This window comes from Triticum aestivum, chromosome 5A (assembly GCF_018294505.1).
Source record: "Triticum aestivum cultivar Chinese Spring chromosome 5A, IWGSC CS RefSeq v2.1, whole genome shotgun sequence".
Taxonomy (NCBI): domain Eukaryota; kingdom Viridiplantae; phylum Streptophyta; class Magnoliopsida; order Poales; family Poaceae; genus Triticum; species Triticum aestivum.
The window spans coordinates 458,797,886-458,854,524 of record NC_057806.1 but is presented as its reverse complement, the minus strand read 5'-3'; the positions used below and the strand labels follow the sequence as shown (position 1 = coordinate 458,854,524).

Here is a 56,639-nt window from a genome sequence, read left to right as displayed (position 1 = left end):
TTTGTTGTCTAGAACCTTTCAGAACGAATGACCCCGTTCACTTGTTTGAGTCACCCGGACATAATAATCGTTCGCGTCAAGGGCTTAGGGAAAGCATGTTATTTCCCTGCCAGTCTTTGATAATAATACAATAGTAGAAAAAATACAATACATATAGATGTATGTACCAACCATACGTAGACACCTCTACAAGTAACACAAATCACAAATATCAATTATATGATCGTACTCCTTTTGCAATTTGCATGTGGTATGGCGTGCGTCGGAAGAAATATTGATGCCTTAATTAAAAACATATGTTTACATCCCGAAAAGAGAGAGCTTGTGAATCTTTATTTCTAACTGAACACATGTTCAATTCCTGAGCTCGACGACTATGTCAGCTACAACATGTCATGTGTTTGGTGCATGTGTTGTTTCTGGCCAATTGGTTTGGCACGAAAGCGATCAGATGGCCATGCATGGATGGCTTGAGCTACGGTGGCAGCGGCCAGATGCATGGCACGAGTAGCAGTGGCGGATCTAATGAGGGTGCTGTGGTGCCATGGCAACCCTAAAAATTTGTGTTTTTTATCTAGTTTTTTTAACCTGTTTTTAGGGGTATCTAGTTTTTTTACCTATATAGTAATAATTATTCGAATTCCATGTGTATTAGAGGTAATAAAACTGAGCAGCCCATCTATCCCTAAAGCCCACTGGCCCATCCACGTTTCCTTGGGCTGGACATAGCCAGCTACGCCTCCAGACTTGTCCTAATCTCCCTTTGGATTTTCTCAAAAAAAAAAAATCGATCCCCTTTGGATCGACAGAACTGAAAGTCTGAAACCTAGCCTCGGCGGCGTGGTGTTGGGGCTGCGGCGGCCGGCGGGGACAGCGATCGCCGGCCAGAGGGCGGAGGCGACCGGCGTGGGCGGCTGCCAGCTGGGCGCGTTTCGGCGTGCTGCCCTCTAACTCTCCGACTCCAGTCTCCATCTCTCTCAACCTACAAGGCTACAACCTGGTGTAAGTGTACATCTGTACATTAGAATCTTCCCCTTTGTGATTTTTGATTGAATTGTTTCCTGTGCCCTGGCCCCTGTGTTGATCCGAAAATTGATGTTCGGTTTTCATCATTTGTTTTGTAGAATTTACTGAGACTTGGGCTAACACTGTAGATTGAGAGTTGAGATATGAAGAGAGATAATCCCATAGTGTCTCCATTTCGGAAGCATGAAGATGCAAAGGTGCAAAAATAGGACCGTCGTCATCACCGTCTGTTACTGCTCTAGTAGAAGGGCACACCGCACACTCGAGAAGAGGCAAGGACTGCTCAAGAACAAAGTTGTTGGAGTTGGACATCAAACTCCTACTCCACCTCCCTGTGGAGCGGAAAGAAATGGAAATCAAACTACTGTGCCGCGGCTGTTTTTTGTTCCTCCTGTGCAAAGAAGGACGAATGGAGGTCAGAGGGACCTGATGTGTTGCGTGCCTGCTGTTGGCTGCTATTCCAGTAGGTATATACACTTGTTTTTATTCTCTTGTTATTCAAATATGCAAGCTCTTATGCTCAGTGTATTGTTTGTTGATCAAATACTAATTACTTATTATCTCATATCTTGTATGGATGAGCAAATTCAGCTGCAATAAACACCATGAAGGATGTACAAAGTCTCTAGCAGTCAAACAAGGTAACTATCTTGTATGTTTTTGACATTTTCATAATTGTTACAATATACGAATTTGCGATGTTTGCATTACATTTAAGTTCTGAGCTCTGCGCTTTTTTTTAGTGGCACCCCCCGTAGTGTACTTCTAGATCCGCCGCTGACAAGTAGGATGGCTCCTCGACGGCAGTGGTGGTGTTATAGGAGAGGCGGTAAGATGTCCACCAATCCGTTAGTGCCACTGCCCCCTCTCGTCACTGCTGGCGGGACACTCCTCTCCTTGATGTGGTTGGCTAGATGACACCTTTGCGCATGTGCTTCATTGGTACATGGTTGGGAGGAGGTGTCAGGAGAGACGTCTGGACTCCTCTGGTGGACACTATGGTGGTTCTTTGCGGAGTACTAGCTTAAGCAACTATTGGATTATCCGTTTGGAAGATGTTGCTTGGAGCACCGCTTCATGTCCAGAGTGAAAACTAATCGTCTAACCTTCATTGGTTGTCACAACAGCGGTGAAACTTGCGTCATTACCTTGTTGAAGGCACAATCTCCACGCCGATGTTCTGGCCTTCATTGGTTGGTCTTTGCATCCAGATGAAAATCCTTTGTCCTGTCCGTCTCTGGCTGGACATGGGCAATGGTGAGCAGGGCGCTATCCCTTCTTGAAAGCGTGGATGCGGCAGAAGTAAATTTAGTCCTAGGTGCTGCATATCTTGTACTAATAGATTTACCATAGTTGTGTTTGTCTTGTACAATGTCTGTTAGCTTTTTATGCCTTCATTGCCTTGCACAAAACTTTAATAAATTATGGCCGTGTGCACCTGAGGTTGCAGAGGCCGGGACATTGACACTTCCTTCTCAGAAAAAAAGAAAAAAAAAATGTACCATTCATGTACAATCCATCTGTACTAAAGAAGACTTTCCAGAGGCTTGGTCTTAATCGAAGTAAATTGGCTGTAAGACATTGAGTTAACCCACCGCTAAGAGTTAGCTATTATTCTCTCACTTGACCATTCGCTCCATGTAAACTCAGAACTCTCTTCGGAGAATCCAAACCAAACAAGCAGCTACCTACAAGAAAATATAGCATTGTTCACCAGATACTTTGGCACCAAGCAGTTTGGTCACAGTTGACGTAGTGGTGTACTAATTGCAACGAACTTGTTAGTTTCTTAGTAACCACAAGCCTCTGAGCTGTACGCTCATGGATTTGTACTGAGTGGAGAAGAGCGAAATAGCAACCAAACTCCTGATCGAGGTGCCCCATATATATATCCACCACAGCAGGATGATCTTTCATAAGATCACGAAGTCAGAGGCAAATATGATCAGGCACACCATTACTTTCTTCCTGTTGCTCCTTCTGCTGGGCACATCACTCACAGATGCCTCACAGGAGGATCAGCTCATGAGGTTCCTCGAGTCCACGGCCAAGAAGAGGCAAGCTGACAGGGCCAGTAATCCAAACGTAGCTGAGGGACCCGACCCATGGGCCGACGCCAGCAGCTTCAGCCACCTGCCCACGCGTTGCCCGATTCCATTGGCGGGCGCCAAGGCGACCGACAAGATCACCGCGCTGCCCGGCCAGCCTCCGCGAGTCAACTTCGACCAGTACGCCGGCTATGTCACGGTGAACGAGGAGTATGGCCACGAGCTCTTCTACTACTTTGTCGAGGCCCCCTACGAGGCGGCCTCCAAGCCACTCATCCTTTGGCTTAACGGTGGGCCTGGGTGCTCATCGCTGGGGTATGGCGCCATGATGGAGCTCGGCCCGTTCCGAGTGAACCCCGACGGCAAGACTCTGAGGAGGAACAAGCACGCCTGGAACAACCGTAAGTTGTTAAGTGGAGCTGGCTTCTATCTAAGCAGAGTAGATACACTGAACTGATTAGATGTGTGCAGTGGCAAACGTGATCTTTCTGGAGTCGCCAACCGGAGTGGGATTCTCCTACGCGAGCAACAACTCGGATAATATCAACAAGCGGGGCGACCAGAGAACCGCCGAGGACACATTCGTCTTCCTGCTCAACTGGTTGGAGAGGTTCCCCGAGTACAAGGGCCGCGACTTCTACATCGCCGGTGAGAGCTACGGTGGCCACTACGTGCCGCAGCTCGCCACCGTAATCACCTTCATGAGCGAGCTCCACCACACCACTTTCATAAACCTCCGCGGCATCTTCGTAAGCCTTTCGCATGCGACTTTGCATAATTATTGGGTTTTTGTGGTAGCCATGCATATGCATGTTTCGTTTGTATTACATCTAGGTCGGCAATCCGATCCTTGACAATTACAAGAACAACGAGGGGAATCTGGAGTTTCTATGGAGCCACGGGCTGATCTCCGACGAGATCTGGGCCGGGATCCGTGCTAACTGCACTTTCACCCCGAAAGACGACTTGCGGTGGTGCTCTGTGTTGGGGCAGGCGTTCCACATAGGCAACATCTATCCCCGAAACATATACGACCCGAGGATCTGCCTTCCGTCGGCACGCGAAGGCTATGTAAGATAGATATAATGTGATCCCTTGGCTACTCTCCTACTCTCTTTCCCAATAAGAATTGCTCATTCCTATGGCCAGTCAGACAGTCTCACAGTGTCCACAATTTTTGATTTGCCAGCTGGCTGGCTATGATCCGTGCATGGAGTACTACGTCGAGGCTTACCTGAACACTGGCGAGGTGCAAGAAGCTCTGCACGCCCGCACCAACACAAGTTGGATAGCTTGCCCAAGAGAAAGGTATATACTCTATCTGCACACTGTTCTGCTGCTACACTACCCCCACCTTTTTTTTCTTCTCTCTTGTGGGCAGCAGTTAATATGCACTGCACTCACAGTCCTTTAAGCGTCCCCTTCCATTATAACCCCGGCCCAGTTACCGTGGTGCCAACGATCAGGAGGCTAGTCGAACGTGGGTTAAGCGTATGGGTCTATAGGTACTACTCTATACATGCACAATGAGCATTGAGCAGAATAAAGTATCTAGTCTTGAGGTTTTTAACTAGAACGGCCATCTTTCTTCAGTGGCGATTTGGATTCCACATGCTCGATTACCTCGACGAGGTACTCGGTCAAGGATCTCAACTTGCCCGTCACCAAGCCATGGCGTGCTTGGTACACCCCGGACCTCGAGGTAATTAACCGCTGTGCAGAAATAGACACCAGCAAGAGCTAATTAAGTAAAATTCAGATGTGATGTGTGCTTGACCCTGTGATGAAATTCATGGGCTTATAGGTTGGAGGCTATGTTCAGCAGTACGAGGAAGGCTTCACGTTTGCATCGGTGAGGGGTGCAGGCCATCTGGTTCCTAGCTATCAGCCAGAGAGAGCCCTTGTTCTTCTCTACTCTTTCCTCAAGGGCAGGCTCCCACCTGGGTGACGTCCCAAACTGAATTGGGATATTTGGGCACCCACATGTTAATTTACGGTGTGTTCTGATTCCAATATTGGATCTATAAATAAGTCGCTGCTTATACACAACTACGAAGTGACATATTCAGGCCATAGTCATATGGTTTAACACTTCTGTGCTGAAAAGGTTGTATGCTGTTCACATGAAAATAATAGATTGAATATCACATCTGAATTGTGCCGGATGGACATCTTTGAATTTTAATCACAGCGTCATTTCCATAAAATCTTGTGACCACGAGCAGAATGAAAATAAGGCAATCCTCTCAGTACAAGGACATAGTTTTTATTTTTATTTTCTATGAAGAAGATAAAAGGACATGTGTAAGACACGAAACATGATGATGTTAGGATTTAGTGACCTAATTGTTCTATTCTTAAAGATTTATGATTTGTGTTGCTAATTATTTGATAGTACTAACCATTTGTAACTATGGGATCATTGTTCTCATCCTTCCATCAAAAGTTAGGACTAATCCCTAGTATCAACGGCAGCACACAGGCCGAAGTGTAAAATACTGTTCTGGCACTGGCAACCAGTGGCGTAGCTAGGGGGTGGCCAGGGTGGTCCATGGACCATCCTGATATTTCCCCATAGCTTGTATATAATGTACTAAAATAAACATTTCTTTGAAAAATAAATAATTTATGTTAATATTTTTATTAATGGACCACCCTGGTGTATTGGGCTGGCTACGCCACTGCTGGCAACGTATAAGGACAACCGAGTGTACCCATGAGGAAATTCAAACAATCATACATCACCGGGGCAGCATGCCAAATGGTGATCTCTCCTAACTGTAAGCTTTTCTAAGTTTGCGGACAAACTATAACTGGACGACGTACAGCCGGCATAGGCAGTATTAATAGAACAAAAGACACAGACATGTTATTTTTCTTTCATTTTCCTCTCTGTCTCGTTATATGGTCTTCTGTCTCGTTATATGGTCTGAAGAACTTTTCAAGGCTCCAACACTGATCGCGTCAAAGCATTCTCCTTCCATTGTCCTTACCTATATAAGCACCTGGAACGCCACTCAGATGTTCGTGGAAGCGACGACGGCAGCTAATTTTCTTCAGAAAGCATCATGAGGAACACTTCCTTGTGTCCCCTCATTCTCCTCATCTGCGTGGCGGCGTGGTGCGCAGATGGGTCGCAGGAGGCTCGATCGGCTCAGAGAGTTGATCCTGTCCAAGAGGACTAGCACCCATAGCAGTAGCAACAGCGTAGATGAACCAAGGATAGGAGCTACTGCCACCAGTGGCCTCCGAGCAGAGCACTCCGTCTCTGACCAGAGCGATCAGAAGGACGCCGACAGGATCGCCGCCCTGCCGGGGCAGCCGCCCAACGGCGTCGGCTTCAGCCAGTACGCAGGCTACGTGACCGTCGATGAGATGAACGGCCGGGCGCTCTTCTACTACCTTGTCGAGGCGGCCACCAACGCGGCGACCAGGCCACTCGTCCTGTGGCTTAACGGAGGTTCGGCCATGCATACATAGAGATGCACTTGTCTGAATGTCTCGTCTCTCATACGTTATGTAAAATGATCTTACATTTTGGGACGGAGTACTTGATATATTTCCATGCGGTGCAGGTCCAGGATGCTCATCCTTCGGCTACGGAGCAATGGGGGAGCTGCGCCCATTCCGCGTCAACAGCGACAACAGAACCCTCAGCACAAACGAGCACGCCTGGACCAACGGTTAGGGAGCCACAACATTACAACAACTGGTAACGGTTTTCTACCCGTGACCCACACGTGACATGTGAATGTGTTGATGCTTGTGCAGTGGCTAACGTGCTCTTCCTCGAATCGCCTGCCGGCGTCGGATTTTCCTACTCCAACACGACCTCCGACTACAACAAGAGCGGAGACCAGAGGACATCGGAGGACGCGTTCCTCTTCCTCGTCAGCTGGTTCGAGAGGTTCCCGGGGTACAAGGGCCGCTCCTTCTACATCTCCGGGGAGAGCTACGCCGGCCACTACGTGCCGCAGCTCGCAGCCACCATCTTGAGCCACAACACTTCCATAAACCTACAGGGTATTTTGGTACGCGTGATTATGTTTAGTTAAACATACACTTCATAACAGTTAACACATATATTTCCTAGTGAAGATCGTATAATATAGCTTGCGGATCTCTAATTGGTTAGGTGGGCAACCCATATCTTGATGATAACATGAACACAAAAGGGGTGACCGACTTCCTGTGGGGCCATGCGGTGATATCAGATGAGGTGTACGCCAACATCACCAAGAGCTGCAACTTCAATCTGTCGGATGGAAGCGCATGCTCTGACGCCATGGCCGCATATGATACTGCCAACACTCTCCTCTTCGACATTTACGGACCTGTTTGTATCGACGCACCCGACGGAAAATACTACCCCAGCCGCTATGTAAGATATACGTATTTTGGAGTACATCTTTTCTGATAGTGGCAAATTATATGCACGTAACACACTTTCTTTGAATACCTAATTTCTGAAGAAAAAATATCCGCTCTAAATTGTGCAGGTGCCGGGGTATGATCCATGCACCGGCTACTACATAGATGCTTACCTCAACGATCCTGAGGTGCAAAAGGCTCTGCATGTTAGAACGACCAAGTGGGCGGGCTGCACGTAAGAGTTAGCTTAGTTGGGGCCAAGATAAATACTCTTGTGAGCATCCACTCAGTCCACTTACCGCTGCTGTGCTTGTGCAGGGACTTGCACTGGAAAGATTCATCGGCGTCCATTGTGCCAACGCTCAAATGGCTCATGGGCCACGGGCTGCATGTGTGGTTGTTCAGGTAGGTAACATGCCAACCCCAGGCTGAACTGCAACTGCAAGCACGCATCTAACATTGCCAAAGTGTGTGGGTAACAAATAGTAATATGTTTTCAGCCGCGATTTCGACTCCGTGTGCCCGTTTACCGCCACGAGGTACTCCATCCATCCATGACCTTGGTGTCGCCGTCACGGAGCCGTGGCGCCCATGGACCGCGAACAAAGAGGTAAAGCATGACTACATGTTCTAGTCAGTTTGCACTTGTTTGTTTGTACTGACTGACACTGATAAATCTTTGCAGGTTGGAGGGTACGTTGAAGCATACACGGGCGGTTTGGTTTTTGCATCTGTGAGGGGCGCTGGTCATCAGGTCCCTTACTTCCAGCTTGAGAAAGCTCTGATATTGTTCAGCTCGTTCCTGAAAGGAACGCTTCCACTCTATGAAAAGGGGCAGTAGTATTATGGACCTAAGTAAGAATTGTGGTGTGTCATCCATCCAGATATGGTATTGCCTTAGCAAGGAGCTTCTTTTTTGTCTGTCTTTTACCTCTTCAAATGGACACGGGCTCTTGAATATACAACAAATTTATGGCACCTCTATTTTGTTACAACTGCCTTCCGGAGTGCCACGCACCTAACGTGTGGCACTTATCAACAATTAGGGATACCCGGAAATGGCAGATAAAACATTCTTCAACCTCTGCAGCCAAAAATGCTCAAAATGCAATTTATTACAAAGGTTATGCTAGAGTTGCGTCGTAGGAGGAAACAAAACAAGTTGAATAAAGTGAGGAGAATTGAGCATTACATAACTTGTTATCAAACCTCCATTTAAACCAGAACTACAACATCCTGGTTCCAACCTCTGGGTTGTGGAACTTCATGGTTGGTAAACTATACTAATGATGCAACAAAGATGATTATGATTAGGAATGGCATGTTTTTGACAGAAAATATTAGGTGCAACAATTTAGAGCATGGCTAATAATATAGCCAGTCAGCAACTGGCTATATAAGAGTGCCTTGTCATCAAGAGCTAGCAATACCATTGACTCGTATAATAGGGTTGACTATAAGGTTGGCTCTTAGCCTAGTAATTTTCTTCACTCTCTCTTTCTCTTTCCTCTTATTTACTCAGTTTACCTAGGAACACGTGTAGAGGTTGGCTCTTGCATTCCCTCCCTTTTTGCATGTCTCTCTCTTCCACATAGGCAAAAGTGTCATGTAAGTAGGCTTATAGCCCATTATTGTACGTGCTCTTACATGTTGAATCAGACTGCATCTTTGCAGTGGAATCAGTTCAACGAATAGATGCATACCTTGGTTTGGATGTGGCAATCATCATGGAGTGCAAGAAATTGGCCATTGACTTTACAAAAGTATGTTATGTGCATGGTCTCCATGAAGCTAATGAGGTGGTGGGTGGACTTGCAAACAATTCTTTTAGCACTAGATCCTCTAGCTTTTGGGACACTTCGATCCCTGACTTTGTTTCTCATTCCCTTGTAGACGATATGTCAATCATTCAAGGAATAAAGTCTATATACCGTAAAAGAAATTATACTGATCTTTATTGTAAGCTGCTTTCATGAGCGTGCTTACAAATGCTACTTTGGTGGTTAGGAATTCATTTATCCGAAGTCGGGATGAACCGGAAAGTTCTGATTGTACTACCATACGAGTGTAACCTCTATCCTCACCATCCATTTTTGCATCAAAAATCATGCAAGCAAACATCTCTTTTTTTGTTTCTTCAAAATAAAAGAACATTTGAACTCGAAACTTTGCAGATCAACATCACACAATTACTACCATGTGCATAAATGTTTTCGGATTTTCTGGGTGCAACATACATAATTAAAAAAGATATAACTCATTCAAAATTTAAAATTTGACAAATTTATGTTTTATGAAAAAAGGGGGAAATATTTTATACAGTGAGTGGCACTTGTGCTTATAAAACTGGAGATTTGAGGGAACGAATGCATCTAGCGCAATTTTGTGGCATATGGGGAGCAAAAGAGATATGGACTGGAAGCACGAGAATGTGAATGAGAAAAGATGGTTGTTAGATGTTTCGAAATTAGAAATCACCTGCCAGGATAGATGAATGTTTCTTCTACTTTGGTTCATCTACCCTTGGTTCATCTATGCTGTTTTTATAATGTGAATGAGAAAAGACGATCATAGTGGCAACTGAACTACCAACGTTTTTATATTGTACGATCAAATCGATTATATATCTAACTTGTGAGATCTCGCAGTGGCCAACGTGCTCTTCCTGGAATCGCCAGCTGGTGTAAGGTTTTCCTACTCCAACGACCTCCGACTGCGGCGAGAGAGGGAACAAGAGGACGGGAGATGACACATTGTCTTCCTTGTCAACTGGTTGACTGCCTCGTAAGGTTCCCGTAGTACAAAGGCCCGCCCCCTTCTACATCCGGGTAGAACTTCAATGGCCACTATGTGCCGCAGATCGCAGCCACCATCCCGAGCCACAATCTCAACAATGGTTTGCAATCCATACCTTGATGACAATATGAATGATAAGGAGGAGATTGACTACCTGTGGATCCATAGGGTGATATAATACGAGGTGTGGGCCAATATCACCAAGAACTGCAATTTAGACCCGCCAGATGACAAATCATGCCTGCTGTAAGATGATATGACCCATGATCCTGCTAACATCGATCCCTATGGCACATATGCACCGGCTTGCATGGAAGCACCCGAAGGAACACTCTACCGCACCCGCTATGTAAGAGAGCATCATTGAATTATAAGGAGTCACACATACCTTGAGTATTTGTTTTGCGAAAATAAATTTTGCTCTTAGTGAGGGCCAAAGCGCCCCCCCCTCCCCAATCAAATTTATTATTTTACATAAAGACATAATAATTAACAAATTTAACATAGTACGCTAGATTAGCCCCCTAATTTCTATTTAAGACTCATTTAGCCCTCCCTCAAATCGCATTAAGCTCCGCCACTACATGACCCCCACGGATAGTAAATGGTGAGGTAAATTGAACATTACTGCATGCCCTGATTTGCTAGCAATTGTTTGCTCATTACCACTATGATAATCATGCCCTCGTTTGTTGCAGGTTTGAGGGTACGCTCAGGGATATACCGGTGGGTTGGTGTTTACAACTGTGTGGGGAGCCGGGCACATGGTACCTTCCTACGAGCCCGAGAAAGCGCTGATGTTGGTCAGCTCCTTCCTGAATGGAAGTCTTCCACCGCACTAAAGGGGGCTGTGATATGTGAACTGAGTAGAAATCGTGCATGAATATGCTTAAGCGCCGCAGCCGCAGACTTCACTAGTAGGAAAACCCTTATTAGTCCTATAAAGGATGCTATAGTATCTATCACCCTTGGCTCATTGCGGGGGAGAGTGACCTCTGGCTGTCCGTTTACGATTAGCTTGCCCGGGAGCCTCTCGGGGCGGCACAAGTTGTCCGATTTGCTCGGATGACTTGTGCCTGAGTGACCCGGATAGAGGGTGCATGACGGGTGGACCGCTGGGCTTGTCCAAGGCCATCGTCACTGAGCAATGTTGGGCGTGTCCGCGCTCGTGCGCGAGCGCCTGATCGGGCTTGCCTGTCAGGCTCCTCGCCCCGTAGGGCTGGTCTAGTCTCGACAGGCGCACGAGCCGGGTTGCGGTCGTAGCGCCGGCTCGTGTGTGAGGCCTGGTTCAGGCTTGTGTGCACCGGTGGGCGCATAGGGCCAGCCTATGTGAGCCGACTACTGCATGGGGCCACCCAAGCAGCGTGTCGGGTTTGTCCGGTCGTGTCGGATGGTGTGTGCTGTCCGATTTGCCCGGATGGCTTGCACCCGGGCAACCAGACTAGAGGGTCCATGACGGGTAGACCGCTCCACGTGCCCAGGGCTATAATCATTGGATGCCGTCGGGCACGACCGATCCCCCCCACCCCCCGTTTGGCATCCTCTCCCCGCTTTGTGCTGGCTCGTGCTTCGCGATCGAGCCCTACGCAACGTTCATTCTCGGGGGCGTGCCAGGAGGGCCTCTTTGAGTCGTAGATTCGTTTATTCAAAATGTTTTATCTCTTAAATCGTGCGTTCAAATCTCGAACCGTTTTCATCATTAGATTTCCCGCGTCGAGATCTTCAAAATTAGATCTCATGTCGATAGGTTTTGATGAACTTTTTTCACGAAAAAACCGGACAAAAAAAACAGACGAAAAAACCGAACTGGGAGCACGGGTTTTTTCCCTTTCCGAAAGAGGCACGCCCATGCCTCTCGCCAAATCACTACCTTGACTCTCGCAGAATCAAAATCATGCCTCTCGTGGAAGCAAAACCGTGCCTTTTTTGGAAGGAAAAAACAAAAAACACGTTTTTTTGGTTTCCGAGAGGCACGGCTTGCGAAAGCACAACCGTGCCTCTCTCAAAAGCAGAATCGTGTCTCTCATGAAAGAAAGAAAACAAAAATATTTTTTTCCCGTTTACGAGAGGCACGGCCGTGACTCTCGCGAAAACAAAAACCGTGCCTCTCACGAAAGCAAAACCGTGAATATCGCAAAAGAAAAAAGCACGTTTTTTCACGCAAAAAAATTCAAAATAAAATTATTGGTCCAAAAATTAAGGAAGACCGGTGAAAAACCGAAACGTCAAAAAAAAACCCAGAAAAAAACCATTTAAAAAGCCGATGTGAAAAAATAAATAAATAAAATCCGAAAGAAGCGTCCAGAACGCGACACGTGTCCATCGACTAAAAGCACGTCAAGTGACGCTGATCGTTATAAGGCTTTTGGAAAAGCGCTCGTTAACTAGTTGCTCTTATATTTCACCTATACGTTGCTGGCTGTCTGCCACGTTCGCGTGAGCCCAATTCAGGCTAGCGTCGCTACCTCGTGAGGTGATCGGCCTATCCGAGTCAAGGTAAGCCGGGTCAGGGCGTTTTAGTCTTTTTACTAAGTCGGTGAGTTTTTCTATAAATTTATTGTTTACACTGTTTGTCAGACGTGGTGCACACTGGCATTTCGTTTCATTTTACAGAGGCTTCTTCGAGCCTACTCATCGCCGTCGGCTTCGAGCCTGCTCGGCGTCGCCGGCGGCTTCGAGTTTACTCGGCGTTGCTAGTGTACGTCACTCCATTGGCTTTGTGCAGCACCTCAGGTTTGTGTTCGTGTTCTGTTTATCTTTGGCTGTGGTGTCACCCTTCTACCCACAAAAATAGTACTTGTCGAATCATTGACAACTCAAAACAGGCGCGCATTGGCACACAGTCCATCTTTTCAGTACGCTCGCGTTTCACTTCCTCCATCACGCGACTGACGAACTGGACGCGGCTCAAAGAACCCCGTGCAAAGCCCGACCTAAACACTGTTGGAAATATGCCCTAGAGGCAATAATAAAAGTATTATTATTATATTTCCTTGTTCGTGATAATTGTCTTTTATTCATGCTATAACAGTATTATCCGGAAATCGTAATACACGTGTGAATACATAGACCACAATATGTCCCTAGTGAGCCTCTAGTTGACTAGTTCGTTGTGATCAACAGATAGTCATGGTTTCCTGGCTATGGACATTGGATGTCGTTGATAACGGGATCACATCATTAGGAGAATGATGTGATGGACAAGATTCAATCCTAAGACTAGCACAAAAGATCGTGTAGTTCATTTGCTAGAGCTTTGCCAATGTCAAGTATCTCTTCCTTCGACCATGAGAGCGTGTAACTCCTGGATACCGTAGGAGTGCTTTGGGTGTATCAAACGTCACAACGTAACTGGGTGACTATAAAGGTGCACTACAGGTATCTCCGAAAGTATCTATTATTTTATGCGGATCGAGACTGGGATTTGTCACTCCGTGTAAACGGAGAGGTATCTCTGGGCCCACTCGGTAGGACATCATCATATGCGCAATGTGACCAAGGAGTTGATCACGGGATAATGTGTTACGGAACGAGTAAAGTGACTTGCCGGTAACGAGATTGAACAAGGTATTGGATACCGACGATCGAATCTCGGGCAAGTAACATACCGATAGACAAAGGGAATTGAATACGGGATTGATTAAGTCCTTGACATCGTGGTTCATCCGATGAGATCATCATGGAACATGTGGGAGCCATCATGGGTATCCAGATCCCGCTGTTGGTTATTGACCGGAGAACGTCCCGGTCATGTCTACATGTCTCCCGAACCCATAGGGTCTACACACTTAAGGTTCGATGACGCTAGGGTTATAAAGGAAGTTTGTGTGTGGTTACCGAATGTTGTTCGGAGTCCCGGATGAGATCCCGGACGTCACGAGGAGTTCCGGAATGGTCCGGAGGTAAAGATTTATATATGGGAAGTCCTATTTTGGCCACCGGAAAATGTTCGGGATTTTTCGGTATTGTACCGGGAAGGTTCTAGAAGGTTTCGGAGTGGGGCCCACCTGCATGGGGGACCCACATGGACGTGGGTAGTGGGGGCAAGGCCCCACACCCCTGGTCAAGGCGCACCAAGATCCCCCCTTAGAAGGAATACGATCATATCCCGAAGGGATAAGATCAAGATCCCTAAAAAAGGGGGATAACAATCGGTGGGGAAGGAAATAATGAGATTTCTTTCCTCCCACCTTGGCCAACGCCCAAATGGACTTGAAGGGCAAGAAACCAGCCCCTCCACCCCTATATATAGTGGGGAGGCGCATGGGAGCTATACACGAAGTTCTGGCGCAGCCCTCCCCCTCTCACAAGTACTCCTCCTCTCTCGCGGTGCTTGGCGAAGCCCTGCAGGATTGCCACGCTCCTCCACCACCACCACGCCATTGTGCTGCTGCTGGATGGAGTCTTCCTCAACCTCTCCCTCTCTCCTTGCTGGATCAAGGCTTGGGAGACGTCACCGGGCTGTATGTGTGTTGAACGCGGAGGTGCCGTGCGTTCCACACTTGATCATCGGTGATTTGAATCACGACGAGTACGACTTCATCAACCCCGTTCACTTGAACGCTTCCGCTTAGCGATCTACAAGGGTATGTAGATGCACTCTCTTTCTACTCGTTGCTGGTCTCTCCATAGATAGATCTTGGTGACACGTAGGAAAATTTTGAATTTCTGCTACGTTCCCTAACAGTGGCATCATGAGCTAGGTCTATTGCGTAGATTCTTTGCACGAGTAGAACACAAAGTAGTTGTGGGCATTGATGTTGTTCAATATGCTTACCGTTACTAGTCCAATCTTGTTTCGACGGTATTGTGGGATGAAGCGGCCCGGACCGACCTTACACGTACTCTTACGTGAGACAGGTTCCACTGATTGACATGCACTTGGTGCATAAGGTGGCTAGCGGGTGCCAGTCTCTCCCACTTTAGTCGGAACGGATTCGATGACAAGGGTCCTTATGAAGGGTAAATAGCAATTGGCATATCACGTTGTGGTCTTGCGTAGGTAAGAAACGTTCTTGCTAGAAACCCATAGCAGCCACATAAAACATGCAACAACAATTAGAGGACGTCTAACTTGTTTTTGCAGGGTATGCTATGTGATGTGATATGGCCAAGAAGAATGTGATGAATGATATGTGATGTATGAGATTGATCATGTTCTTGTAATAGGATTCACGACTTGCATGTCGATGAGTATGACAACCGGCAGGAGCCATAGGAGTTGTATTTATTTATTGTATGACCTGCGTGTCATTGAAGAACGCCATGTAAACTACTTTACTTTATTGCTAAACGCGTTAGTCATAAAAGTAAAAGTAGTCGTTGGCGTGACAACTTCATGAAGACACGATGATGGAGATCATGATGATGGAGATCATGGTGTCGTGCCGGTGACGATGATGATCATGGAGCCCCGAAGATGAAGATCAAAAGGAGCAAAATGATATTGGCCATATCGTGTCACTATTTGATTGCATGTGATGTTTATCATGTTTATGCATCTTGTTTGCTTAGGACGACGGTAGTAAATAAGATGATCCCTTACAAAATTTCAAGAAGTGTTCTCCCCTAACTGTGCACCGTTGCTACAGTTCGTCGGTTCTAAACACCACGTGATGATCGTGTGTGATGGATTCTTACGTTCACATACAACGGGTGTAAGACAGTTTTACACAGCGAAAACACTTAGGGTTAACTTGACGAGCCTAGCATGTGCAGACATGGCCTCGAAACACGGAGACCGAAAGGTCGAGCATGAGTCATATGGTAGATACGATCAACATGAAGATGTTCACCGATGATGACTAGTCCGTCTCACGTGATGATCGGACACGGCCTAGTTGACTCGGATCATGTGATCACTTAGATGACCAGAGGGATGTCTATCTAAGTGGGAGTTCATAAGATGAACTTAATTATCCTGAACATAGTCAAAAGACCTTTTGCAAATTATGTCGTAAGCTCGCGCTTTAGTTCCACTGTTTAGATATGTTCCTAGAGAAAATATAGTTGAAAGTTGATAGTAGCGATTATGCGATCAGTAGAAAGCTTATGTCCTTAATGCACCGCTCAGTGTGCTGAACCCCAACGTCGTTTGTCGATGTTGCGAACATCGGACATACACGTTTTGATAACTACGTGATAGTTCAATTAAATGGTTTAAGTAGAGGCACCAAAGACGTTTTCGAAACGTCGCGGAACATATGAGATGTTTCGAGGGCTGAAATTGGGATTTCAGGCTTGTGCCCACGTCAAGAGGTATAAGACCTCCGACGATTTTCTTAGCCTGCAAACTAAGGGGGAAAAGCTCAATCGTTGAGCTTGTGCTCAGATTGTCTGAGCACAACAATCACTTGAATCGAGTGGGAGTTGATCCTCTAGATGAGATAGTGATGTTTCCCCAAAGTCATTGCCACCAAGCTGCTAGAGCTTCGTGATTAACTATAACATATCAGGGATAGATATGATGATCTTTGAAATATTCATGATGTTTGACACCGCGAAAGTAGAAATCAAGAAGGAGCATCAATTACTGATGGTTGGTGAAACCACTAGTTTCAAGAAGGGCAAGGGAACAAAGGGATACTTCATGAAACGGCAATTCAGCTGCTGCTCTAGTGAAGAAACCCAAGGTTGAACCCAAACCCGAGACTAAGTGCTTCTGTAATAAGGGGAACAACCACTGGAGCAGCATTACCCTAGATACTTGGTAGATGAGAAGGCTGGCAAGGTCGATAGAAGTATATTGGATATACATTATGTTAATGTGTACTTTACTAGTACTCCTAGTAGCACCAGGGTATTGGATACCGGTTCGGTTGCTAAGTGTTAGTAACTCGAAATAAAAGCTACGGAATAAACGGAGACTAGCTAAAGGTGAGCTGACGATATATGTTGGAAGTGTTTCCAAGGTTGATATGATCAAGCATCGCACGCTCCCTCTACCACTGAGATTGGTGTTTGCGTTGAGCATAGACATGATTGGATTATGTCTATCGCAATATGGTTATTCATTTAAGGAGAATAATGGTTACTCTATTTTTGAATAATACCTTCAATGGTCTTGCACCTAAAGGAATGGTTTATTGAATCTCGGTCGTAGTGATACACATTTTCATGCCAAAAGATATAAGATAGTAATGATAGTACCACTTACTTGTGGCATTGCCATGTAAGTCATAATGGTATAAAACGCATGAAGAAGCTCCATGTTGATGGATCTTTGGACTCACTCGTTTTTGAAAAGTTTGAGACATGCGAACCATGTCTATTGGTGCATATGCATGAAGAAACTCCATGCAAATGGATCGTTCGGACTCACTTGATTTTGAATCACTTGAGATATGCAAATCATACCACATGGGCAAGATGACTGAAAAGCCTCATTTTCAGTAAGATGGAACAAGATAGCAACTTGTTGGAAGTAACACATTTTGATGTGTGCAGTCGAATGAGTGCTGAGGCATGCAGTGAATATCATTATGTTCTTACTTCACAGATGATTCGAGTAAATGTTGAGTATATTTACATGATGAAACACAAGTCTGAATTATTGAATGGTTCAAATAATTTCAGAGCGAAGTAGCAGATCATTGTGACAAGAGGATAAAATGTCTATGATATGATCATAGAGATGAATATCTGAGTTACGAGTTTTGGCACACAATTAAGACATTGTGGAAATTGTTTCGCAATTAATACCGCCTGGAACACCATAATGTGATGGTGTGTCCGAACATCATAGTTGCACCCTATTGGATATGGTGCGTACCATGATGTCTCTTATCGAATTACCACTATCGTTCATGGGTTAGGCATTAGAGACAACCACATTCACTTTAAATAGGGCACCACGTAATTCCGATGAGATGACACCGTATGAATTATGGTTTAGAGAAACCTAAGTTGTCGTTTCTTAAAAGTTTGGGGCTGCGACGCTTATATGAAAAAGTTTCAGGTTGATAAGCTCGAACCCAAAGCGGATAAAATGCATCTTCATAGGAAACCCAAAACAGTTGGGTATACCTCCTAATTCAGATCCGAAAGCAATATGGATTGTTTTTAGAATCGGGTCCTTTCTCGAGGAAAAGTTTCTCTCGAAAGAATTGAGTGGGAGGATGGTGGAGACTTGATGAGGTTATTGAACCGTCTCTTCAACTAGTGTGTGACAGGGCACAGGGAGTTGTTCCTATGGCACCTACACCAATTGAAGTGGAAGCTTATGATATTGATCATGAAACTTCGGATCAAGTCACTCCCAAACCTCGTAGGATGACAAGGATGCGTACTACTTCAGAGTGGTATGTAATCCTGTCTTGAAGGTCATGTTGCTAGACAACAATGAACCTACGAGCTATGGAGAAGCGATGGTGGGCCCGGATTCCGATAAATGGCTTGAGGCCATAAAATCCGAGAGAGGATCCATGTATGAAAACAAAGTGTAGACTTTGGCAGAACGGCTCGATGGTCGTAAGGCTAATGAGTACAGATGGATTTCAAAGGAAGACGGACAATGATGGTAAATGTCACCATTAAGAAAGCTCGATTTGTCGTTAAGATATTTTCCGACAAGTTCAAGGAGTTGACTACGATGAGATTTTCTCACTCGTAGCGATGCTAAGAGTCTGTTGGAATTATATTAGCGATTACTGCATTATTTATGAAATCTTGCAGATAGGATGTCAAAACATTGTTTCCTCGACGATTTTAATGAGGAAAGGTTGTATGTGATACAACCGGAAGGTTTTGTCAATCCCGAAAGATGCTAATAAGTATGCAAAGCTCCAGCAATCCTTCTAAGGACTGGAGTGAGCATCTCGGAGTTGGAATGTATGCTTTGATGATGATCAAAAATTTTGGGTTTGTACAAAGTTTATGAGAAACTTGTATTTCCAAAGAAGTGAGTGGGAGCACTATAGAATTTCTGATGAGTATATGTTGTTGACATATTGTTGATCAGAAATGACGTAGAATTTCTGGAAAGCATATAGGGTTATTTTGAAAGTGTTTTTCAATGGAAAGCCTGGATTAAGCTACTTGAACATTGAGCATCAAGATCTATAAGGATAGATCAAAATGCTTAATAATACTTTCAAATGAGCACATACCTTGACATGATCTTGAAGGTGTTCAAGATGGACCAGTCAAAGAAGGAGTTCTTGCCTGAGTTGTAAGGTACGAAGTTAAGACTTAAAGCTCGACCACGGCAGAATAGAGAGAAAGGACGAAGGTCGTCCCCTATGCTTAAGACGTAGGCTCTTCAGTATGCTATGCTGTGTACCGCACCTGAAGTGTGCCTTGCCATGAGTCAGTCAAGGGGTACAAGAGTGATCCAAGAATGGCTCACAGGACAGCGGTCAAAGTTATCCTTAGTAACTAGTGGACTAAGGAATTTTCTCGATTATGGAGGTGGTAAAAGAGTTCGTCGTAAAGGTTACCACGATGCAAGCTTGACACCTATCCGGATAGCTCTGAGTAGAGAGACCGGATACATATAATGGAGCAATAATTTAGAATAGCTCCAAGTAGAACAGTTGTTTGGGATAGCTCCAAATAGAGCGTGGTAGCTGCATCTAGGAGATGACATAGAGATTTGTAAAGCACACACGGATCTGAAAGGTTCAGACCCGTTGACTAAAACCTCTCTCACAAGCAACATGATCAAACATAAAACTCATTGAGTGTTAATCACATAGTGATGTGAACTAGACTACTGACTCTAGTAAACTCTTGGGTATTAGTCACATGGCGATGTGACCTGTGAGTGTTAATCACATGGCGATGTGAACTAGATTATTGACTCTAGTGCAAGTGGGAGACTGTTGGAAATATGCCCTAGAGGCAATAATAAAAGTATTATTATTATATTTCCTTGTTCATGATAATTGTCTTTTATTCATGCTATAACTGTATTATCCGGAAATCGTAATACACGTGTGAATACATAGACCACAATATGTCCCTAGTGAGCCTCTAGTTGACTAGCTCGTTGTGATCAACAGATAGTCATGGTTTCCTGGCTATGGACATTGGATGTCGTTGATAACGGGATCACATCATTAGGAGAATGATGTGATGGACAAAACCCAATCCTAAGACTAGCACAAAAGATCGTGTAGTTCATTTGCTAGAGCTTTGCCAATGTCAAGTATCTCTTCCTTCGACCATGAGAGCGTGTAACTCCTGGATACCGTAGGAGTGCTTTGGGTGTATCGAACGTCACAACGTAACTGGGTGACTATAAAGGTGCACTACAGGTATCTCCGAAAGTATCTATTGTTTTATGCGGATCGAGACTGGGATTTGTCACTCCGTGTAAACGGAGAGGTATCTCTGGGCCCACTCGGTAGGACATCATCATATGCGCAATGTGACCAAGGAGTTGATCACGGGATGATGTGTTACGGAACGAGTAAAGTGACTTGCCGGTAACGAGATTGAACAAGGTATTGGATACCGACGATCGAATCTCGGGCAAGTAACATATCGATAGACAAAGGGAATTGAATACGGGATTGATTAAGTCCTTGACATCGTGGTTCATCCGATGAGATCATCGTGGAACATGTGGGAGCCATCATGGGTATCCAGATCCCGCTGTTGGTTATTGACCGGAGAACGTCTCGGTCATGTCTACATGTCTCCCGAACCCGTAGGGTCTACACACTTAAGGTTCGATGACGCTAGGGTTATAAAGGAAGTTTGTATGTGGTTACCGAATGTTGTTCGGAGTCCCGGATGAGATCCCGGACGTCACGAGGAGTTCCGGAATGGTCCGGAGGTAAAGATTTATATACGGGAAGTCCTATTTTGGCCACCGGAAAATGTTCGGGATTTTTCGGTATTGTACCGGGAAGGTTCTAGAAGGTTCCGGAGTGGGGCCCACCTGCATGGGGGACCCACATGGACGTGGGTAGTGGGGGCAAGGCCCCACACCCCTGGTCAAGGCGCACCAAGATCCCCCCTTAGAAGGAATAAGATCATATCCCGAAGGGATAAGATCAAGATCCCTAAAAAAGGGGGATAACAATCGGTGGGGAAGGAAATAATGAGATTTCTTTCCTCCCACCTTGGCCAACACCCCAATGGACTTGGAGGGCAAGAAACTAGCCCCTCCACCCCTATATATAATGGGGAGGCGCATGGGAGCTATACACGAAGTTCTGGCGCAGCCCTTCCCCTCTCACAAGTACTCCTCCTCTCCCGCGGTGCTTGGCGAAGCCCTGCAGGATTGCCACGCTCCTCCACCACCACCACGCCGTTGTGCTGCTGCTGGGTGGAGTCTTCCTCAACCTCTCCCTCTCTCCTTGCTGGATCAAGGCTTGGGAGACGTCACCGGGTTGTATGTGTGTTAAACGCGGAGGTGCCGTGCGTTCGGCACTTGATCATCGGTGATTTGAATCACGACGAGTACGACTCCATCAACCCCGTTCACTTGAACGCTTCCGCTTAGCGATCTACAAGGGTATGTAGATGCACTCTCTTTCTACTCGTTGCTGGTCTCTCCATAGATAGATCTTGGTGACACGTAGGAAAATTTTGAATTTCTGCTACGTTCCCTAACAAACACGGCGTCAAAACTCTACAAGACAAACAAATCCAAGAAATCTAGATGCTTTACTTGGCATTTCCTTTTTTGTAGATTCTTAATAGTCATGCTGATGATTAGGAAAACATAGCCATCATGTATCACTTGAGCTAATCTTAGAGGAACGACTAGGAATATATTTTACCGTTTATTATTTCACACGTGCACATGGATTTTTCTCTAATTCTTTATGTATATACGGACTCAAGGACCATTGCAGTTATAGCATGAAATATAAATATTAATTATAAATTTGTAGATAAATAACAACTGTCATTATTGCCTCTAGGGCGTATCTCTTACAATACCAACTATAGTCAGGAAGTTAAGCAGGCTATACGCGTATTATTGCAAAAAACATGTCTATCCACATTGTGGATAATCAAATGATGAGCGCAAGGACTAATTGAAACCACGGGGTTTGAATGAGGGCACAACAAAGAAGCCTAGTAGGTAAGACCACCTCTCCATTGGGTCAAGCCCGGTAGTCAAAAGCGTCCGCCGGACGCTCTCCCAGCAGGGCTCATGACGGCCAGGGTCCGGGAAGGCCAAAGTACTTAGCATCCGAACAAAGGCAGCGGGTGGCAATGACGTGCAACGTCCTCATCAGACCTCACTACGTGGAAAAAGAAGCACACAATTCCTTTGAGATGGCAAGACGCCAGAAAGGTGCGTGTTAATCTGGGTTCGTTCCGTGTTTCTTTGGTCGGTCGATGGTTTGCATGTTCTGTGCCTGCCCGGTGTCCACTGTTGGCTCCAACATGTTGCCTCTTATATCCTTGGCTTGGGTTAGCGATGAGGTCGTGTCGGTGCATTGGTTGGTGGACTTGCAACGGTCGCTCTAAGGTGCATCAGGACCATCAGTGCAGAAAGCAGAGTCCAGATTGGAGGAAGCGTGCCAGTACCCCTGTGTGGTCCGGGCTCCTGCCCGTGGCAGCGTGGACATCGGCGGCGACCGCATTCGTCGGGCTGAGGAGCGCCGGCAAGAGCCACTAGGCCACGTCTTGGTTCGTATTAATCGTCTTATTTGTGGAATTGTTTTAACAAGGAAACGGAGCCAGGAACGGAAGAAAATAGTATGATGCTTGGGATGTATGCCACGTGTCCCGGGAGCATCGATGGGAGCAAGGTGTGGGAGCAGGCAAGCCACGTCCGTGTTTTATTGCACAAAAAGATCTTATCGGATCCTCTAGTTAATACATTATGGCATAAAAGGGGAAATAGTAATATACATTATTGTCTTACATACACAAATCATATACTCTATTCATGAAATCAAGGATCACAATATTGCCATCAATGAATTCTAGGGGGGAGGAAGATATGGCATACTTAAAAAGATTCTAGCACATTAAAACACATTAAATGTGCATGGATTACTCAAACAAATTGTTTGGGACCATGTTAAAATTTCTCTATATATGAACCCCAACAACGAATCCATCTTTGTCATCTTAGCTACATAGTTGCTCATTTTACCATAGCAGACGATGAGGAACACCACCTTCGGTCTACTCCTCATCTGCGTGGCCGCGTTGCATGCAGATGCATCGCAAGAGGCTCAGCTCAGAAGGTTCATCCGGTCTAGACGGAACAGTAGCAATGCTAACAACATAGATGAACCAAGGGTAGGAATCACTAACACTACTAGTAGCCTCATAGAGTACTCTACCCATGACATGGCCAATCTGAAGGCCGCCGACAAGATCCATGTGCTGCCAGGGCAGCCTAGCGGCACCATCGGCTTAAATCAGTACGGTGGGTACGTGACTGTCCACAAGAAGGATGGCCAGGTGCTCTTCTACTACTTCGTCGAGGCAGCCACCGATGCGGCGGCGAAGCCACTCCTCTTGTGGCTCAATGGAGGTTACCTTGTGACGATCGAAACGCTTTCAATTCAATTGCTGAACCTTTGAGTGCTCTGGTGATAAATACTATGAACGCGTACATGGTGCATTCGCAGGTCCTGGATGCTCATCGCTTGGCTATGGAGCAATGATGGAGGTGGGCCCGTTCCGCGTGAACAAGGACAAAAGAACTCTCAGCGAAAACATGCATGCTTGGACCAAAGGTAAGGCCCCGCGCGCAACTGAACTAGTACGAATCGTTTATAAGATTCAACTTTTGAGATCCTTGCAGTGGCCAACGTGATCTTCCTGGAATCGCCTGTCGGCGTCGGGTTTTCATACTCCAACAAGACCCTTGACTTCCACTTGAGCGGAGATAAGAGTACGGCGGACGACACATTTGTCTTCCTCCTCAACTGGCTCGAGAGGTTCCCGGAGTACAAAGGCCGTCCCTTCTACATCTCCGGGGAGAGCTACGGCGGCCACTATGTGCCACAGCTTGCAGCCACCATCCTCAGCCACAATCTCGAAAATAGTAGCACAAGAACTTCGATAAACCTACAGGGTATCCTGGTACGAGTCCTTAACCGATTATTAATAATAGTTACTCCATTAGTTTACTGTTATCAGGCGTTTTAATTTTTTTATGTGTTTTTCATTCATTTCAGACATATATTAAAATGTCCAAAACATTTTATATTTACGAACAGTGGGAGAATTTCATTCGATTTGTTTTACAGTATGGTGTGTGCATCTCTGTTTTGGTTAATTAGGTTGGCAATCCATACCTTGATGCCAATATGAATGCTAAGGGGGAAGTTGACTATCTGTGGAGCCACGGGATGATATCAGATGAGGCGTGGGCCAGTATCACCAAGAAGTGCAGTTTAGACCAGCGAGGTTACAAAGCATGCGTCACTGATATGCACGGTGCTGATCAATCTAACATCGATCCCTACGACATATATGCATCGGTTTGCCTGGAAGGGCCAATTGAAACACAGTACCCCAGCCGCTATGTAAGAGAGCGCCACTGAATTACAAAGAGTCACACACCTACTACGTACCTTGATAAATACAGTACGTTTTGCTCTAAATTTTGCAGACACCGAGGTCGTATGATATTTGCAGCGATCGTTACGTATACGTGTACCTCAATGATCCTCGGGTGCAAAAGGCTTTGCATGCTAGACCAACAGAGTGGACGCACTGCACTTCGTAAGATTTCTTAACCGGGATCGGACAGACCACGCTGTTTATGATAAAACAAAATAAAATAAGCTACGCTTAACTAACGCTCTAAGTATTTTTGCAGCGAAATTGCTTGGATGGATGCACCGGCCTCGATGGTGCCAACGCTTAAATGGCTGATAGAGCAGCACCTGCCCGTGTGGCTGTACAGGTAACTAACGTGCCAAATCCCACGCTGAAACCGCAAGTAATATATGCATCTAGCCGTCTGCCCGGTCTGCCGGAGTGTGTGACGGAGACATGTGCGTTTTCAGCGGCGACTTTGACTCCGTATGCCCGTTCATCGCCACGAGGTACACCATCAAGGACCTCGGCCTCAACGTCACGGAGCCATGGCGCCCATGGATAGTGAACGAGCGCGATGAGGTAAATTGAACATGCATGGCTAGATGTCCTGATTTGCTTGAAATTCTTTGCTCGTCGCTAGTGTGATGATAATTCGACCGTGCTTTGTGGCAGGTTGGAGGGCACGTTCAGGGATACACGGGGGGGTTGGTGTTTGCAACTGTGAGGGCAGCCGGGCATGCGGTCCCATCCCACCAGCCCGAGGCAGCGCTCGTGCTGGTCAGCTCCTTCCTGAATGGAACGCTTCCCCCGAGCGATAAGTGGTGGTGACATGTGAACCGAGTAGAAACCGTGCATGAAATGCTTGAGCACCACACACTAGGTGTCGTGCAGGGTGCAGTCATGTACTCCCTCCGTTTCCTTTTCTAGTGCGTATTAGTTTATTTTGCAAAATTCATCAATGTAGTGCGTGCATGTAGCCTAAGCCTCGCTTGGACGAATTTACCCTTTGACAGAAATCACAGGAAGCGCAGCAGCGGGCGCACATGGGATGGGTCAGAACGCATGCAGGGTTAGTCTTGTACAAACCACATATTCAGCGCATGCATTGGTATAAGAGCTCAAAACTATGCGCATTATAAAAAGGTAAGTACACCTAAAGTATTAGAACTTGCACGCGACGGCCAGTTTGGTGTATAAACTTGTAAATTACACGGTTCCAATCATCAAACTTGCAAGGGCGTGCAAATATGGTCATAATTCCGGTATGCGGGTGTATCCGCTGCGTGCGTAGCATGGCAGCTTGGCCGGGGCCCACATGTCAAATTGTCAATGACTAAGAGCAGGGAGACGTTGGGCGAGACATGCATGATCTTTTTTTACACAAAACACCCTCAACTTTTATTTAATTATGCATAAAAGCTGGTGAACTACGATCACAGACTGGTGGGTCCCAGATAATCAACGAACAGTGTAAATGAATTTGGACTATTGTTTTTTTGTGCAGATAAAATCCGAGAAAAATGTGACAATTTTTTTGCGAGGGTATAAAGAGTTTTATTCCATAAGAATAGGGTTACAATTGAAAGGCAAAAGTTCCTCTATGCACGATGGTCCACGATCTAGCCATACATCAGTCGCATTTTCAATACGACTATACAAAGCCAACCGTTCTGCTAAATTCTGATTTTTGTAAACCAACCGGCCAACCATCCGTTTCTGCTAGCTATGGAGGGGTATGCCTAATTATATCAGTCGAACAACAACAGTGAGTGAGTTATATGCACCGACTTGGGCTAACGAGCAAACCGAGTTGGACATCCAAACTGATCAAACAAAGGCAGCGGGTGGTAATGATGTGCAATGTCCTCATCAGACCTCACTACCTGGAAAAAGAAGCACACAATTCCTTTGAGATGGCAAGACGCCCGAAAGGTGCATGTTAATTTGGGTTCGTTCCGTGTTTCTTCGGTCAGTCGAGGGTTTGCATGTTTTCTTTGCCTGCCCGGTGTCCACTGTTGGCTCCACCTGGTTGCCTCTTATATTCGTCGCTTAGGTTAATGATGAGGTCGTGTCGGTCCATTGGTTAGTTGAATCGCAACGGTCGCTCCAAGGTGCATCAGGAGCAAAGTCCACATTCAAGGAAGCGTGCGAGTACCCTTGTATGGTCAGGGCTCCCGCCTGCGGCGGCATGGACATCGGCGGCGATCGAATTCGTCGGGCCGAGGAGCGCCGGCAAGAGCCATTGGGCCACGTATTGGTTTGTATTAATCGTTTTATTTGCGGAATTGTTTTGAACGGAAGAAAATGGTATGATGATTTGGATGTATGCCACGTGTCCCGGGAGCACCGATGGGAGCAAGGCGCGCAAGCAGGCAAGCCACGCCCTTGTTTAATTGCGCAAAAAGATCTTATTGAATCATCTAGTTAATACATCATGGCATAAAAGAGGAAATAGTAATACACATTATTGTCTTCCTTACACAAATCGTATACTACTCAAGGATCACAATATTGTCATCAATGAATTCTAGGGGGTAGGAAGATATGGCATTAAAGCACATTAAATGTGCATGTATTAAAGCACACTAAATGTGCATGGATTACTCAAACAAATTGTTGGGGACCATGTTAAAATTTCTCTATATATGAACTCCAACCATGAATCCATCTTCGTCATTTTAGCTCTACTCATTTTACCATAGCAGACTATGAGGAACACCCCCTTGGGTCTGCTCCTCCTCGTCTGCGTGGCCGCGTTGCATGCAGATGCATCGCAAGAGGCTTAGCTCAAAAGGTTCATCCGGTCTAGACGGAGCAGTAGCAATGCCAACACCATAGATGAACCAAGGGTAGAAATCACTACCACTACCAGTAGCCTCAGAGAGTACTCTGTCCATGACCTGGCCAATTTGAAGGCCGCCGATAAGATCCATGTGCTGCCGGGGCAGCCTAGCGGCACCACCGGCTTAAATCAGTACGGCGGGTACGTGACCGTCCACGAGAAGAACGGCCGAGCGCTCTTCTACTACTTCGTCGAGGTAGCCAGCGACGCGGCGGCGAAACCACTCCTCCTGTGGCTCAATGGAGGTCAGTTTGTTACGATCGAAATGCTTTCAATTCAATTGTTGAACCTTTGAGTGCTCTCTGGTGATAGATACTATCAATCTTACATGGTGCACTCACAGGTCCTGGATGCTCATCACTTGGCTACGGGGCGATGATGGAGGTGGGCCCGTTCCGCGTGAACAAGGACAAAAGAACTCTCAGCGAAAACTTGCATGCCTGGACCAAAGGTAAGGCGCCGCGCGCAACTGAATTAGAACTACAATCTATTGTACGATCCAACTTGTAAGATCCTTGCAGTTGCCAATGTGCTTTTCTTGGAATCTCGTGCCGGTGTTGGGTTTTCGTACTCCAACACGACCTCTGAATACGACTTGAGCGGGGACAAGAGGACGGCCGGCGATGCGTTTGTCTTCCTCCTCAACTGGCTCAAGAGGTTCCCGGAGTACAAAGGCCGCCCCTTCTACATCTCTGGGGAGAGTTACGCCGGCCACTATGTGCCGCAGCTCGCGGCCACCATCTTCGGCCACAATCTCAACAGTAGTACAAGAACTTCCATAAACCTACGGGGTATCCTGGTACGAGTCATTAATCGATTATTAATAATAGTTACTCCAGTCCATCCCTTGTGTTTTAACTTTTTTCTTATTCAAATGTATATATACAGATTTTAGTGTATTTGTTCATTCATTTTGGTGGGTATGCAGTTCATATTAAATATCTAAAACATCTTATATTTACGAAAAGAGGGAGTATTACATAGTTTCATTCTATTTTTTTAACAGTATAGTGAGTGCATCTCTGTTTTGGTTAATTAGGTCGGCAATCCGTACCTTGATGCCAATATGAATGATAAGGGAAAAGTTGACTATCAGTGGGGCCACGGATTGATATCAAATGAGGTGTGGGCCAATATCACCGAGAACTGCCATTTAGACAAGCCAGGTTACACAGCATGCGTTGAACATATGATCGATGGCACTCATGCTAACATCGATCCGTACGACGTATATGAACCGGTTTGCATGGAAGGGCCAACTGAAACACAGCACCACAGCCGCTATGTAAGAGAGCGCCACTGAATTATAAGAGCCACACACCTACTACCTTTGATAAATACAGTACGTTTTGCTCTAAATTTTGCAGATACCGAGGTCGTATGATATTTGCAGCGATCGTTACGTATACGCATACCTCAATGATCCTCGGGTGCAAAAGGCTTTGCATGCTAGATCGCAAGAGTGGCAACACTGCTCGTAGGATTTCTTAACTGGGATCGGAGAAACTAGAAAATACGTACGTTTGCAGCAAAATAAACTGCCCTTAACTAACGCTCTAGTATTTTTGCAGCTCACTTAATTGGATGGATGCACCGGCCTCGATGGTGCCGACGCTCAAATGGCTGATAGAGCACCACCTGCCCGTGTGGCTGTACAGGTAATTAACATGCCAAATCCCACACTAAGCCGCAAGTAAGTACAGTATATATATGCATCTGGTCGTCTGGTCTGCCAGAGTGTGTGTGTGTGTGTGACGGAGAGATGTATGTTTCCAGCGGCGACTTTGACTCCGTATGCCCGTTCATCGCCACGAGTTACACCATCAAGGACCTCGGCCTCGACGTCACGGAGCAATGGCGCCCGTGGATAGTAAAGGATGAGGTAGAATTATTGAGCATGCATGGCGACGTGTCCTGATTTGCCTGCAAGTCTTTGCTCGTTGCCACTCTGATAATCCTGCCGTGCGCTTTGTTGCAGACTGGAGGGTTCGTTCAGGGATACGCGGGTGGGTTGGTGTTTGCAACTCTGAGGGCAGCCGGGCACGCGGTCCCGTCCTACCAGCCCGAGGCAGCGCTCACGCTGAACACTTCCCCCGCGTGATGAGGGTGCATGAACGCTTCCTCAATGGAATGCTTGAGCACCGCACACTGGGTGTCATGCAGGGTGCTGCCATGTACTCCCTCTGTACTGAAATATTTGTTGTTGGGAAAAACTAGTACAAGTTCCGCAGCAACAAGTATTATGGTACAGAAAGAGTAGTATCATACTTTCTCCATTTCAAAATATAGTGTGCCCGCACTTCCTGAGGTCCAACTTTGACCATAAATTTAACCAACGAGACCAACTGCGGCGGACGAAAAAATTATATAATTGAAAACTTTTTTTAAATACGAATTCACTGATATAATTTTTGCTCCCGTCGCAATCGGTCTTAGTAGTTAAATTTACGGTCAAAGTTGAAGCACGGAGATAGAAAAAGCACTACATTGTGGAATGGAGGGAGTAGGAGTAATTATTATGACGAGATCTTACATGTGAAAAGGGAGGTAAGAGGGAGCATGTTACAAAACCTCGAGATGAAAATGGGGTGTGGGTTGAAGAGAAGAATGGTGTATGTAATCTGACGACCGAATTCTTTCAAAATTTGTGCGCCAAAGACAATGACGTCACTCCTAATGAGTTGATTAACCTTATTCCCATAAATGTTAGCTATCTCATGAATGATTCCCTCACGAGGCTCTTTACGGAGAAGGAGGTGAGTGATGCTCTTTTCCAATCGCAAAAAAAAGATACATTTTTTTTGAGACAAAAAAAGATACATGTACCTCAATGATTGTCGGGTGCAAAAGGCTTTGCATGCTAGACCGACAGAGTGGACACATTGCACTTCGTAAGATTTCTTAACTGGGATCGGACAGACGACTCATCAAATTACTTTGGAGAACAATTCATATAGCCTTCAACATTAATCTTTCAGTTGATATTGAGTCGTTGTTTGAAACGTGGTTAGCTGGGGTTGAACATACTACTGCGGCTCGTATTCGGATTGGATTATGTGGGCTATATGAAACTGTAGGAATAATTTGATTTTTAACAGACTACACACTTTAACTTTCTTGCAGGTCATCTTCAGAGCTACCGCATGAATTCGTACATGGTCCTTACTCACTCCTATGAACTCCAGGAAGCCTTTGGTTACTGGGTGCAACCAGTGAGAGGTGGTAGCATGGGCTATATTCAACCGATTCGGATGGCGGCCGCATAAGAGGATATGAGTCTAGGAAGCTTATCCTTCATATTGCCGTACCGGTTGTGATTGTCAGCATGTACTTTTCTTTTGTACTTTTGCTTCGCTCCGCTTGCGAGCTGTAATACTTTTATGACTTTGTGATACTTTCTAGATTTTTTAATAAGATGGTTGCGTGTATCGTCATGATGCAGAGGCCAGGGATACACCTTCATTTTTTTTTAGAAAGCTGCCCTGGCCTTAAGTAATGCTCTCAGTATTTTTGTTGCGAAATTATTTGGATGGATGCACCGGCCTCGATGGTGCCGACGCTCAAATGGCTGATAGAGCAGCACCTGCCTGTGTGGATGTACAGGTGAGTAACATGCCAAATCCCATGCTGAACCGCAAGTAAGTATATATATGCATCTGGTCGTCTGGCCTGCCAGAGTGTGTGACGGACGGAGACATGTTTTCAGCGGCGACTTTGACTCAGTATGCCCCTTCATTGCCACGAGGTACATCATCAAGCAATGGTGGAGCTTGAGCAAAATTTAAAAAGGGGCCATGACTCGAGAGGAACAAATTAATATGTCATGAGGGGCTAATCATTTGTTGAAACACTAATTAGGCCTAAAAGCTAGCATGCTCTTCAATAAATGCCAAAACAGGCACGCAGGCTAGCTGTTGCTGATCCGACATCGGCGGCTGCATCAGGCACGCAGGTGTATCCTGTGCGTCCACTTCGGATGGTGGATCTCGGCCGTTGGCTTCGTCATATGTGAAACATGAAGGCGTAACGGGTGAACCCTAATTTCGATCGTACCTTCGCTGCCGTCGCCGCCTCTCCTAAGATGACGTGCGGCGACCCTTCTGCGCTGCCGGGCATCACCACCGGCCAGCAGCCCTTGCAGCCCCCTGCTTCTTCCCAGCCGGTTTCTTCTCCGACAGGCGGCGCGCCTGGCTTCACTCCGGGTGTCTATCAACCGGTGCAGGCCACGCAGCCGTATGGGACGCCGGGGGGTTTTGTGCCGGCACAGCAGCCTCAAATTCAGCAACAGCCTATGCAGCAGCCATCAACGTATCAACCTCACTTTCAGCAGCCTTTCTTCGCCGTCCCGGGTCAGTACATGCATCAGCAGCCGGTTCTTCTTCAGCCGTCGCCTGGTTATATGCAGCAGCAACAGTTCCAGCCCATGCAACACCCTGGTTCAGCCGGTATGCAGATGGCGGCCGGTTTCAACGCCCGAGTGCCACAAAATCAGGCCACCGCTGGTGCCCAAGCAGGCGCTCGCCCTCGGAAGCCAAAGGGCGGCAAGGGTGGTCGCCCCAAGACTCACCAGGGAGCTGCTGTACCTCCTACCTCTATTCCACCGGCGGCACCTGCGATGCCGACATTGGTACAGGTGCCCGCTGCTTCGTCTATGATGGCAGTGGGGTATGGGCAGAACACCCCGTTGCAGGTCAGCGCGTTACACCAGCAGCCTACCATTCAATCTTCTGGGGCAACCGACGGGATAGCTGATGCTAAGAAAGTATGGTGCTCGAAGTGCCAATCTGCAGGGCACACAAATGATGATTGCGAGACACAGTAGTACTGCTTCATTTGTAACAAGTATAACCATCCGATGACCACGCAGCGCTGCCCTGCTCTCAAGTTGCCGAAGCCGGTGGCGATGTTATGCGGTTATGGAACTGAAAGTATGGCTTTTTTTCTAGATGCCTGACAATGTCTGCAGGGAGGATCTTGCACCACATGATTCACTGACGGCATTGGTATCTATTTCTGGTGGCTCTATTACTCCCAGTATCGTGGAGGCAGAGGTTGCTAAAATTGCTCAGTACCAGCAACAGTGGACGTGGGAGGCTATACCGCATGGCAAGGACGCTTTTCTCATGTCCTTTCCGAGTGAGGAGGTCTTACAGAGGGTGACGGGCTTCGCAGTATTTATCAAATCTCACAATGTCACTATCGAGTTTAAGCCATGGAATTCAGAGAAGATACCACACCGCTTCGAGCTAATTCCTATCTGGGTTCATGTGCATGGGGTGCCTCATGCTCTCCGACACTTCTTGGGGCTTTGGGCAGTCGGCTCGGTGATTGGTTCTACTCTTGATGTTGATCTTCTTTGTTTGCGTCGGAGAGGAATTGTTCGTATCCAGGTAGCGGTACTAAACCTTGATTCTTTCAAAAGCAGCACACTTGACTCTCTTTCTTTCGACATGGTGGTTCAAAGGAAAGGTTATGAGTTCCGGTACAGTCTTGAAGAAGCGGACTTTCGCGTTGATAGTGACTTTGTACCTCGAGTCTGGGAGCACGGCGATGATCCAGGGGGCGACAAGGGGCATGACAGGGAGGACTCTGTGAGGAACAATGATACAAGCAAGAGGCCCAAACCCACTTCATCATCCAACAATTCCTCGGACCCTACTTCATCGGGTAGTGTGGTGCCTATGCAGATGACCTCCATCGTCACACCTACGAGCTCTCATCGAGGCTTACCCGCCATGGCTGCTCCATCGCCATTAAGGGGGCCTTCTTCCTCGGGGTCGGATACTTCGTCTAGGGTTGCTTCTCCTACGACGGCAGAGCCACGGCCCTCGACGCCGCCACCTTCGACTTGCTGGTCGCCACCGCCTAACCCCCATGTGGGGTCTTGCGGGCGCCCCGTGCCGGAGGGAACCGCTCCTTCGCCGTCATCATCGCCCACTCCTACTTCTCCGACTCGACGTGGTGGTGTGATATTCTCCCCATCCGTGCGAGCTAGCCAGGAGTCTGCCATGGCGGTGCTTCGCGCGTTATCTTCAACTCCTCTGTCACAGGGAGGGGTGCCGTCTCCCGGGCTTGAGGAGGCTGAGGAGCAGCCTTCTCTATCTTCTTCATCGCTGCAGCAGCCCACCACGCCTTGCAGAGTCAAGGTGATGGGCTCCGAGACCGATGTCACTCCTTCACCGCTGAGGCGCAGCGGGCGTCATCAGGTAGGGGCTGACGGATCAGCAACCACCAACGAGGACACTATGATGAAGGCCATGCGTAGGACTGCTGCACGTAACCTCGACTTCGAAGGTACCCCCTCTCGTAAATCTTTTATGTCTTCTGATAATTCCAAAGTATCTTCAAATATTACTAGACTTGGGGTGTCACTAGGACGTAATGACAATGAGATAGATTTTTCGGTCAAGGCTCTAAGACAAGTGGAGTTCGACCGGCTTACGGTTTCTCCAAAGTTATCGAGCTTTGTCGACCCTCTAGTGTCAGATGAGGAGGTGGAGGATGCTGATGCCAGCCATGAAGGCAAGCTCCTCTCTCATTTGATTAAAGACACGACTGAAGTAGACCTTGACGACACTGTACGTGACACTACACTTTTTGAGCTTGTCGCGACGGTGCGCAAGAACAAGTTTAACTCAGCAAAGAAAAGAGGGCGCCCTTCTAAGAAAGTAAAGGTCTCTAAACATAAAGTTGGTTCAGCATGAGAGGCATGTTCTCGAATAGCAGAGGTCTTGGCGACTCGGCTAAACACAAACACATTGCCGATTGTGTAAAGGATCATTCGTTGGACTTTGTGGCTATCACCAAGTCGGGTAAACGTGATTTTCCAACACGAGATCTAGAGCACTTTTCCTGTGGTTTTGATTACGAATGGCACGTCTTACCGCCGACAGGGAGGTCTGGGGGAATTTTGCTAGGTATTAACTCTACATACTTAAAAATATTGTCCATGTCTAACGGGGAGTATCATATTAAATTCCACCTTCGAAATAAGTCCGACAACTTCATCTGGAGCCTGGTGGTTGTATATGGCGCCGCTCAAGAGGAATTTAAGTCTGCATTTCTAAAAGAATTAGTCAACACTTGTCGAGACAATCCCCATCCCATGTTAATCGGGGGGGGGGGGGATTTTAATATCCTTCGATATGAATAGATTATGTGATCCCCCCTTCGATATGAGGTTGATCCCACCTCATTTAAAGCGCTCATTCGAGCTTCGGGAAGTGTCTGCTTATCTAAATGATAAGAGATTATGTGAGATGAAATGAAATTGATGAATCCCGACGATGTTCGGGACTGATGAGTAATTTCCAATGGAGCCAAAACAGTAGGCTGTAAAGAGTCTACAAGGACAATGTGACTCCAAAGAAAATATGTAAAGGTGTAAAACACGACTTAAATCGAAAAGTTTTTGAGCGTTTTGCACTGAATAGATTACAATGAGTGTTGGTAGCACATCATGATCCGAGTTACATCAGATGAAAGATATCATGATCTGAGTTACATCAGATGAAAGTAAAGAACACAGGGGATACTGCATGAAGAAGTATTTTATGGACTAAAGCAATCAAATGTTGTTTTGGGTTAAAGAAAATGAGAGGACAATTGTATTCGTGCAAAGTTATAGAATGGGAAATTCATTTCCTAATCTTGTGCATGTGGATGAAGTCCTACTTGCTAGTGGTAATGTCAATCTACTGCAGGAGGAGAAAGAAGTTCTTGTCCTCAAAGTTCAAAAGAATGTTGTCGGTAAGTGTCTCGTTATAAATATCAAGATTCATCAAGAAAAGAATAAAATGGGGTATTAGGAATGTCGCAGGGACATGCTAAGAAAGGTCTCTAAAGTATGCATGCGAGAAAACCTACGCCTGTTCTTATAGTCAAGGGTAATGGAACTGGAAACTATGGTGTTCCAAGAGTTGATGAGAAAAGATTGAAAACGGATATGGTACCATATGCTTCAGTTGTTGGAAGCTCAATACATTACCCTGACACAGTTCACATATCCGGGTTGTTTTGGCAATGTCCAGTCCATATGTAGATCACTGGAATGGAGTCAAAGATATCGGCCTCAAGCTGAAAGAAATTAGTGCTCTCAAAAGATTGTGAGTATAAAGACATGACTTGTGAAATGTATAGCGAAATCCACAATTGTCGCTAACTTTCATACTTGGAGGTTTTTGTGTGAAAAAGCTCCAAAGAATGAAACAATTATCATCAATGTGATGCAAATATATGTTGTAGCTTGATATGGGGCTGAGGGACAGGCAAAATGGTTATGAAGACCTGTACCCGGAGTTGATAATGGTTAACAACAGCGACAACTATTTTAAGTCTTTCGCTCCTATGACAACGAGTCAAGTGTTGATGCCAAACACACTGACACAGAGTTATGCTTTGTAAAGGAGAAAGTCCGAAATTATGTAGGAATGCTTGAAGCATAAACGCAACAGACAAGTGTTTGCAGATCTGCTTATTAAAGGCTTACCGTCCAGTGTGTTCGGAGAACACACAGTCGACATGGGTTTTATGGTATAGTCTAAGATTTCCGGACAATAAAGGGCCCAAGGTTGAAGAATTTGTTTCAAAACAGAGAGGTACGTTGTGGCTGTCTGATTCTATCGGCAATTGAGCTGTGACGATGAAACATGTTCTATGTATTGATCTATTATGAAACGAGTAAAGTAAAAGTATAAGGTCAAAAGTAAAAATTAAGATCAAGGGGAAGAATGTTAGGATAATCTCCACCGTGTGGGCCCAACGGCCCACCGGGCCCTTAGATCTGCGCCCTGATCGGGGGCGCTCAACCCACTATGGTTGACGGGCCCCTGTCACCTGCACTATATAAAGAGGTGGGGGCCGGCGGCTCGCATCACGAGGTTCGTCGCAACGCCGTACACCCCACCTAATCCCCTACCGATTTAGGGTTAGTGCAGTGCTGACAGGAAGCACCACCACCACTACTCTCTGCCATCACCGGCACCATGGCCAGCTCCGGGGGCTCCTCGAGCCACAACCAGAAGGTAGGTTCACCGGATTAATCTACCCTACCCGATCCACAGATCTATCAATATGATCGCTGGAAGGTCCACTGGATGGTGTTGGAACACATGACTAAGCCTAGACGGGTCAGAGGAACTAGGTTTAGGGATATGCATATTTACAATCAGGCTTTACTCATGAGACAAGGATAGAGACTTCTGCAAAATCGTAATAGTTTGTGTGCGAGGGTTCTCAAATCCAAGTACTACCCGAACGATGACTTGCTTGATGCAGTTTTTTAGTTTGGAATTCCAAGCTAACCAGGGAAGATTTTCCATCCCTTCAATGTTGAGGCCATATGCAATATTAAAGTTCTTGCGATGGATACAGTGGACAATAGTTGGCATTTAGAGAAGACGGGCATGTTCTCCATCCGAAGCGCATACAGACTAGTCGTATCTATCAAAGCGGCAGGGAGAGACTCCTCATCCTTAACGCATGCCGCTAATGATCGCAGCTTATGGCAAGCCATTTGGATAGCAACGATCGAGAAGGAAATCTGTATTTTTGGATGGAGAGTGGCGTCAAATTCCTTGGCCACGAAGCTGAACAAATGCAAAAGAACTACTCCCTCTGTCCGACAATATAAGACTTTGCAAGCTAGACGGAGGGGTACCATACATGTTGATGTTTGTGATATATGCGGAAACACAGCGAGACATATTCATGTAGGAATGCGCTTTATTGTGGGCAATATGAAATTGCAGAAATAATTTGGTTTTTAACAGAACAACAAATATTCATTTTTTGCAGGTTATTTTCCGAGTCACTGCGTTGATCCGTATGTGGTCGCTACTCACTCTGACGGGGGCCAGGGAGCGTTTGATTACTGGATTTACCCGCTGGGAGATGGTAGCACGGGATATTTTTAATCGGTTTGGATGACGGTCATGTAATAGGATAGACAATTAGTTTACCTGTCTCTCTTATGCCAGTCGGTTGTGGCTTTTGATGGCCAGTTTGTTTTTTGGCCCTTTTGGCTCTTATTGAGCTCGCTTTTATTTTCGTTTTGAGTTTCTAAGACCTTGTTGAACTTTTTTGGCTTTTTTAATAAGTTGGCCGTATGCATCGTTCTGATGCAGAGGCCGGGGAGTCCGCATTTTTTTTAAAAAAATGCGGGAACACAGTGAAGGATGAGTACCATGTAGTTATTGCTTGCACTAATAGTAGAGCCCTCCATCACGCAATGAGAGAAATTGGGACAACCCTACTATGCTCTTGTACTGAAGAGATTAGAGGTAAAATCATGTTGATTTTATGAAGGGCTTGCCACCTGAGGAAGGAATAGTTGCATCCACGGAAATGGCAAGAATAAAATCTCGGGCTCTGCAGCTTCCCTGATTTGGTATGTAGATGAGATCAAGGGGCTTTTACGCTGCCCTCAATTTGAGAAAGGAGAGGACCTCCTGGATTGTAGCTGTGGAACCTGCTCAAATGCCCGTGTGACCAGCGACTGAGAATGTTGTGGCTCCGGCAGAGGGGACTGCAAAAATAAACAATGATGCATCTTTACCAAAAAAGGCTCACGCCCCGCTTTATAGATAAAGCCAATGCCAAAGCCAACATCCACAAGGTTCACACCACCAAGGTTCACACACACACACAGACCAGGAACAAACAAGCATCAAGGGTTAGTGCTGAGGGCACAGCTCAACAAGCCCAACACACACACAAAAAGCGGCACACACGCCGGGAGAGAGACGCCTCTAGTCGGGCTCCGGGGGAGGCGGCGGGAGCGGCGGAGCCAGGCGGAAGGCCAACGAACGAAGGTCGGAGAGGAGTCTGTCGATGGCATCCCGGTCCGGAGGGCGGCTAAGCGGCCGCCAGAGCTGCAAGTAACCACACATTTTGAAGATGGAGTCAGTCGCACGTCGAAGAGGCACCTTCTGAATGACAAGCTTATTGCGAACCGTCCACAACGTCCAAGCCAGCACCCCAACGCACAGCCATCTAATATGTCTGTAGCGTGGAGGGGAGGCCTGGATTTCCGCAAGCAAGTCGGGGAAGTTGTTATTACACCACTGTCCCCCAACCGTCTCGCGAAAACACGCCCATAGAAACTGTGCCGTGCAACAGGAGAAGAAGATGTGATTGGCATCCTCCGCCGTGTCACATAGGGGGCACATCCCATCCCCAGGCCCATGGCGCTTGAGGACCTCCACGCCGGACGGTAGGCGGCCGCGGATCCATTGCCACAAGAAGATCCGGATCTTAAGTGGGAGGCGGATGTCCCAGATAAGGCCGAATGGCTCCGGGGCAACTGATGGGGCAATAGCCGCGTAAAGGGACTTGGTGGAGAAGCGGCCTGAAGAATCCAGACGCCAGGAGATGGCATCCGGAGAGTCAGCCACGTCCATAGGGAACAGGACGATGTCCTGGAGGAGGACATCCCAAGCAGCCACCTCGGCATGGCCAAAAGGACGACAAAACGCGAGGCGCCCTAAGTCAATAAGGGCCGCCTCGACCGAGACCCGAGGGTCAACTACAATGTCGAAGAGGATGGGGAACCGGGCGGCCAGGGGGGAGTCCCCTAGCCACCTATCAAGCCAAAACAAGGTCGAGGCGCCAGAGCCCACCGAGATGGAGGTGCCTATCCTCAGGACTGGAAGCAGCTGGACGACTGCCTGCCAAAACTGGGAACCGCCCGAGCGCTGGCAGAACGCCAGAGGCTGGCCACGCAGGTACTTGTTCCGAATGATAGTCAACCAAAGGCCTCCCTCCCCATTGACAATGCGCCATAGCCAGCGGGTGAGGAGGGCGATGTTCATGCGCCGAGAGGACAAAATCCCAAGGCCACCCTGGTCTTTGGGTTTGCAGATGTCTGGCCAGCTGACCATGTGATATTTCTGTCTGCCTGCCTCGCCAGCCCAGAAAAATCTGGCCTGGTACTTGGCGATCTCCTGATGAAGGGTTTCATGAAGGCTGTAAAAGCTCATGAGGAACCACAGAAGGCTGGCAAGCGACGAGTTGATAAGGATCACACGTGCCGCCTTCGACAGCCAACGCCCTTTCCAGGGCTCAACTCGGTGCTGCATACGGGTCACCGTGGGGCGGAGGTCCGCCACGGTGAGGCGCGAGTCGCTAATGGGGATCCCCAGATAGGTCGTGGGAAAAGATCCCAGCCGGCAGTTAAGCCGATCGGCAATGGACTGAGCGTCCTCATCGGGGTAGCCGAGCACCATCACTTCGCTCTTGTCAAAGTTGATGGTCAGGCCCGACATTTGCTGGAAGCACAGAAGGAGGAACTTCAGGTTGGAAATCTCGAGGGCGGATCCCTCCGTCATAATAATGGTGTCATCCGCGTATTGGAGAAGGGTCACCCCTCCCCCTCCAACAAGGTGCGGGACCAAGCCTCGAATATGCCCCGCAGCCGTGGCCTTAACTAGGATGGCGGCCAGGGCATCGACAACCATGTTGAACAAGAACGGCGAGAAGGGGTCCCCCTGCCGAACCCCACAAAGGATAGGGAAGAAGGGTCCAATCTCGCCGTTGATGTTCACCGCAGTCCGGCCGCAGGAGACGAGCTGCATGACGCGGGTCACCCACCGATCGTCAAAGCCCTTGCGAAGCAGGACTTCCCTCAGGAACGGCCAGTGGACCGTGTCATAGGCTTTGTGGAAGTCCAGCTTAAGGAAGACCGCCCTGTGGCGCTTCAGACGAACCTCGTGGAGCACTTCGTGGAACACCAACACCCCATCCAGGATAAATCGGCCTTGAATGAAGACGGATTGGTTCGGGTGGGTAATAGTGTCCGCAAGGAGGGTCACCCTATTGGCGTACCCCTTCGCCAGAATCCTAAAGAGTCACCGGATGCATCTTTCTTGCTGGGTATTGGCCAGAGTTCGGCAGGAGCGATGCTCGTAATCATAAGGGTTGGTGTTTACATCGGTCCGTCGCCGGATGGTTGCAATAGCGTTGAGGAAGTTGAGGCGAATGCTGCTCAAGATTCAAGTGGTCCGATCCGATGCGGTCTTGGTGTTGGACCGCATAACCTGTAATTTTTCTTTAGGTTATTGGTTTGGCCCGCGTTTCCTAATGTTCCGACCTTCTACGTGTTGCTTGGCCCTGGGAGCACTAGGCCAATACATCATCTTGTGCTTCTGCTCCTGACTATGCTAATATATTAGAGCATCTACAACTAGACCTTTTAAACACGTCTCAAATGCTCGGACAGGCTGTTCGGTCACTGACCGGTCACAAAAAATCAACCCAACAAAAGCTCTCAAACTGCGGACAAACGTCCGGACTGACCGACACCCCTCGGATATTAGATGGCCGGGCATGTCCGGGCGCGTCGGCCACGTTAGCCTGGCCCATCGCTGGCCCACCCAACCCCACAAACCCCCCCTCCGGAGCAAACCATAGCTCAGTTCACTCTGCTCCGCTCCCCGACACTCCCCGACGCTCCTCTTTCCCCAATCCGTCCAATTCCTAGCACCGGCGAGCATGTCAAGCACCGGCAGCCACTCCGACGGCAGCTCCGAAGACGAGTACGAGATGGTGCTCTGTATCACGCTCGAGCGCTCGCGGGTGGATATGGGCGGCAGCTTTGGGTCCGGTGCGACGCCTCCTATCGCCCGTCGCCGCAGTGCCGACGCCGGCGCCGTCCCTTCACGCCCCACACACGGATCTGCATAGGCTGCCCAATCTGCTCCGCCTGCCCGACAACCTCCTCCATCTCCGGCAGCTGCTCCGTGCGGACAGCGGTGGGTTCTAGTACCTGCTCCGCTGGCGCCGTGGATGCGGACTTCGAAGTCGGAAGCATGTGCCGCCCGCTGTGAGAGGCAGAGGGCAAGTGAGATGGGGCGGGCTCGGCGCGGCTGCGTAGTCCGCCCACTGCTGCCGCGTGATGCCGGTGCCCGACGAGAAGGAGTGTCTTCTCCAGTGGGTGCACCGCCAGTCACTTACCACGGCGGAGACGGACGCCCGGCGTTTCCAGAGGATCAACGCCAAGCAGCTCCGGCTCGGCATTGAGCAATCCGAGCGGGAGGCAGCGGCGGCGGAGGCGGCGAGGGTGGCCAAGCTCAAGCTCAAGTGCAAGCAAGACCGCATCGTCCGACGCTTGCAAGGCTACATCGTCATCTCCTCCTCCTCCTCCTTCGACGGGTCTGACTCCGACGTCGACCCACCTCCAGTTGCATACGCCTACAACCCCGCCGGCGACCGAAAGGGGAAAGGACCGGCGTGGAAGTGGTGAAGATCGCCCTCTCCTTTTATATAATCTAGTTCTAGTATGTAGTTAGAATATGCCGGATCGTTGAACTGTGTGAACTATGCTCCTTTGGTGAACTTTTGGTGATGTTTATGTGAATTATGCCCGTTTGGTATTGGTTTATATGTCCATTTCCTGTCGATTTTGATCGTTTGGTGATCTAAGTACTACGTTTAATTTGTATGGATATAGGGTGTCGGATATGAGATACACGAGTGTTGAGGCACGGATTTAAAAAAATACCCGGTCAATATCCACGGACGCGCCGACTGTAGATGCTCTTAGAGCATCTTTAGCAGATCCCGTATAATGCCAACCCGCAAAATGTGTATACAGTTCGCGGAAAAACATCTTTGCGGGCCGGCGCGGGCGGCGCAGAATATCCTTTTTTACAGGTCTGTTTTGCGGGCTGCCGCCGCCCGCGCTGCCTGTAAATCAGTAATTTGAATTTCAATTTCCGGCATGCAAACACATTTCTTTGCTTCTTTATTTTCTTCAAGGGCATTGCATACATAATAACTCACCAAATCATTGCTAAAATAGTATGACCAAAGAAAACAAGGACCACAATTAGGCATTTTAGAAGATATCCAACTTTCGTAACTGCTCCCACTAGTTGGATCAACATCTTCTCCATGTATTTATTGTTGATATGTGGATTCTTGATCTTGCATTCTTCATTCTTTTTCTTTGGTTCTAAAGAAGTAGACGTTGATTCCCCTCTAGTATCTTCTCTAATTGCACATGCAGCCGCATCATGAGCCTCGATTCTACTAAGGAATGCACGGACATCTATTAAGTTTCTTTCTATCAATAAATCAATGTATTCTCCTTCCCAAAACCAAAATGAGTATCCATCTTCCTCCACACATGACGATCTCCATAAGCTATCGAAATTGAACCGAATAGGTTGACAAAGCCGAATGGAAACAACAACATACCCCGTCGTTTTAGCATTTAAAGAATACCCATCTGGGGTGGTTCAACATGCTAGAAGTTAGCCGTAGCACTTTCCGCATGCAGTCGTCGCACTGTATGAGCGGCATCGGCGAGCCGCTGGGCGAGCGCCGAGCCCGGGCGACGGCCAGCCGAATCCTTGCCGACAAACTGACGACAACGGCCAGAGGGAAAACCAATACCTGCATGCGGCACTGGGGCTTTGCCGGGGCTGTGCGGGATGCTCCTCGACCAATCCATGGCTCGGTGTAGCCACTGGTGGCCGGTGGTGGGCCGGCGGCGGGGGTGGGGAAGAGCCTGGGGCGAGGGGCGGCGGTAGGTGGGGAAAAACGAGGGCTGAAATGCCCCCCCCCCCCACCCCCGCCAACCGCTACCACCGCTACCACTATATACAGGGCGCCGACGGGGCGAGGGAGGAACCCGCGTTTTCGCGGGTTGGGATGGGTATTATGCCGCGCCCTGCAAAAAAAATTACGGGTTCGACGCGTTTGCGGGGTCTGATCGGACAACATTTTATGCGCGGACCCGTATTTTGACGGTTATTTTACGGGTCAAGCCATTATATGAGGTCTGCTAGAGATGCTCTTAGTGATGCCGGGCCGTGGAGCACTGGAGCGTCACTCCTATCAATGCCCATACAAATGGCTATGACTGGTTGTATCGTGGTTGAGCTTTATTTATAAAGGAGGCAATAGTCTTTTCGGCAAATCACCAATCGGTTGGTACGATCAAAATTTAAGTTGTTTAGTTTTTGCAGGATTACATTTCTTGCCTACTCAAAGCTTAGCATCACTAATAATTCTTTGCACCGGCCGGAGGTTGTGAAGCGTACGTAGGCGCTTTTATCGTTCTCTTTATTTAAACGTCCACCACATAAGCTTTCTTGCCCAGAGGTCCATTTGGCACTCGCCAACATTGAAATGGAAATTTCCTCGCTGCCGTACATCTCACCAAAGCATATGCCAGGGGCGGGAGCACACAGCACAGAGTACATACACGAATAGCCATCGGTTACAGTCCAAATCATCGTCCCAAACAAGAGATGTGAAGATAAAGAACCGTCTGAAATCCTACACTCCACGGAAAATGAACGTCCCAATCACCACCCTTCGCTCTCAATGCCCGGCCGAATGCCAATTCGACCAATCATTGCCGGCCTTTTCCACGGAGCAAAGAAGCTGTCATCCTCACAAGGTTTTAGAGGAAAAAAAGAACATACACATACAAGATTTCAGGTACAGCTGCAAGCCTGCAACGCTGTTTTTGCACTAAATATACACAGGGAAGAATCCAAAGCTCCTTGGAAATTCAAAGTGTTCTTCCCTTCTTCGGCGACTATATAAACCATGCATGCCAATGATATCTCTCATCTCAGACTCAGAGATCAACAGCCATCCACCAAAGATGAAGAGCATTTCTTGCTTCTGCCTGCTTCTCATTTGCCTGGCTGCACTGCAGCTCCACGCCAATGCCTCTCAGGAGGCCCAGCTGAGAGAGTTCATCTCGTCCAGGAAGAACAGCGACAGCACCGACACGTTCAAAGTGCGCAACATAGCCGACAGGTTTTCCGGCAGCCTGAACGCGGAGAGCTCTGTCTCAGACCAGAGCTCCATGAAGGCGGCTGACATGATCACGGCGCTGCCCGGGCAGCCGGAGGGCGTGGACTTCGACCAGTACGGCGGGTACGTGACCGTCGACGAGGAGAACGGCCGCGCGCTCTTCTACTACCTCGTCGAATCGCCCTCTGGTGCCTCGGACAAGCCACTCGTCCTGTGGCTCAACGGAGGTTAGAATGATCAACAAGTTGATAACTCAAACACCTCTTGTACTACTAGAAAATTCTCAAGGACAGCAGTGACACACTTCATGCATACACAGGGCCAGGATGCTCGTCGCTGGGCTACGGGGCAATGCAGGAGCTGGGCCCGTTCCGAGTAACTGAGGACAACAAAACCCTCAGCAGAAACATGAACGCCTGGAACAACGGTAAGTATCCATGGCTAGCTTCTTGTACCCGTTAATCCTCCCTTTAGCACTCTATATGTATCAGTGATCGTATATATGGCAAGACTAATACTTTGCTTGTGAAAAATGATGGCAGTGGCTAACGTGATCTTCCTGGAGTCGCCGGCCGGTGTGGGATTCTCTTACTCCAACACGTCTACAGACTACGATCTCAGTGGCGACGAGAGAACCGCCGATGACGCGTACGTCTTTCTGGTGAAATGGCTGGAGAGGTTCCCCGAGTACAATGGTCGCGCCTTCTACATCTCCGGGGAGAGCTTCGCCGGCCACTACGTGCCAGAGCTCGCCGCCACCATCCTGCTCCACAACGCATACAACAACAGAACCATCATAAACCTTCAGGGCATCTTGGTAAGTCAAATTAACTAGCTTGCCAAGATGAAATGGAACATTGTACATGTTTTTTTCTTTCTATTTTCTTAGGTGCATTTTTTCTTTCTGTTCAACACTGATGTTTGTCATGTTTTTTGTTGAAGGTTGGAAATCCGTACCTTGATGCCAACAGGAATATTATGGGGGCGATCAACTACTACTGGACCCATGCGGTGATGTCCGACGAGGTCTACGCCAATATCACCAAGAACTGCGACTTCGACAGCGTGGATGGTACGTTTACAAACGCCGCATGCAACGGCGCCGTCGACGGGTTCAGCGCTGGCAACATCGATGGCTACAACATATACGCTCCAGTTTGCATTGACGAGCCCAATGGAGGGTACCACCCCAGTGGCTACGTAAGTCAATGGTTGTTCTTGTTTTTTTTTCTGATGAAGGACAACATTTATTTTTCGAATTCCTTTTCGAAACGAGAAAAAAAAGGAAAATATTCTTATGTGTACAGTAAGAACTAGTCTATGTTCTGAAGAGCTAACCGGTGTTTCTCTCTCCAAATAGCAGTTACCTGGGTATGATCCCTGCAGTGATTATCCTACTCATGCCTACCTCAATGATCCAGCGGTGCAGATGGCTTTCCACGCTAGAATGACCAAGTGGACAGGGTGCACGTAAGATCTTTCATTTTCCATTTAATATGCACTTATTAATCGCTAATCGATTTCACCCGCACGTAGGTAACTCATGTGATTTGTTCGTGCATGCAGAAACTTGAACTGGAAAGATGCGCCAATGTCTATGCTGCCAACCATCAAATGGTTGATCGAAAGCAAGCTTCCGATTTGGATATTCAGGTAACCGACTTCTTTTCGATAAAGGGTGGATTTTATTCACTCAAAATGAAGCATCAAGTGGATACAAACACGTTGAGCACACACCCAGCCTCTGCATCACAGGATGCAGAGCAATCTAATTAATATTCTCATACATTTTAAAAAGTATTGTCTAGTGTAGTAACAAACCTGTCTCCATGTTTCAGTGGTGATTTTGATACTGTGTGCTCGCTTCCGGGGACGAGGTATTCCATCCAGGACCTTGGCCTCTCTGTGACCACCCCATGGCGTCCATGGACAGCGAAGGAGGAGGTAATTACATTCCCTATTGTGAACGCTAGCGTTCATCCTAGATCACCTTCAAACTGGCGGGTTTTTACAAGGATGGTTGCACTTGCAGGTGGGAGGCTATGTTCAGCAGTACGCGGGGGGATTCACATTCCTCTCCGTGAGGGGAGCTGGCCATCTGGTTCCATCCTTCCAGCCTGAGAGGGCATTGGTGATGTTGAGCTCGTTCCTGAATGGGATGCTCCCACCTTACGTAGAACAGCAGTGATTCTTGATGGCCATAAAACTCCATCCATGAGAGGTCTTGGTTAGCGCCAAGCTTGATGACAAGTGTTGTGGATGAAGTTGCCATAGTTTTTCAATTTTTCGGACCGTTCATTTGCTTAATGTGTGCCTTAATATTTACTTGTATCCGGTTACTGTTGAGAATGGTTTATCCTAGTGGACAGGATTTCTTTTCAATGAATCTATGACAAGATTTAAATAAAGATAAATATTGTGCCTTACTGCAAGGATTGCCGAACACCACCGCCTTGCCTTCCATTATTAGATGATACCCCGTCCATTGTTGCGGGAATTCCTTGCATATTGCAATAGATTTTGATAAGATTGGAACATGAATATTTGGATTAATGATATGAGACTCAAAACTAAAAGTATATGATTTATAGTTTTCATTTTTATATAGTTGTAAAATATTGGTTGAATGTAAGTAGCAAACTAGTTTTCCCATGCATGGTTGCATGTTGAGATCGTTTTCCCCTATGCATGGTTGATCTTATCTTAACGTTTTTCCACGGGCTAAACAAGTAATGTTAAATGCCGCCGTTGCTCTTATCTTGGTCATTACGCAAATAATTGTCTCTCCAAGAGTGTCATGCTCATTCGTGAGAATGGTGGGTATGAGTTATCATGACCATGATAAGGAGACTTTAGCTCTTATTGCCCATGAGACTAACATGGCAGTGAATCTGATCAAAATGTGCAATACATGGCTGCCGAAGATGCGGATAAGTATGCTAGTTTGATTGCTCAACGGGTTTTGAGCATTTAATTGACACAGGTTGAGCAAAACTAGGGGCTCAATAACAACAACAAAAAAACACCCTCCCACCCCCGAATAAAAAGAAATAACATCTAGATCCCTAAGGGGTGAATTATTGAACGAAACCATCGCCTGCTTTCAATCTGCATCGCCGCATAGCGCCAACCGGAGGAATAGAAGGTAGATCCACTTGCCGAGGAGTCATTGCTGCACCATCACGTCAAAGATTTGAGATCCAAAGAAAGCAGCCACGGTCATTGTCGGAGCACATCTCACTATGGCTAGTTACTTGGGTAACTACCCCGTGCAACTCGGCCCCAAATCTGCCGTGTACAAACGACGTGTCATCATTGAAGAATGTGGATCCACCACCAAAAGGCCTCCAACCATGTGGAGGGGCCACCTCCACCCTCTTTTCGCGGACACCACTACCGGAGACAACAAACACAAGCTAACTCCTATGTAAACTCCTACATCAACAGACGACACTAGAGAAAACATCGTTGTGGTGGAGGAAGATTCAAAATACAAAATCCCACTGGTTTGATCACAACCGCTACCCTGCGACCAAACCTAAGAACTCCAATCTCGCCGGTTGGACTGACGAGAGAGAAAACTATGCCGCTAGATCCATGGCTCACCATGGTGGGGTTGAAGATGTAGCAACTCTTATTCGACGCGGCGTCATCACCCACACCTCACGCCGCACGTCGAAACCCTAAATCTATCCATACGTACAGCCTGGATGCAAAACCCAATGACTCCCCTATTCTCACGTCATCGGTTTGGCAGACGGGGGAGGAGAGAGAGCCCCCGTATCGTTGGATTCTATATCTCTAATCGAATAAGTTGACTTTGTATAGGCATTTTACCGGCAGCTATGGAGATAATTGCTCTAGCTACCATTTTAGATACCCCCCCCCCCCCAAATTTCATAAAGCATATGATCTGGTATAACAACGGCAACCCGATATTCGGGGGACCCCTTTCCCAAGCCCATACGTGTTTCCGTGGGTCTTAGTGTTACTGGTTTGTCGGATGTACTCATATTTTTCCATCACGAAGTGCATATCGTGTTATTGCTCTTCGTCTTGCTTCTATATGTCTCGACGTGATTCAAGCAGGTTCAAGAGCTTGAAGAGCATTTCTACCAAAACAAATACTATTGCCTTGGCAGGATTTTCCTCTCATTCTTCATCTATTTTGTTTGCGAAATCTGGTTCTTTTGGGATTATTTCTATGGTTCTTCCTTAGTTCCATCTCCACTGCAAAACTGGGCATGAGAGTTTCTTGTCATATCCATCTCCTCGCGAATGAAATGAGAAAAGCATCTAAATTTCGTCATTGGGTGGAGAAGAGAAAGGGGAGCGAAAACCGCTGGCGTGTTAGAGGTTGTGAAGCTTAGTATCGCATTGAAAATAGCCTTAGACTTTGGCCGCAAAAGAAAAAGAAATGAAAAGAACCTTAGACCTCCATTTGGCACTCCCATACACTGAAGGCAAATTTCCTTGCTGCCGCACATCTGAGCAAAGCATACACGAAACGCTATTGGTTACCGTCCAAATCGTCGCTCCAAACAAGAGATGTGAAGATAAAAACCGTCTGAAATCCTACACTACACGGGAAAAAAACGTCACAATCAACCCTTCGCTCTCAATATGCCCGGCCGAACGTCAATTCTACCAATCATATGACCGTTTCCACGGAGCAAAGAAGCTGTGATCCTCTCAACGTTTTAGATAGAGAAACAAGAACATACACATACAAGCGCACAGGCACAGCTGCAACGCTGTTTGTACCCGAAATTTACACAGCGAAGAATCCAATGCTCCTTGCTTCGGAGTGTTCTCTTCCCTTCTTCCTACGCCTATATAAACCATGCATGCAAATGGTACCTCTCATCTCAGACTCACCAAAGATGAAGACCATTTCTTCATTCTCCCTGCTTGTCCTCTGCCTGGCTGCACTGCAACTGCACGCCAATGCCTCCCACTCCCAGTCCCAGTCCCAGGAGGCTCAGCTCAAGAAATTCATCTCGTCTAGGAAGAACAGCGCCACCAGCAGCGACACGTTCCGAGTGCGTAACATAGCTGACAGGGTTGCCGGCAGCCTGAGTGCGGAGAGCACCGTCTCTGACCAGAGCTCCATGAAGGCCGCCGACAAGATCACGGCGTTGCCCGGGCAGCCGGAGGGCGTCGACTTCGACCAGTACGGCGGGTACGTGACCGTCGATGCGGAGAACGGCCGCGCGCTCTTCTACTACCTCGTGGAGTCGCCTTCCGGTGCCTCGGACAAGCCACTCGTCCTGTGGCTCAACGGAGGTTAGAGTGATCCATATGTTGATAACTGAGCATCTCTTGTGGAAATTTCTCAGCAGTGACACTTCTTGCGTACACAGGGCCAGGATGCTCGTCGCTGGGATACGGCGCAATGCAGGAACTTGGCCCGTTCCGCGTAACCGAGGACAACAAAACGCTCAGCAGAAACGTGAACGCCTGGAACAACGGTAACCCATGGGCCATGGCCTCTCTTACTCATCAATCTTTGAATTTGTCCTGCCATATGTCACTGGAAATGGACCCCGGGCCCACATGGAAGTTTCAGGGACAAATGATTTTGAAGTGTCGAGTAAATTAAAGTGTGAGAATTGATCAAATTAAGAGACTAATTGTTTGCTTGTGAAAAATAATGGCAGTGGCTAACGTGATCTTCCTCGAGTCGCCTGCCGGTGTGGGATATTCCTACTCGAACACGTCTTCGGACTATGATCTCAGCGGAGACGAGAGAACCGCCGATGATGCCTACGTGTTTCTGGTGAAATGGCTTGAGAGGTTCCCGGAGTACAAGGACCGCACCTTCTACATCTCCGGGGAGAGCTACGCCGGACACTACGTGCCGGAGCTCGCCGCCACCATCCTGCTCCACAACACATACAACAATAGAACCGTCATAAACCTTCAGGGCATCTTGGTACGTGGAACTAACTAGCTCTACTTCGATGAAACATTGTACAATTTTCGGTTTTTCTAACTTGGATCATGTCTTCTATATTTGAAGGTGGGCAATCCATACCTTGATGGGAACCAGAATATTAAGGGGGCCGTTGACTACTTCTGGACCCACGCGGTGATGTCCGATGAGGTCTACGCCAATATCACCAAGAACTGCGACTTTGACAACTTGAATGGTACATTTACAGATGCCGCCTGCATGGGAGCGGCCGTGGCGTTCGACTCTGGCTACATCGATGGCTACAACATATACGCTCCGGTCTGCATAGACGCACCCAATGGAACGTATTACCCCGCTGGCTACGTGAGTCCACACTTCTTATCTTTCTGAAGAACATCATTTCTTATCAAAACGAGAGAAAAATGGACAACGTTCTGTTTGAAAAAAACTAGCTCTATGTGCTGAACAGCTAACCGTTGTATTTTTCATCTTCAAATTGCAGTTACCTGGGTATGATCCGTGCAGTTACTAACTTACTATCCTACGGATGCCTACCTCAATGATCCAGCGGTGCAGATGGCTTTCCACGCTAGGACGACGAAGTGGTCAGGCTGCGCGTAAGATCCTCCAACTGGAGCTAATGCACACTGATTTCACGGACATGGATTTTTAGAGCACTTGCACTCAGGCCCTGCTATCCTAGCCGTCCAATATCGCTTTAAGATCCGTGCGACACAACTAACTTTCTATATGAAATTTTATCTTTTCTGTTTCTCTTCACATAAAACATATCTTGAAGTTCAAACCTATGCAGCATGGCAAAGCTTTCTAACTAGAATCTATGATAAATCTTTCAGAACTTTTTGTCCGACATAAATACTAAAAATATGATTTTTCAATCAAACAATACGTATTTTGTATATTTATATTTGACAAAAAAATCTGAAAGATTTATCCTAGATTCTACTTAGAAAGCTTTGCCACGTTGCATAGGTTTGAACTTCAAGATATGTTCTATGTGGAAGAAACAAAAAAGAAAAATGTATTTGCACGGATCTTAAAGCAGGAAATAGATGGCTAGAAAGAGAGGGCCTGGGTGCATGTGCTCTAATATATATTTTCGCTGATTTCACCCACACATTCGTACCTCATGTGACTTGTACATGCATGCAGAAATTTGAACTGGACAGATGGGCCAATGTCCATGCTTCCAACCATGAAATGGTTGATCGAAAGCAAGCTGCCGATTTGGATATTCAGGTAGTAAGGGCATGTACAATGGTTCTATCTTAACAATGCCACGTAGGATAAATGATGAGGTGGAGGAGAGAGAAATCATAAGAGAAGGCTTGTCTTCTCTTAATTAAGAGAAGGCAAGAGATGATCTCTTAGCACAATATGTCTCACCACGTTTTTAGGAATAACTAGTTTTTAAAGATAAGGCTAAGAAATGACCCATTGTAGACATGTTTTTTTGTCATGTCTAAATTACATGCAAGATTTAAGATAAGGCTACCTTATCAACCATTGTACATGCCCTAACAGACAAGTACTAGTACAATCCAATACTCTCACACCGCCGTTTGAAAGTACTTCAATAGTAACAAACCTGCCTGCATTTTTTAGTGGTGATTTTGATTCTGTGTGCCCGCTGCCGGCGACGAGGTATTCTATCCAAGACATGGCCCTCTCTGTGACCACTCCATGGCGCCCATGGACAGCAAAGGAGGAGGTAAACCCTGTTGTACAAAGTAGCATTCATCTTAGATCACCTTGAAACGGGTGGTTTCTGACAAGGATGGCTGCACTTTCAGGTTGGAGGATATGTTCAGCAGTACGCGGGGGGATTCACATTCCTATCTGTGAGGGGAGCTGGCCATATGGTTCCATCCTTCCAGCCTGAGAGGGCATTGGTGATGTTGAGCTCATTCCTGCAAGGGGTGCTCCCACCTTACGTAGAACAGCAGTGATTCATGGTGCCCATAAATCTCCATCCCATGAGAGGCCTTGGTTATCGTCAAGCTTCATGAGAAGTGCTACCTACAACCAACGTGGATGGAGTTGCCATAGTTTTTCAATCTCTTGGAACATTTGTTTGCTTAATGTGTGGTTTAGTTAATATACTTGTATCCAGTTACTTACTGTTGAGAATTGTTGTCCTAGTGGACATGGATTTCTTTTGAACGAATTTATTACAATATCTAAAATAAATATAAGCATAAATTATTTCTACCATTGATTATTTTCATGATAACGCAAAGAAGTAGGGGAGATGATACCCTTAGCAGGCCTGAAAAGGGTACATAAGACATCTCATCAGTGGTGCAAAGGCACCATAGCTAGTAAGCTCCACGTGCTCCTTGAACCCGCACAACCACAACACACATCCCTTGTTAATCGTAACATCCAGAGAAACTTACGGGCCACTCGCCAAGCACATGTTGCCAAGATGTGATGGCATGCGATCCTTTGCTCCTAACTATGCAATCCAAGGACGCTGAGCCAACCATATAGCCAATGTCGCCATTGATCTAGCCACTGGAGCCAAGATGCTTGCACACCAAATCACACGGTCTATCTATGGACCACATGGACACAACAACACATCTATGCCCGACATTAGCCAGAACTAGTTGTGGCAACTCCATCGAGACATATCACAAGATTGTCACCCCCTTTTTGCAGGTACACATGACAGTGATGCTCACCGATGCACTAGCCACCACCAAAGGTCACCATATTCCATACATCAGGGTGACCACTCATGCCAAGGAGTATATGAATTGCATGATCGTACCATGACACTAGTAGAAAAGAGGGCTTTGGTTCAGGCCAGGTCAGCTCATTAGTCCCGGTTCAGTCCAGAACCGGGACCCATGGGGGCATTGGTCCCGGTTCGTGAGGCCAGGGGCCTGCCGGGCCTCGTGGGGGCATTGGTCCCGGTTCGTCATGCCCTTTTGGTCCCGGTTGGTGGGACGAACCGGGACCAATGGGCCTCGCTCCTGGCACACCACCATTGGTCCCGATTGGTGGCTTGAACCGGGACCACAGGCTTCCCTTTAGTCCCACTTCATGCCACGAACCAGGACCAATGAGGTGCCTATATATACCCCTCTCGCCCGCGAGCAGAGCACCCCAGTGCTCTGTTTTTCTCTAGCCGGCGAGGGGAGGGCTTTGTGGTGCTCTAGCTCACCTCCTATGCACATGAGGTGTTCGATGAAATGCACGAGCCACACTAGTTAAGTTTTCTCCTCTCGAAGCTCGACCTCAAAGCTCCATTTTCCTCGAGATTTGTTTAGGTTTAGCGGCCCGTCACGTCCCATTCCCGTCTTCACCGCCGTCGATCGCCTGCACCGATCTCGTCGCCGGCACCATCGTGGTGAGCCTCTTGTTCTTATCTTCTTTCTGAAAGAAAAAAATTCTTACTTTAGATAGATACTTGTCTAATTTTCTTACTTTTATTATTGCTTGTTATTATATAGTGCGATGGTTTTGGTATCCGCCGCCGTCGGCCCTTGTCCTGGATATGATTCGGATGTGGTATATATTATCTTTTTCATAACTATTTGGTTCATTTATTGTTTATGACAATTATGCCGACCAACGTGACATAGATTTTATTTATCTAGGAGGTAGTTGAACCGGAAATTCCAACCGACCCTATTGTCGAGAGGTTAAATTTAGTTGAAGAAGAAAACAATTACTTGAAGGAAAAAAATAAAAAAATTGAGGAGGAGAAGATGATATTGGAGTTGCATGTTGCGGATGTCGTCGATGATCACAAGATCAAGATGGATGCAATGCGATTGAAGATAAGAAAGATTAGAAAATATGCCATTCATACTGAGGCTTGGTATCATTATGCTGTTGGATCAATTGTTACATTGGTTGCGATTATGATCGCATTTGTTTTTGCATTGAAATGTTTTACATAGTTTCAATGTATGGTTTAATTAATTAGATGCTCTGGAGAGCTATATGTTGTTAGATGAGAACTATGTATGTACTTTGGTTTTAATGTGATGATGAACTTCTATTAATTTGCTCACTTAATTATCTATTCATGATGTTCTGTGATGGTTTTTGACACACTTAATTATATATAATGCACGCAGATAAACCGGCAATGGATGTACGGTGAAAGACACACCTCCGAGTACATTAAGGGCGTGCATGATTTTCTCGAAGTGGCTGAGGCAAACAAGCAGAATGGTTTTATGTGTTTTCCATGCCCTAAATGTGGGAATACGAAGTCTTACTCTGACCGGAAAATCCTTCACACCCACCTGCTTTACAATGGTTTCATGCCACACTATAATGTTTGGACGAGGCACGGAGAAATAGGGGTTATGATGGAAGACAGCGAAGAAGAAGAGGACGATGACAACTATGTGCCCCCTGAATACGGTGATGCTGCAATGGGGGAAGCTGCTGAAGATCAAGAGGAACTAGACGATGTGCCCAATGATGCTGTAACGGGGGAAGCTGCTGAAGATCACGAGGAACCAGACGATGTGCCCGATGATGATGATCTCCGCCAGGTCATTGTCGATGCAAGGACGCAATGCGAAAGTCAAAAGGAGAAGCTGAAGTTCGATCGCATGTTAGAGGATCATAAAAAGGGTTGTACACCAATTGCAAAGATGGCAACACAAAGCTCGGTACCGTACTAGAATTGCTGCAGTGGAAGGCAGAGAATGCTGTGCCTGACAAAGGATTTGAGAAGCTACTGAAAATATTGAAGAAGAAGCTTCCAAAGGATAACGAATTGCCTGACAGTACATATGCAGCAAAGAAGGTCGTATGCCCTCTAGGATTGGAGGTGCAGAAGATACATGCATGCCCTAATGACTGCATCCTCTACCGCGGTGCGTACAAGGATCTGAACTCATGCCCGGTATGCGGTGCATTGCGGTATAAGATCAGACGAGATGACCCTGGTGATGTTGATGGCGAGCCCCCCGGGAAGAGGGTTCCTGCGAAGGTGATGTGGTATGCTCCTATAATACCACGGTTGAAACGTCTGTTCAGAAATGAAGAGCATGCCAAATTGATGCGATGGCACAGTGAGGACCGTAAGAAAGACAGGAAGTTGAGAGCACCCGCTGACGGGTCATAGTGGAGAAAAATTGAGAGAAAGTACTGGCCTGAGTTTGCAAGTGACCCAAGGAACATATGGTTTGGTTTAAGCGCGGATGGCATTAATCTTTTCGGGGAGCAGAGCAGCAATCACAACACCTGGCCCATGACTCTATGTATGTATAACCTTCCTCCTTGGATGTGCATGAAGTGAAGTTTATTATGATGCCAATTCTCATCCAAGGCCCTAAGCAACCCAGCAACGACATTGATATGTTCCTAAGGCCATTAGTTGAAGAACTTTTACAGTTGTGGAATGGAAACGGTGTACGTACATGGGATGAGCACAAACATGAGGAATTTAACCTGCACGCGTTGCTGTTTGTAACCATAAACGATTGGCCCGCTCTCAGTAACCTTTCAGGACAGACAAACAAGGGATACCACGCATGCACGCTCTGTTTAGAAGAAACTGAAAGTATATACCTGGAAAAATGCAGGAAGAATGTGTACTTGGGCCATCGTCAATTTCTTCCGACCAACCATCAATGTCGGAAGAAAGGCAAGCATTTCAAAGGCGAGGCAGATCACCGGAATAAGCCCGCCATGCGTATCGGTGATCACGTACTTGCTATGGTCAATGATTTACACGTAATCTTTGGAAAGGATCCCGACGGACTAGCTATTCCGAATGATGCCGAGGGACACGCACCCATGTGGAAGAAGAAATCTATATTTTGGGACCTACCCTACTGGAAAGACCTAGAGGTCCGCTCTTCAATCGACGTGATGCACGTAACGAAGAACCTTTGCATGAACCTGCTAGGCTTCTTGGGCGTGTATGGGAAGACAAAAGATACACCTGAGGCACGGGAGGACCTGCAATGTTTGCACGAAAAAGACGGCATGCCTCCGAAGCAGTATAAAGGTCCTACCAGCTACGCTCTTACGAAAGAAGAGAAAGAAATCTTCTTTGAATGCCTGCTCAGTATGAAGGTCACGACTGGCTTCTCGTCGAATATAAAGGGAATAATAAATATGCCAGAGAAAAAGTTCCAGAACCTAAAGTCTCATGACTGCCACATGATTATGACGCAATTGCTTCCGGTTGCATTGAGGGGGCTTCTACTAGAAAACGTCCGATTAGCCATTGTGAAGCTATGTGCATTCTTCAATGCAATCTCTCAGAAGGTGATCGATCCAGAAATCGTACCAAGGCTAAGGAGTGATGTGGCGTAATGTCTTGTCAGTTTCGAGTTGGTGTTCCCACCATCCTTCTTCAATATCATGACGCACGTCCTAGTTCATCTAGTCGATG

At 47.0% G+C, this 56,639-nt stretch overlaps 3 pseudogenes; all 3 read left to right on the top strand.

The window, feature by feature from the left end:
- Positions 1 to 1,732: 1,732 nt before the first annotated feature.
- Positions 1,733 to 8,521, top strand: LOC123104014 (serine carboxypeptidase 1-like; annotated as a pseudogene).
- Positions 8,522 to 23,318: 14,797 nt separating this feature from the next.
- LOC123101382 (uncharacterized) lies at positions 23,319 to 29,656 on the top strand (annotated as a pseudogene).
- A 14,514-nt stretch (positions 29,657 to 44,170) lies between these two features.
- LOC123101381 (uncharacterized) lies at positions 44,171 to 52,212 on the top strand (annotated as a pseudogene).
- The last annotated feature ends 4,427 nt before the right edge of the window (positions 52,213 to 56,639 follow it).